The 72,089-nt window shown below is 48.4% G+C and overlaps 2 protein-coding genes across 6 annotated transcripts in view; both read left to right on the top strand.

Annotated features, from left to right (window-relative positions):
- Positions 1–12,171: 12,171 nt before the first annotated feature.
- Positions 12,172–33,576, top strand: LOC135830522 (uncharacterized). Of its 3 annotated transcripts, none has more exons than XM_065342779.1 (15): positions 12,172–12,553; positions 15,214–15,514; positions 16,598–16,662; positions 17,953–18,023; positions 18,829–18,907; positions 20,125–20,189; positions 21,281–21,368; positions 22,230–22,323; positions 24,439–24,548; positions 28,075–28,133; positions 29,159–29,217; positions 29,740–29,890; positions 31,249–31,333; positions 31,645–31,740; positions 32,096–33,576. In XM_065342779.1, exons 2-15 carry the CDS (start codon positions 15,278–15,280, stop codon positions 32,193–32,195), a joined length of 1,359 nt encoding a protein of 452 aa, XP_065198851.1. In that variant the 5' UTR covers positions 12,172–12,553; positions 15,214–15,277; the 3' UTR covers positions 32,196–33,576. The 3 variants fall into 3 exon arrangements, with proteins under 3 accessions (XP_065198851.1, XP_065198844.1, XP_065198857.1); XM_065342772.1 differs by lacking the exon at positions 12,172–12,553 and adding an exon at positions 13,777–13,998; XM_065342785.1 differs by lacking the exon at positions 12,172–12,553 and adding an exon at positions 13,777–13,998 and having other exon boundaries at positions 17,928–18,023.
- A 28,784-nt stretch (positions 33,577–62,360) lies between these two features.
- LOC135830502 (uncharacterized) overlaps positions 62,361–72,089 on the top strand; it is an 18,374-nt gene continuing 8,645 nt past the window's right edge. For all 3 annotated transcript variants that reach the window (XR_010556052.1, XM_065342754.1, XM_065342760.1), the window contains exons 1-2: positions 62,361–62,581; positions 68,686–68,986. Coding sequence is in view for 2 of the 3 variants with exons in the window: in XM_065342754.1 (XP_065198826.1) it covers positions 68,750–68,986 (237 nt within the window). In the remaining variant the exon portion in view is untranslated. The remainder of the gene's footprint in view (positions 62,582–68,685; positions 68,987–72,089) is intronic.

Raw genomic sequence — 72,089 nt, 5'->3', positions numbered from 1 at the left:
TGGATTGAAAGACAGGCTCTTTACGTCAGCTTGCTACTATTATACCTACATTTATTATTATTACGAAGTAGTGGTTGCGACTTCGGCGATGATTTGTCAGAAAGGTTTGCTCCCCACACCGGAGCTCGCGCTATTCCGCCGACTTTACTTGACACTTGACTGACTCACGACTGCCATCCAGAGCACACGAGAAGTCGATCGAACCTTCGACTCGGCAAACCTGTAAGAAAGCACCACTCCCTGCTCAATACACAGTGTTTCGGGGAATTCACCCCTCATCAGTTGAGCTTGAGTAGGCTGAGGAAGATTGTGCCTGAAGAGCACCACTTATATAGTGCTGTCCAGGCACAAACATCACCAGGGATACAAACTTACAGAGACGCTCCGCTTCCAGCGCGACAAACACCTCGTGACACTGACTCACGCTGCTATCTGGTGTTCACGAGGTGTTTGTCGCGCTGGAAGCGGAGCGTCTCTGTAAGTTTGTATCCCTGGTGATGTTTGTGCCTGGACAGCACTATATAAGTGGTGCTCTTCAGGCACAATCTTCCTCAGCCTACTCAAGCTCAACTGATGAGGGGTGAATTCCCCGAAACACTGTGTATTGAGCAGGGAGTGGTGCTTTCTTACAGGTTTGCCGAGTCGAAGGTTCGATCGACTTCTCGTGTGCTCTGGATGGCAGTCGTGAGTCAGTCAAGTGTCAAGTAAAGTCGGCGGAATAGCGCGAGCTCCGGTGTGGGGAGCAAACCTTTTTATTATTATTATTATGAGTCTTTATTCCACTCCAAATTGAAAATAAAAATAAAAATTGGAGGTATTACACTAACTCACCGGACTTATCATAGCCAAAGGTAAGCAGCACGGAATAATATATGGAAAAAATAAGGTAGAGAGAGAGGAAGGGAGAAAGGCGCATGTACCATCACAGGCATTAAAGCTCAGAGGTATCATGGCAACAGGTATTGGTACCATCACAGGCATTAAAGCCCAGAGGTATCATGGCAACAGGTATTGCAGAAAGGGGAGCATCAGAAGTTGGCGAAAAATTCAGGCCGGCAAAGCTCATCACTGGGCACAACCTCCAATGCGCACCCACAGAAAGATCAAATACGAATACCCACAGAAATACCACAGTGTTTCAATTACAAACTAAAACGAATACAATAACATACAGAGCATAAAAAGCCCACCAGGGACAGCGAAGAGCCCTATGCTGCACCCAAAACAGATCTTAGAATGGCCATCGAGCCAAGGATAGCAGCCTGCTGCAGTTCATGAAGGTGCCGCTCTTCTCCACATAGCTGCTTAATTGAGGTAGCCGCTTCCTTCGTCAGGCCACCAAGAGCACCAACTATGATGGGCACTACGGACACTGCCTCTCGCTGCCAAATCTGCCCAATTTCCACTGCGAGGGGCAAGTACTTCGCTCTCTTTTCAGCATGTTTTAGTGTTACTCTATGGTCCAGTGGCACACTGACATCAATAAGTTGAACTGACTTGCCATCGTCCCACACAAGATCCGGCCGATTTGCTCCAACCATCCTATCTGTAGGGATTGGCATTTCCCACATTAACTTACGGCCTTCACTATCCTCGACGTAGTGTGGCAAGTGGCCAGGGGGAGCAGGAGATACCAGTCTGTAGCGATGACAGAGTGCCCGGTGGACTATAGCGGCAAGACGATTATGGCGAGTAATGTATGCCGTCCGTGCCAACACGGGGCAGCATGCCAAAATATGGTCAACAGTCTCCCCCGGACCTCCACACAAACGGCACACGTCCACCACGGAAGTGTCGCCAATAACCGATCTTTGGTAGTTCCTGGTATTAACCACCTGATCCTGAGCAGCAAATACGGATGACTCAGTGGATGGACGCAATGTTGGAGACTTTAAGAAGCTGAATGAGAGAGGCATGTCCAATACACCGCCACTCCTCTGCCAATAGCGACCATGCAGGGGCTTCTGCCGCAGAGAAGCTTGGGTGGAGGTTCTGATAGCAGACTTAACAACGTCAGTTGTTGCACCTCCGATGTCCAGGATGTTGAAGTGCTCCATTGCCGTGGCCGCCCGGGAGATGATCGACTTTGTAGGCGGAAGATTTTCATGATGAGCATGCAGCGCAGCAATCAGCGGCAGGTCAGAGTGCGCCTGGAGATACCTAGACAGGCGGATGTATTTCCTCTCCAGCAGGTGCTCAACTGATACAATCCCTCGGCCGCCCTCAGATCTCGGCAGGTGAAAGCGGATGGTGGAAGATCGTGGGTGGTGTGCTCCCACTGCGCGGAGCGCACTTCGGACATTCCTGTCGAAGGTTGCAATAGCATCCTTCGTCCATGGCACAATACACAAGCCATACGACAGCACTGGGATGACATAAGAGTTAATAGCACGAGAGAGGTTGCAGGCGTTGAGAGATGTGTGGGTCACCAGCCGCAAGCGCCTCCTGAACTCTTTGGTGGTGGCCACCTTAACAGACTGTTCCGCCATGCCAAAACACTCCCTTATGCCAAGGTAGGCATACACGGAGCCGTCCGCCAAGGAGGCAATGCTGGAGGCTTGATCTACTGTGACAGTTGCTGGCTGATCTGGATCAACAGCACCATGTGGGCACACAAGCTTAGCACACTTTGCTGGAGAAAGCTCCATTCCAATGGATTTCCCAACGCACGATACTATGTTGATCATTGAGTTAAGCTGCTTACTGGTTGCGGCCATCAGCTTCACATCATCCATGTACCATAAGTGGGATACGGTTGTTGTCCGCTGAAGTCCGCACGCATATCCAAAGCCACTTCTGCTGAGTTCACCTGATATTGGATTCAATCCAAGACAGAAGAGCAGAGGGGATAACGAGTCACCTTGGAAAATGCCTCGCCGGATCGGTATTGCCTCACTCATGTCAGCTCCCAAGCGCAGCCGGGTACGCCACTGCGATGAGAGCACAGACAAGAGCGAAGTGATCTTGGGGTGGAATTTGTACAGGCGTGTGACTTCGACTAGCCACTCCTGCGATAGGCTGTCGAACGCTTTCCTAAAATCCAACCAAGCCATTGCCAAGGTGCGGTGATGACGCCTAGCATCCTGGGTAATCATAGCATTGATCAGCAGCTGGTCAGTGCAGCCTCCTCGGTTACGAGTACAGCCAGTTTGTTCATGGGCCAGAATGTCATTGGTCTGGATATGGATCCACATCAACTCACCAATCACGGAGGTGAATAGCTTGTACATGGCTGGCAGACAGGTGATTGGTCGCCAATTCTGCGGCTGGGTTAGGTCTCCTTTCTTTGGGATCATGACCGTCTGGCCCAGTGAAAACCATGCTGGGGCATCCAGCTCACCATCCAGAAGCAGCTGGAAATTTCGAAGTAGAGCTGGATGGAGAGCAGTAAATTTTTTAATCCAGAATGGCGGGATCTGGTCACAACCAGGAGCACGCCAGTGTGGCATCTTGGAGGTCGCAGCAGACATAAGGTCAGCAGTAATGACAGCAGATTCCTGGGCATGGATGGCCTCTGCGTACGTGCCTTCACGCTGGATCCAGGCCTGACGACGCACAGGGTAAGGGTGAGACCAAATGTCTCTCCAGAACTGCTCCAATTGATCCATACATGGACGGTTCTCGGGGTCACTATCCTTCTTGGCACACAGGTTACGATAGAATTGACGTTCATTGTAGCGAAATAACTGATTCTCCTGCTTTCGTTTCATATCAGCTTTGTATCTGCGCATTCGACCCGCAAGGGCCAGAAGTTCCAATTTCTTTGTTCCTAGAAGTGAAGCAGCAGCGTGCCGAGTTCCCACAGGGTAGCGCTCGTACATCTGCGGGTTGTCAGATGCCAGGTAGCTTGTCAGTCTAGAGACATCCTTCCGAAGGGCGTCAACCTTTCGCTGTAACCGGCGTTGCCAACCCGGAACCTCCGGCTGCGGCGGACTCATGCGCGCTGCCGGAACCGGCGGGATACCACAAACCAGTAGGGTGAGAACAGCAGCAGCATACGCAACATGACTCAAGAACTCTATGGACAGGTCAAACTCACTAGCAGCAACCAGCTGACGGATGCCACAGTTGATTTTTGCGACAGTAGCTGAAAGACGGAGGTATGGGATTTTCCTGGGGACTGCAAGCTTTGGCCTCTCATCAACACCCAAACGCTGTACACTGGCTACCAGCCCACCAAGGACCCTACCAGTGTCTTCCACCACAGCAGCCTTGATACATACACAGATATGCTTGACCGCCCACACGAGCTGTTTGTCATTAGAGTCAATGATACCAGCACTACATGCATTAGCTAGGCAAGCAGATAAGCTACGATTAGTCTGTGCTCTGCAGTCTGTGCAAGGGCCCTCCGCAGTGCACGACACACCACCAGATCCACTGTCCGCAGCGCCAAGTGCATCAGCATGCAAGGCAGGAACGTGTTCACACGTTGATCCAGTGACAGGTGACTCACCGTCCGAGTTGGGTGGAGGCACATGTACATCATTGACAGCACCACCAGCACCAGCACCAGCACCAGTACTAGTGTCAGCGGCTCGAGGATCCGCCTGGGCGTCATCAGTGCGCGTAGTGCCAGTAGCGCCAGCAGCGCTGGACCCGCAGGGCTCCGGTTCTCCCTGGTGATTCGTTGCGTGGTAACGTTGTAGAAACGCGCTAGGAAGCTCCCCTCGCTCCACGAGCTGCTGAGCAATGGCTTCTTGTTCGACCAGAGAGAGATACTTTCGGCTGATAAGGGATATCTGGCCAGCAAGACACTGCTCGGTTATAGCATCGTTTGGTCGCCGCTCTGTCCAATTAGCAAGCTGCCGTTTCCTGTATCCGAGCTTATCTGGCCAGATGGCTTTGAAGTGGCACTCCAGGGCTTCTCGGTTATCAATACCGCTCCATTTTCGACGAGGTGGCATACGCTTAGGACACAGACTTGGGAACTAGGAAAGACAATACGGATTACACAATGAAGAGAGAGAGAGAGAGAGAGTGAGAGAGAGAGCAAGAGAAAGGGGCTAAAATTGAAAGAATATTGAAGCGAGTTGCAAGCCCAAGGGCGGTCAGCAACCAGAGCTCCAAAAAGCTAAACCGTCCCCAACGGGGTTATTATTATTATTATTATTATTATTATTATTATTATTATTATTATTATTATGACGGATAACCCAAAGGCAATGGTTTGCTTTCTGCCTTTTTCATGCAGGATTCTGAAAGCTGGAGCAGCTCAGTTCTTACCTCGACCACTGAACTTACAACTAACTTCCAACCAAGTTCAAGTCAGTATTATGATGAATCAAGCACGCTTGCCATCATTTCATCATTGCAAAGTACATCGACAATATAGATTTGGTGCTGACTATGTATGATGCAGAGTGTGCTCTATGTATCTATACTACTGATTGGCCTACATTGTACTTATGTGGGCTGAGAGTAATCGATTGTGCTGTATGGCAGTTTACTTGCATGTCATAGATGTTCACATTGCACACAGCTACTGAATTGCTTTCTGTTGCACTGGCCTACTGCGGCCCACTGCAAATAGATTGTAGTGGCATGGGCCATGCCATCATTATAGTGGTATACCGGTACACAGTACAACACTGTACTTACTGGTGGATCTACATCATGCACAGCCTTGTCACTGCTTTTCTCACTTTTTATTAATTTACTGTACTGTACACATTTTGGCACAGCTCTTCCACAAAGAGTTACTACTATTTTCTTCTGCATACCTACTGTATACAGTGACCTGACTGGTAACATCTATGGCTGTGAAATCACAAATTTCTGGGTTGACAGCCTCAAACCTATACGATTTGTTTCTAAGAACGTGCTATAAGAAGTATTCTATTAAAGTATTCTACTGGAGCTCGCAGGACATGGAGTGAGTTTGGAACACCACTCACTCTTCTGTGATTTGGATGTCAAATTATGAAATTCAGTTTGTGAGGTAAACCCATGCATGGCATTCACTGCTATAGTATGACTCGGGGTAAAGTGTTCCAACGCATACTCATTATAGTGAATAGTTGTGTGTCAGTTAATCGGTGCCCAACGTTGTTGCTGCTGGATAAATAAATATTCTGAGATTACTGAAGCTACACAGCCATCTAATGTTCAAACATGCATGCATCGAAGGGGCCGTAACGAGATCTGCAAGGCATGATTCTATACCTATATTCGATGCTCTCTAGCAGGACATTCATCTGCCTCATTTTCTCTGTGCTGCATTGATGAGCGAAACAGCATGCTGTCCGCAGATTGAGTATTGTGTATAGACAGACGTGTATGTAGTGGTAAAGCTCTAATATATGTACAACATGACAATCAATAACAATCCCCGTGTTTTACAACAGCACAAACCCAGCACCACAATTCTTAAATTTGGGCTGTGGTGTTCTTAGTATTCCAGGCTGGATGTTCTAGGCTTCCACGCTCTTGGGCGCACGACTTTACTGTGCCGAAGAATATTTTCAGCCAATGAACCCAGAGCTTGGTGGCATGGTGCCATGGAACAGCCTTTTGCATGTGGCTTTCACTACATGCACATGTACAACGTTCAATTGATGTGGAAAATCAGACAAGGACTTTTGCAGTTATGAGCAAGGTCCCCACGAATGGTCATGTCACTTCACAGAATACATGAACTGATAGAGTAGACCTCGGTCCCCTCAGAGAACGCTTGGGTGAAGTCGGTTTCAACTGAGGACATGTCCAAAACCATGCTAAGTACTTGAGCTGCTCATGAACCCCACAATTATCAGGCCCACCGGAACCGGTCTGGTTGGTCGGGTTATCACCGGACCAACTTGTTGGCCACCAACAAATGTTTCCTGCTGTGGAGGACGTGTGTACCCGCCATATCACACACAAAGTATAAAAGGCCATGAAACTACCAGACCGATCAAAAACTGCTTCCGGCGGTACTGATTATACAGTACAGGTTTAAAAAAGCAGCTCCATTTTTGTCATACATCAAACCAACTCTGTCATTGCTATGCTACTCAAAAAGAGTAGTGATGTTTATTCACAAAAGAATCACAATGCTAGCAGAGAAATTCGATATTCTCCAATTTTAGGGGCACTAAAGTACTATGCAAAAATTAATGCAGCATGGTCATTGTTATGAAGCAGTCACCTCAGTACAGCAATTAAACAGGCTGATTATGAGAACGAGATTCGCGGCAAATCTTCTTCCATCAGTGCTGTTCAGTCTTGAGTGGTCCACTGAGGCAGGAAAACAACCTGTTCGGTCCTTCCATACGAGAAACAGAAATTGAACATGTTCCAGGGTGGAGGTGGCGAGCATCGGCAATGTAATGCACCTTTAGGCCAACACGACCATCATTCCGACATGGATTCTCAAACACCTTCGCTCGTGAGAGTGCCTCAGAGTGGTATTCATCAACAGATGGCAATCCTGTAAAACACATGAAAAGACATAGCAGCAACACAAAGAAACCTAATGTTATAGAAACGAATTCGAAAGTCTACTGAACCAAGGTACAACCACACTCCAGGAGGCAAGCAAAAGTGCATATAATCCGAAGGTTGCGATGCCTGTATGTATTGTATTCATTGATTCATGGATTCTCCACAGGCCTTAGCCTAAATCGAGGGAGTCTCTGTCATGCCACACTGGATACAACATGCTACCAGAATCACTTTCCCCAGTATTGATGATCTTTTCTTAGGGTGTTATATAAAACACATCTGTAGCCACTTCATCTTGCTCACAAAATGATACACCACCACACAAACGGGCCCTTCGGCTATTATAATTTGGGTGGTGATGTATGATATTGATAATCTATTGATACTAGGGCTGAAACAATTATATCGGTTATCCGTCTAATCGATCATTACAAGGAAACGATTTCGATTACGCTGTCTGTTTCGATTACGCGATTCTAAAAAAAAGAAACGTCTGCAAGAATCAAAAGATGTCATGTACAGCACTACTAGATACTGTACTTTGTCCTTTTCCTCGTTTCTTTTTGTTGTCCATATGTTTTCCAGTAGGGCTGTGAAAAATAAAAAATAAAAAACTGACTGTCTGCACCTGCACGTGATGTGCCACTGCATTGCGTAGAGTACGCGGTTTATCTGCACGTGTGTATGTACATGTATATGTGTATATTTCAACACGGCATGCTTTGTGCTGGTCTGGCGCGACAATTTCTAGGACGCAGTAATCAATAATCATAATCGATAATCGAATCGATACAAGGGTAGGTTAACCGATAGTTGAAAAGTGTAATCGTTTCACCCCTAATTGATACCATATCCAAGTCTGACTCTCACCGTGAGATCCTGGCAACAATATTACCTGGTACATGACATATTCAGACACTGACGTAAGCATCTTTTTGGAACAACACGTGTGCCTATCTGCTAGTGTAATGTGACACACATGCAGAATCAGTCATAGCTAATTTTACCCCCTCACTGTTGTATGCGCAGACTCCACTTTGCGGTGTCAAGTACTCTTCTTTCGGTGGGCTACTTCACTAAGGCGCTTGTCTAAAAGGACTCGCGTTCATCCTGCAAACCTACACGACTTGCATAATTTTCACTGTCAGCCGAAGTCCATGCATTGCACACATTGAGATTCACTCCCTCCGTACAGGCCAGTACAGAGCTGCCCACCAATTGAGTCTGTTTTGCGTACTCAGACTTCTGATTTTCCGTATCTTGCAGTGTTTTGCGTACTGCCGTGTACATTGCATGCATACTTGCACTATAAAGTTTTTTGACACGCACATGCATGTCGTAGGCTGCATTTGGTAGTGTAAAACATGTGTGACTTGCACTCACGACATTATTTTTTGTGCTACATGTACATGTTGTCGTGGTACGGCATGCACTCACTTTGGTACAAGACTATTCATCGCTCAGCTTACACTTGCAATGCTTCTACACAGCTGATTGATCCTCTTCGATTTTCTGTACCATTTGCCCAAATTCTGTAGTGCGAACAAGGAGTGATTTTCCGCACAAATACAGAAAAATATTTTCATTTTTTGTCAGTCATTTTCACGACATATTTTCTTTATCATGATCCCCGGGCCCGCGGGGTGTACGTGTGGCATTCTTACGAACGCGGAAACGCAGTCTTTCTAACCGAGTCTCACGTGCACTGTGAATTTGTTCTTCTTTTATTCACAATGCCATGTATCGATTCATCGCTTCTTCGCACCTGAGATCCTGTGCAAAAGCGATTTAAAGATTAGCTTTATCAAATAGTGATCAGAGAGAGAGAGAGAGAGGATCAGTTGTGGGTGCTGTGACAGCATAGAGTGTAGATTGGTGCAAACATCATTGCCCAGCAGAACCGTATTCATAATCATAGGGACCTGCGTTAAGCATTACATTTTGGAAGCTATTTTTTAGAATTTTTACAGGCCCAATAAGCCTGAAGAGAAGAACACTTAACTTAGACTGTCCTAACGTTATCGAACGCACTGCCAAAGTAAAAAAAAACATTTGAAATGCAAGCTCCATTGTGCATGCATGGAGGGCACATGGGGAAGAGACTGAGAGGGTGAAAGTGAAAGTGAAGGAAATTTGTTCCGAAATCAAGAGAATCCGAGGAACCCTTGCTGCATTCTTCAGTTCGATAACGTCAGTGGGTGCATCTCAGATGTGTTGTGTGCCCAGACATACAAGTAGCACTAACCTGAGCATGAGAGCTGCTTGTCATCATCGTGGTCAGGAAAACGAAAGGACGAACGAAGAAGATTGCTGACCATAACGAACAACAGTGCATATCCAGACGACAGACGGCTTGCCAGAATCAGTCTGGTGCATCTTCAGGAATCTTCTTTCCTAATCGCATTCAGCAGTCAGCTTCGAGGTCAAGAGCGCGATGATATTTTCAGAAGGAATAATTTTCAATTTTTTTTAAATTTTGGAGAAGAAGCTTCCTTTCTAAAAAAAAAGCGTTCCTTGCTTTCACGCAAGGTGCCTTGCGGGACATGTCGTCGACAGCACAGTGTTGGCAGATCCACGTTTGTAGGCTGCAGACCCGGCAGACGTTTTGATCAGCCCGGCCTGGTGGTGAGATTTTGGACCCGGGAGTACTAAAAACTGCTCGCATCCCAGGGTGCTCAGTTTCGCTCTATCCGATCGAGTAAGGCTTCCAGAAAGGCCCTCAGGTGCGCGGCCTGCGGTGCCATAATATACCTCCAGCTTCAAACTGCCGTAGTGTGACCGAGGCCTAACCGGGCAGCTCTGAAATTTGGCATACCGTTAGCGGGCCGTATGTTGATGGTATTTGTGAAAACTAAACGAAATCGGAACAAGTTTAGGTACAATTTCAGGCTGTTTCTGTTTTGGTACCTTGTGTCTCATTCGAGCACCCGGGTCTACGCCTCGACCGTTCCTGGCATTACATTAATTTTTAAAAGTCGTTGCTGTCTTTCTCCGAGGTCACTGGATTACTGTGATTACCGCTAGTATCATGAGTATGGGTGCTGGAATATGCCGCGTCCCTGCCCTTCTGAGTTGATGCTGCGTGTGCGGTTGAACCGTTGTAAGTAAATCATGCTGTGAGTGTGAGTGGTGGGGATGTCTCCGTAAGTGTCTGTGGAATCTACCCCAGCCCCAACCACCTTGGGACTTGGTGGTGGCGATGGCTTATTTCTAAGGGTAAGCTACTGGCAGTTTTGGATGACGTTCTCCTGGAAGGCACAGGGTGTTGTTTTGGTTCGGGCTATTTGCCACTGATTTGGCCTTGGACTTCAACCAGGCACAGTTGCAATACCTCCTTCCGCTGGCCACTGCATTATTGTCATGAGCGTGAACAACAGACAGGCACTACTCTCCGTAGTTACTGGCAGCACCTGTGGTGTGCCCCAAGGCTCCGTCCTGGGGCCTGTTCTCTTTAAAGGGGAAGTTAAGGCAAAAATCAAAATCTCACCAGTTGTAGTCTTCGGGGTTCTGAGTCGAATGGTCGTGGTCCGAGGAAGCGGAGACGCTCCCTTCCTACTTTAATCCCAATCGAACTCGCGCACTTCCACCGAAACTGGGTGACTGCGCCCTACGAGATGGGGATTTGTATGCAAAATGTCACTAAAAGCGCCATTTCGTTCTTATAAAAGCACGGATGACCGCGATTGGCCCATATGTTGTAGTCTTTTGGACGCTGAGTCGACTGGTTTTGGTCCGAAAAGGCTGCGATGCAGCGTTCCTCCTTTATTCCCAATCGAACATGGTTGAACAAGCGGTCACGTGCTCCTGGGTGCCCAAATCACCTGGTCACCACGCTAGCAGGCGACAACTTTCACACCAAGGTTCAACTCGAGTTCAACTCGAGTGACAGGAGTGCACCCAAAAAAGGTCAAACAGGCTAGTAAGTTGTACCCTGCAGGCACGGTGACCAGGTGACTGGTGTACGCAGGAGCACGTGACCGCTTGTTCAACCATGTTCGATTGGGAATAAAGGAGGAACGCTGCATCGCAGCCTTTTCGGACCAAAACCAGTCGACTCAGCGTCCAAAAGACTACAACACATGGGCCAATCGCGGTCATCCGTACTTTTATAAGAACGAAATGGCGCTTTTAGTGACATTTTGCATACAAATCCCCATCTCGTAGGGCGCAGTCACCCAGTTTCGGTGGAAGTGCGCGAGTTCGATTGGGATTAAAGTAGGAAGGGAGCGTCTCAGCTTCCTCGGACCACGACCATTCGACTCAGCACCCCGAAGACTACAACTGGTGAGATTTTGATTTTTGCCTTTAACTTCCCCTTTAACGTCTACACCCGTGATGTGAAATCGGTCTCATTGCCAGCGTGCAATTCGCAGACGACATTGCCCTGTATGATTCAAAAACTTCCGCTGGGGAAGTCTCCAAATCCGTCTCTTCAGCTGTCACTGATCTCGCCATAATTATGGCCTAAGTCATGCAGCCTAATTTTAAATGCCTCCAGAAGCCAGGTAATGACTATCTCACCGCAACATGCTGGGCCTGAGGTCTCTATCGTGTGCTGCAATACCTCTCTACTGATAGTGAAGTCTGCGCGGTATCTTGGTGTCTTTCTTGACAACCGCCTGAGTTGGGATGTACACGTCAGCGCCATAGTGACCAAAGTTGGGAGGAAGATTGGCGCCTTGTGGCGAGCCCGTCGATGCCTCTCCCGCAACTCGCGCAAGATATTATGTAAAGGCTATTGTCATGCCGGATATGATATATTATGGTGCCTGCTGCTTCTCTGCAGCCCTCCGCGTGACCCAACTTCAGCGTCTGCAAGCCATGCAAAACCGGGCGATCCGATGCATTGATGGCAGCCCGCCATGTTCCGCGATGCAGCCCCTCCTGGCTGCCAACTCGATTTACCGCGTCACTGAACTTTTTAAACAAAAGCTCCTGATCTTCATCTGGCGGTGTCTAAATGACTCCACTAGCCTTGCTCTAGCCCAGCTTCTCAAACCAGCAGCATGCAGCGGCAGAAGTACGCGCCATCAGCATGCCAATGGTCTGCTCAGCGAGTCGCAGTCGGTGTGGCCAAACGAGATTCGCCACCGCAGGAGCATTGCTGTGGAACAGTTTGCCTAGAGAGGTACGAACCGTATCTAGATTGCAAGATTTTAAGCTAGCCTGCCTTCCTTATGTATGCCTGGAATAGGTTGTGTTTCGTCAGGTTTTGATATGTTCCTTTTCTTCTCAGTATTCTCGCTCGCATAGTACTCCACTTCTATGATAATATTGCCTATGCTGTTGCTCATTAGGATTTTGGCAAATTCTATCCTTCGCTTTCATATAACTGGGCCAGGAACCCGTTTGAACTTGCGAAGTAAAATATAATCAATCAATCAATCAGTCTATGTCAGTATGTGGTTAGTTTGTAGCTAGCGAAGTAACACCTCGTTGGTTCCTAGCTTAGGCTTGGCCGGCTAGGTCCTAGCAGTAGGACGGATCTAGGAGTGATTACACTCTAGTCACGGATTACCTTGATCCTGCCCCCTTTCCCCAATGCTGAGCGCTGGTATCGGTCCCAGTGCCGGGTGACTGGCGACACTTATTAGTATTACATTTTTGTTGCGTTATCGTCGGACAACTACTAGTACATGACTGTAATGTACAATGTTATGTACAAGTCATGTACTAGTATGTATTTCATTATGCTGCCCGGTATCGAGCTTGCGACGGCGTGCAACACTGATACTAGTAGTGTACTTTACTCGTCACTGAGTAGTATTCAGGTTTTTACAGTTCCGTTTCTATGGTTGTAGCCAATGAGCGACGATGTTTGTCTCCATTTGATGTGTCGGGAGGTGTCCGTCAAGAAACACGTTAGCTGTGTTTCCCTTGCGATTGAAGATGATTGTCAGAGTAAGGTTAAAAGCCTAGTGCTGAGAAGCTGCAGCCTATTAACTTTAAAATATTAGGGCAGGTACAAAAATTAATGTACTTGTTGAGGTCTGCTTCCCTTGTGTACGTTTTCGCCTTGAGAAACAGGACCAGCTGCAAGGTTGGTTGGCGTTTCAGGTCTCCCTGCAGACGTTCAAGACAGTAGTGAGTTAAAATAGTTTTGGAGAAGCGAGACAAATTTAGTCCTCGTCGGAGATGGGCAAGGACTTCGAAAAATGCCAATGGTTAGTGCACATGTGCGGCGCGATGCTGTACGACTGCTGTTCTTGACCGCTGGCCGCTCGTTGTCCGTCACCTGGCAACGGCTAGCACGTGCCATGTCTGAAAGTCAGATCATGCGCGACATACCTGTCTGTGTTATTATAATAATTACTGTTACTAGTGTTACTGTTAGTGTGTATCCTTGGTGCCTGGCTGCATATTGGCCTCCAGAGTCCAGGCCGGCAGGGAAGTCGAATGGTCCGCGCGAAGACGAAACTCGTTTTGCTTCTACTACTAGTACTACACTAAGTAAGTGACTTCGTAGTTCTACAGCCGAGCGGTAACGTAATAATAATGCAGTGGACGAACATGATCGATGTTTCGGACGTAGATTCTACGTGCTTGCGGAGGTGCTACCCTACGTTGTCCTAGGTAAGAGCGACGGAGTTCACTAGGATAGGTGAAGTGTGAGATGTGCGCAAAGAACTAAAGTACTTGTACAATGTCGTGTTACTAAACACCCGCCATCTCGCTGGAATCTGCCTCAGCTGGATAGCCACTGACGAGGTTTTCGTGTAACTGTGTCTGGCAACAAATAATTATTATTAATTTTTGAAGATGGACTCAACACTGCAGTGGCAACCAGGATTCTAGGCTTAGACGAGTCAGAGCACGGTTGCGATACATGCATCACTTCGTCTTCTGACTCATTCATTTTAAAGCTGTGTCCATCATGAACTGGCGCGTGTACACCGATGGTTTGCGGTTCATGCGTGCCCAAACGCGTGTTCAGCACAGGCTTTCACAGCCAATTGGAGGGGTAGATTACCATGATTGATTGATTTTTGTTACGTCCATAACCCCAATGGCCAGGAAAGTAAAGTTTCACCACTGTTGTAGTCTTCTGGGTGCAAAGTCGAATGGCCTTGGTCCGAGGAAGCTGAGACGCTCCCTTCTTCTCGATCGAACTCGCACACTGGGTGACTGCGCCCTACCACATTTGTAGATAGGGATTTGTGCAGAAAAAATACTTTTAAACTTCTTATAGAAGCACGGCTGAACGTGAAACTCCCAGAGCCTGTAGCATTCTGAATGAAAATCTTGGTTTGAGGAGGCTGCGATACAGTGTTTGGCCCTGAACGCGGTCGAATATGGTCCCATACCTATGCGCTGTACACCCGTGCCAGTGCAAATAAGTACTGCTTGCACCTTCAGTTGCAAGTACTGTTACAGGATAAGTCTAGTCGCAAGACACCATGTTTGATGGCCCAGAGATTATCTCCTTTCAAGGACGGACCTGTACCGGGTAACCGAACATTCACGAACTGGGTGATGATGCGATTTTTTGATTTATGCCCTTTTCTGCTCTCACTGTCTATACATTTGTCTATATATGCACAACAGTACAGTAGTCAAAAAGCAATGGTAAACCAGATGTAACTCCGAGTTTGGTCAGCGGCTCCTGCACCCACCCAACAACTAAATTTGACTTGTGACTCACGGGGGGTAAAGACCAGTCGTTAGGGAGATAGCGTGAGGAGGTCGGTAGCACACAATATAGATGTAACAAGCTTGCATTTCTCTTCCTCCTTCCCAGTTCAAATGCTGGAATACTATTCTGCTGTTGTTTCTGGGGTTTAATTGCAGCCTCTTCCTGGAAAAGGTGCGCTAACTCTCTGCTTCACCGCCTCCAAGATTTGGAGTAGAAAGCATGCAACAGACGCGGTTTGTACCACTGGTGTCTCTTATCTGCATTGCTACTGTAATGTTCATCTTCTGGACATCACGAGTCCTCTCGAAATGTTCGCAGCGCTCAACGCTCGTGATGGTCAGAGAGCCAGGCAAAGTAAGGGAACAGCGCATTGCCGCCAGGGAGACTGTGTCTGATTCACTGGAAGAATCGCAATGCTTCTCAGTTTGGGAGCTTCTTAACTCAGAGTATGAGCTGGTAAGGTGAAGTGATTATTGTTTTGTAATCGTTTTTCTTTATTAAAGGCTTTGTCTTTTTTGACTATGATTCGAGTTAAAAAAAGGGTTAAATTCGGGAGTGAACATTTGCGGATCCTAGTGGATTGCATTGGTGCCGAGGAGTATGTCACAAGCCGCTTTTAGGTGCTTACTATATGGCGCGCTGACAATGTATTGGTTCATTGGATCCATGCAGACTCACTGCCGCAAGCAGTTTTTCATTGGTCTGGCCATATCATGGCCTTTCGTCCTTCTTGTATGATAATATAGTGGGTACACATGACCTCCTCAGAAGTAAAACATGTGTTGATGACCAACGCGTTAGTCCGGCGATAACCTGACCAACCGGACCGGATCCGACGCGCCTGCCATGTGCTGCACTTGTTACATTTCAACACTACGCTTGATGCAGTGATAGCAGTGTTAGGCCACATTTACACGACAACGATTGAAAAACGGTTTCATTCCGTGTTTGAAACGTTTTTGCTGTGTACACGAAAATGATAAGCTTTTTAGGTGTTTAAGTAATCGCTCGTACTTTTTCTTATTTCCCGCCACACCATTCTGGCATTTCCATGGCAGCGAAACGTTTTTTCCGTGTACACGAGAACGAAACGGAACGAAAACGATTAAAAAACACTTTGAAGGCCGTTTTTGCTTTGAAACGTTTTTGAAACGTTTTGCAGCATTGTCGTGTAAACGCTTTTAAATCTGTGGAAGCGTGTTCGTTTGAAAACGTTTTTCAATGGTTGTCGTGTAAACGAGGCCTTAGTACACTGAATGCGGGTTTGTGACTGAGTCAATGTGTTTTGCCCAGCCTCTCTTAACACAAACTGATCCGTGGCGTTGTTCACCGTAGAGATTTTATCTTGTGAACGATGACACCAATGTCGTATTCTAACCATGTAGGGTAACAATGTACAGTTCTCGGAGCAGCTCCATATTTGTGCGCTGCTCCTGAGGCTGATAGATAGAAAAATCAACTTGTCTTTCTGCAGTCATAGCAAAATCAGTGACTTGTAATGAAATCGGAATTGTCATTCTCTCCTTCTCGTTGCTCCAGATGCACATTCCATCTTTTTCCTATGATGAGAGTATCTACATATTCAGTACAGCTATGTCAGTTAGGTGAGGATGCCTTGAATTTGATAGCTTGCATGCCGTCCTACCGGTAGGACCCAAGAAATCGCGCTGCAAACGTGCTTTTGGTTGAGAATTTTCTTGAAACGTTTGTTGATGTGAGGTCTTTATAAGGCAAAGTAATGGCGCAAAATGCAAGACTATGTCCAGAGCATTGCATATGTGCAGTTTTATCAATTGTCAAAATGGCCGCACATGAGTCCTGTCGGAGCACTAGCAACTCTGTCCAAAGTGAATTTTGACCATGGCACATCAATCATGGTGAGGTCCTAATGTTTTTCTCAGCCTACCATGGCCGTGGTATGCAAAATTCCATACTCCGTTGCCATGATTACCGTGGGCTATTGCCATGGAATACTGTAATATGCCTTGTACGATCACGTCTAAAATTTGTGGACTCCTTCCCTAGCTCCTTAGAAACAGTTTAGGGTTAAGTTTAGGTCAATGTTAGAACAGAGGCCGTGCAGCATGTCTGTGTATGATGGTCCTATCGGTAGGACCGAGGTCTATGCAAGCTATCATTAATCTTGAACCATTGGTGAATTTCTACATTTCTATACACATTCACAATACATGTACATGTTGTTACGTGTCCCATTACTACGGTTGTGCGATGTGAAGTCCGACCCAGAATGCAAAGCTGGTGGTGCCCTGAACCAGTTGCCATTACGTCACTGCATGTGCACCAGGCTTGTGTACATCGAGCAGCATTCACACCACCTCCAGGGTGTCGAGGGCCGTGCAAATTGAGGGCGCCAAGTATACACTTTGGGTGGAATCAGTGACGAACCTGCAATACATGGATAATACTTGTAGTCGTAGCACAGGGTTCTAGCTAGGAAAACCTGCGGGATGAGTGTGGGTGTTAGGCTGATGTCGAAACTGCGTTTGCCTCCCGTATGGTGATGTGATTTTTGATGGCAACCGAATATCATATGGCTAGGGTGTGTCGGGGACTATATCTGAGGCCCGTTCTGCATTACTTGTACAGTCAGACCTCGCTTATCCAGTCCTCTTTTATCCGGATCCCTCGCCATCCGGAAGAAAATTGTTGGTTACCGATTTACAGCATTTGCCATGCATACACACAGTATGTGTGTTCGATTATCCGGTTCCCTCGCCTATCCGGATATTTTTGTGGAAAACGGATGTGTGCGGTTTTAAGCGAGGTCTGACTGTATCAGGAATGCGTGTTGTCATGACTACCTAGGCTGCTTAGACGAGTTTCCTTACTGACAGTGTTTATGATACAGCTCGTGCATTGTGTGGTTTTTCCAGGGAGCAGAGCGTGTACATTATGCTTCCAAATCCAGCAACAGAGGAGTGGCCAATGAAACATAATTTCAAAAGTGAGTGCATCCTTTCTAGTAAAGTACAATACTGTATCTGACAGGATAGATGCAAGTGGCAGCGGAAGGATTTTTTTCCAGCCATGCTTGATGTGTATGGTGACGTGACGTCATGTCACCATACACATCTGAGGGAAACATGGATGCGGACGGTGGGATTTTCGGTCTTTCACCACTTTGGTGTTGGATCTGATCCGCTACTCACCTCCACCGCTTTAGGAGCTGCATTTGCGCGTTGATCTTTGAGGGCGGGTGGTGTTCCTACGGATGCGGGAAACTCGGTCCAACCAATTCTCTACGCAAACCTTTAGAAGAATAGACAGAAGTCCATGACAGAACTCATCATGGCTGTTATATAGTGAACACACGAGGTCGGGCCTCTTATAGCACACACGAGGTCGAACCTCTCGTTTACACTCAGCACACAACGATAACCAGTTTGTGGAATAGTGATAATTAGAATGAATCAATACGCGGAGCATGCGCCAAAAAGAACAAGGAGCCAGCAGGGCAAGAGAGCAGAAGCCGAGAACAGGGCAAGAGAGCAGAAGAGAACAGGGCAAGAGAGACGTAAGTAGACGTGTGCTTCATGTACTCACTATGTAATGAAATACTAACCATTAAAAGCGTTATGTCAACCACATTCAAATGACAAGTGTTCAAATATTCAAAACTCTCAGTGAGTGAGAACGTCTCAAGAAATGATACAGAAGTGTAATGCAATGAAACTACCTCAATGAATATCTGATACTCTGTTTACTGTGATATACAACAATGGCTGCTTCCTTTGCCTTTCTGAATCCAGGTCAATTTTCATGCAGCTTTGGGCCTGTGTCTCAAGCAGGCAACTACACTCCAGCTCAAATAGTGGATGAAGTTGATGGGTAAGTAGTAGTATGTGAGGTTTCTGCAACAACAAAAGTTCCATGATCCCTGAATTCCGGCAATACACAATGTAGTTCAAGCCCCCCCCTTCAGAAAGGTTCACATACTCATACAGACATGGTAAACTGTGCAATGCACATGCACTCCACCCAGACCAGCAAACTTGTACTAGTGTTGAGTATGAATTAGACCCAATATTCTTCAGACACAATTCACAACAGGACAGGTAGGTGGAACGTCATTTATTAGGGTAGACGAAGAGACGGAGACAAAGACGAACTACTACGACTACATTATGATTATTGACGAGAGCGAGATTAAGTTGAAGAGAGAGAGAGAGCTTGACTGAGGAACAACGCAATATAAAGGGCCTGGGTAAGTATGGCAAACATGGGCGCGCAAGTAGCTACCCAGGCCAACGGAACGAAAGGTGAGTATGACATTTCTTTATTTTTATTTTTTTTCCCTTTCTCTTTTTTCTTTTTGTGTATTTGCAGTCTGTGTTTTCTGTGTTTTTCTCTTTCGTGGAGGCTTGCTTGTTGTATCCTTGGCTCTCGGCCGTTACTTTATCGCCATCATAATATTGGGCACCATTGCCCGTTTGGTCTGCGATACAAAATAAAATTTCAACAACAACAACATAGTACGGGTGCATGCAGGCCGGCCAGCTAAGGAAAGGTTGTAGGTAAGATTGTACGGGAGGAGGTACCTAACACTAGTGTTTTCTTTGGCACCCACTGAGACCTCCCCAGTAGCCCAGTTTGGTTACCAGCAGGGAGGTTTCTGGCCTTCAAAGTTGAGCGGTAGAAATGGGTATGCAAATGTTACTTCAGTAGCTTGCAAACACATAGATCGTACATAGTAAAAGAGAGTATAATGGACTTGTACATGCGTAACAGGCACGCTTGATGCCAACTTGAGTGGCACAAAGTAGGGAAGATGTCTATAGTTGTCGAGAGATGGGGAGATTCTTTTAAAAGGTAACATCCCCTTCAATATTTCCCCCAGTAGGTGCCAAATCTCCCGAAATCCGCCGACTTTTGGGATGTTGGTTTAAGTTCGTTTTGGCAAAACGAACTTAAACCAACATCCCAAAAGTCGGCGGATTTCGGGAGATTTGGCACCTACTGGGGGAAATATTGAAAACATGCCTACACTTAGAAAGAGTTGTGGCAAATAAACATCCTATTTTCTTTGTATTTGTTTGTGCTTGCAGGCATTACTATGTGCTGATTTGTAGGATTCCGCAGCCTCTCTTGGAATGCGTTATCCAGCGAAGCGGTGAGCATGCTCTTCTGGCGTGACTTTCTCTGTTGCAATTTTGTCCAAAATGGTCATCCTTTTACAACTTGATACACCCCCACCCTGAAGTAAAATGTGTGTAGTGTTCTCTAGACATCACAGTAGTACTTGTCTACGTGTCGAGAGCACAACAAACAACTAACTGATCACGGTCTCGTTGTGAAGCAAAGAACCCGAACATCAGTAAGGAAAAGCGCACATTATAATCTGCGTCAAACCAAAGGTGTTAGCTTTCCCACTTACCGTAAAATTCCGTAAATAAGCCCACCCTAAATAACGCCCATGTCCGATAATAAGCCCAGTTTTAGGCGGTGTACACTTCAAGTCCGTTTTAGCGCCCATGCCCGAAATAAGCCCAGGGCGTAAAGTGGACGTAGGAATTAACCGTTGTTAACAGTCACGTACCATTGCTTCGCTGTTGGCCTTTATAACGGGTTGCATAACCCTCCTTACGTGTGTGCACGATCTTGCTCTCTCTACACACTGCTGTGTATCATAGACATCACATGCCCACGCTCTGCGCATGCGCAGATTTCCTGTGCGCACAACAGAGCTTGCTGTCTTTCCAGTTTCCTTGCCTGCAGTCAGCTTTCAAATTCTGACCCACCCTCCTCATCCCATTTCTTACTCTTACACTCCACATATTTTGAAACACACGTATGTGGTCACTCCTCCGTAACTGGCCTCTCGTGCACTACTATTAAACTCGCATGGGCCATAAACCGCTCCTGCTCAACGCAGGCCGACCCACCAACTCGCATGGGTCACAAACCGCTCCTGCTCAGCGCAGACCGACCCACTTGGTCATATACAGCTCCTGCCCTCGGTAGGCCGACCACACAATTCGTTAACGCGCACTCAATTGAGGCCAGCTACTCTGCCCGACATTCCCATTCTTCCAAACTCACTCTCTTGTCTTTTGGTGTGTCGCGTCCTGCACGCGTGTGTGTCTTCTCTATACTCTAGCATGGGGAGTAGAATGTTAGCAGAATTTTACGGTATATTGTACGTTTTTCCTCATGCCCCGCCCCCCTCCCCCTCCTGCTCTGTTTCTACATACGTTGTATTAGGTGTGCATCAGGCATCAGAAACATACATAGCAATGTGCCTGATCGTCAATCTTCATATCTCATCAAATGTCTCAAGGAAAGAGCCACGGTAGGTATTGGAACATGCGCGAATGTGAGTGAGTGCATATGTACGCGCGCACGTGTATGGAAAACCATCACGTGCGATGCAACCTTTTGGACAAACATTCACACACTGTGGCATTGAACCGTCTCGCACCTATTGACTCTTATTCTTGGCAGAACAGTTTGGTTAGAATTCGGAGTAATAATGATTACACAGAGGCGTAGTAGTGTACTAGTAGCCATTTTCAGCCTGCTTCGAAAGGTCATGTGACACGACGTAGTGTACCAAATTCACCCTATTTAAGTATTTTCATTTTTGCAGCCCAGGATACTGGCTCAGCCAGCTCATTTTATTTGGATTTTTTGCGGTAAACTGCACGAGAGAGAATTCAACGAGTCTATATTATCATTCTCCTTTGATCTTGAACTACACTCATGTACAATCGGCTGCTTCTTACAAACATTTTGCTGGAGGCTCCAACATCTTGACTTGCAAACAAACATGCTTCTTTTCCTCGAATGGCAGGGAGCAGCAAGTTGGAACAAAAACTGCACAGTGTAGTCACTTCACACCAGGGAGGAGTAAAACACCAGTATTTACTACTACCTGCTTCACACTGCGCTGCGCCGCATGCACATTTGCATTTGTACGGCAAACTCTAGCTGATTTGTTTGCGAAATTTGCAATACGGCGCTACGCACCTGTTACATGAAAGAAACTGTGGTGGTCTTGCACAGTCCTGGGCTATCCCAATATAAAGCAAAACATGTGAAATAGTAGCCTGGTTTGAGTCCTGGTGGTGACAGTAAACATTTTTTCTTCAGACTATCAACGTGGCACTTAATTAAAGGTGTATATCGGTACCCTGCTGTTTGCTTTCTCCAGCGTTCCACCACTGATAGCCAGGTTTAAAGTCTGCCAGCCAAAACAGCACCGTCGGGATTATTTAGCACTTTGTGCACAGCCAGTAACATCAAGGGTGAGTTGTGTCAAGTCAACTGTCAGCCCTATGTCATACGATACGTTTGGTGATTTTATCCTTTCCATGCACAACGTGATAAGAACACTGAAAGTTAGTTATAAGTTACATGTTGTTGTTCACGTGCAACAGGTTTTTAAATGGAAGTTTCCGGAGGAGGAAGGAGGAAACTGTAGTTATCACCAACCCTCACCGCGCCCAGCTCACACCGCTACGGCGTGCGACCTGAGCTGGGCGCCCTGCCCAGTATGGAACTGTCCTCAAGCCAGTCACGTATTTGGCAGCCCAGTGAGCTGTCTACCGGATCGCAGCGTTTAGAAGCACCAAATGCGGCAGGGCCAGTCTCAGGCTGGTCGCGTAGGCGGCAGGCCGGCGGGCGACCGGCAAGGCTGCATTCGCATTTGGATCACCGAAGTGATACAGGTGCTTCGACGGCACTCCGTGGCGCATCAAGGAGGCATCTGGGGCCCAGGCAGCCCGCCCGTAAGCGCACCACCGTATCAGGTATGTGCAGGTGGAGCAGCAGAGCAAGATGTGTGCCGGACACTCACCATCATCCGGTCGACTGCATGGTTGTGCGACTTTACACAGCCGTCACTCATTACTTGCTATTGCTTGCAGAAGGCCAGAATTTTTTTTCTTTTTCGCTCTTTCCCTTCTTCCAGGCACGGCTTCATGTTAGAGCAGTAAATTGCAGTTAGGGACTCAGCTGAGTCAAGTTTGGCATAATACAATAAGCGCGCTATCCCCAAACAGTTGTGTGGTTATTGTGTGAGTGTATATGCAGGAGTCCGCGGTCACGTGAGGGGGGAGTGATAAGCTTCTTTACACTCATGCCGCGTATGGTGTCAAGCACCGATGCTAGCTGACCTTCGACCAGTCTCACCAGCCAGGTGCAACAGCGGTGTGCATGTGTTTGTGTGTGCGCATGTGGATGTGTGTGTGTGTGTACGTGTGTGTACGTGGGTGCGCGTGTGTGTGTTTGTGTGTGCGCATGTGTATGTGTGTGTATGTGTGTGTGTGTGTGTGTGTGTGTGTGTGTGTGTGTGTGTGTGTGTCCCATATGATGCTGTGGTATGTGCAGTCAATTTCCAATCGAGAGGTTGCGGGTTCAATTCCCGACGATTATGGTCGCACGCGTCTTTCTTCTCTTTCTCATTCTCCTAGCTCTTCTTTCATTCTCCTGGGTGGTTACCAACAGCCAGTGTATGCCGGAGTATATGGTGTGGTGTGTGTGTCGAAAAAGAAGAAGAAAAAAATGGAAAAATGAAGAAATGAAAAATAGGGATTCACCGGCCATAAAAAGCCACTTCAATCAGCTGTGTGGTGGATACCAGGCTAAAATTAGTGGCGGTCAATTCATCAGCCTTGCAAGCTGTTGAATGGTGTAATCCCAGCACAAGTTGCTATGTCTAACATAGCTGTTCGCTATCATCGCTTCCGCAATGGGCATGTGTGTGTGTGTGTGTATGTGTGTGTGTGTGTGTGTGTGTGTCCGCATGGCCAGAAAAAGCCACTTCATAGCTGTGTGGTGTAGACCAGGCTGGATAGTGGTGGTCAATTCTTCAGCCTTGCAAGCTGTTGAATGGTGCAATCCCAGCACAAGCTGCTATGGCTTCTGCTGTAGCATCGCTATCATCGCCTCCGGCGATGGGCGTCCAATGGTGTCCGCATATGCATGCATGTGTGTCACCGTGTATCACGGTGTAGGAGTGTGTAGAAGTTACACCCATCCACCCGGTCTGTCTTCGTACTTATTAAAGTACTAATAGTTGATGCCAACATGGTGCTGTGGTTAGGATGCAGGATGTGGATGCTACCATATTCTTTCCATAGTCATTGTGTTACGTGCATCTCTGGCATGGAAGGAAGTGATGCGGTTATGCTGAAAGCTAACACGCTCTCCACGGCATGAGAAACAATCATGATGTTCTCTGTTGGCATGTGAGCAATGCTGCATAGACTGAGTGAAACACACATTTTGCCCCTCTCTATAGTGTACACCTGGCTGTGGGGAGCAACAGTGTACTGTGTTCTGCATCAGCAGCAGCAGCAGCAGCAGCAGCAAACATCGCACGGTACTGTCTGGTTTCCCTGTTGCTACTATTTTGTCAGATTTGGCCAATCATAGCACAGTGGCTAGAGTACAACCTAATGGTCGGAGTGGAGCACTTCTACTTGTACAGTGCGACTGGCACACGGGAAGGTCTACAGCACGCCGTCAGGTAATACTGCTTTAGGAATGTGTGTGTGTGTGTGTGTGTGTTTGTGTGTATGTGTGTGTGTGTGTGTGCGTGTGTGTGTGTGTGTGTGTGTGTGTGTGTGTGTGTGTGTGTGTGTGTGTGTGTGTGTGTATGTACTAGTACGTGTGTGTGTGTGCAAGTTGGAGTCATCATGTATGAATGGAATGCCTGTGTTGTACCTGCGCCTGCACGTGTTATCTCTTCGTCGTAGCTGCTGCTGTATTTGTGTCTCTGTGTGTACATGTGGCTGCACGTGTTGTCTCTTCGTCGTAGCTGCTGCTGTATTTGTGTCTCTGTGCTGCTGACCCGTACATGCTGCTGCGCTGCTTTGTTGTTGACACGTGCACCTTTTTGTGCTGAGTACACCACCTTTTGTGCTGACGAGGGCACCAATTTCTGATATCATGTTTTTCCTTTTGCCATGTCGTCGTCAGTTGTCCGACGGTCGTTGTCAGTTGTCCGACGTTCGTCGTCAGTTGTCAGTCATTCGTTGTCAGAGTCAGACGTTTGTTGACAGTCGTCAGTCATTCGTTGTCAGTGTTAGTTCTCCATTATGAGTTCTTCCGTCGCCGCTTGAAGTAAACTATGAAAAGCTCTCTCTCTAGCTCTAGAGAAAAACCACTGACTAGTTCGTTTTGAGGTGTGGCGTGGCGAGGATAGAAGAGGCAGTTCGTTCTCAACCTTCCGAGACGACATTTGGCGCCCAACTAATCGAACCCACGACCCTGAAGCTCGTCGCTCTCCGGCCGGTGTTTTTCGTTTTCCTCTTCGCGTTCTCGCCATGGCTCCGCTTTGCTGCGTCTGTTCAACCCTTTCCTAGATCCTCGGAGCTCCTACTCAGGTGAGCATGCCTTTGTAATTGTCTGCTCTGCGTAATGTGTTGCAATGTTGCCGTACCTTGTATTCGATTTCGAATTTTCAAATAATTGTTTTGCGTCGGGTGACTCGGGTCCCTGCAGGAATTCCGTGGAACCTTGTTCTCTCGTGTTCGAGTGTGTACTCGTAGTGTAGTCTTGCTGCTCGTTGGAAGTTCGCCCCGTTGTGTTAGTTGTGTCGCTCTGACTACCCTGTACTGTACTGTTGTGTATGAAAATTTCAAACTTCTGTTCGTGCGCTACTCGTTCGAATCTGGAACTTGTGTTTGCATGTTCGTCGTGCATTCAGCATGGGTAGCTTTGATCTCGTCTTGTGTTGTGCACTTGTGCTTGTCACGGAGTTGCCGTCGGACTGCTCCGATAGTGTGACTGTGTCGCGTGATTTGTTTAGATGTCCACCTGAACGTTCTCGAGGTGCTGCCTCGTATGTAGTCGATCCATATTGTTTTGTTTCGTGTTTTTACCGTTTTAGTAGTAGTTTCTCCATGTTCTGTGTACATGGTGTAGAGCATTGTCACTGTCAGGCTCGGCCATGCACTGTCAACAAAGTAGGAAAGCTGTTGGCTTCCGGTTTGGTGGGAGGTGTGAACTTCATGTAGGATTCTCGTTCTTGATCCAGGTTGAATTTTGTTTGTGAGCGTATGGTTTTGTAATAATTGTGTTTCGGCATGTGGGTTTCTCTAGTTCGTCTGGGTGGGCGTCTGATCATGGTGAGCCACGGTCTGCTTGGTGGTCTGCAGGGATCCTGCGCTTTTTTGTATCGGTTTGCCTTGCGGGTGTTATGGTTTCCGTGTGTTGCTGGCTGGCCCTTGTGCGTCCCAGTCGGTGCCGGACAGTTTTTTTTCTTCGGTTTTCGGTTTTGTGAGCGGATGTACTATAAGTTCCGTGTTATTCAGGTTCGATCCCTGCGGGTTTTCAGGTTCAATCCCTGTGGTTTTTTTCAGGTTCAATCCCTGTGGGTTTTTTCAGGTTAGAGACCTGTGGTTATTCAGGGTAGCGCCCTGTGGTTTTTCTTCATTATCTTTTGCGTATTGGTAACCGATTTGTTTGTGTGTCCTCAATGGTGTCCTCACTGATTAATTGCTCCTGTTTCAATTGACGTGTTCTTCCTGGCTGTTCTTCCCTTCCTTCGTGTGCTTTTCTGATTTTTGGTGATGGCTGAGATGTTTGCGTCAGTCCTTCTCTCTTTCTGTGTGTGTCCTGTGATTCTCGGAGTTTCTGTAGCGCCATCGGTTTTCGGACAGCCGGCCAGTGTGCGTCCTGCTGCCCCAGTCTTCTTCTCGGTCGGTGCGTACTGTCGGTCTCGCCGCTCCTGGAAGCGTCGCTGGGTCCGTCGGCATAACCTGTTTTCTCATGCATTTGTACTTTTGTTTTGTCATGACTGGTGGATGGGTGGCGTACTAGGTTGGTGCTGTTCTAAGAATAAAAGATCCAAAGGGACAAACACAGGTCGAACAGCTCGCCAGCCGGGTCCTCTGCAAAAATCTGTTGCTTGCAGGTTCCGTTGATGGTGCACAGTTTTGCGGGGCTCCCGACTGGTGTTAACCCTCCTGGCCTACTCGTCATGCGTTCAACAGTTGTGGCCCACCTCTTTTGTGTTTTATTGTCGCCTGTTTATGTTGCTTCATATTTCATTTCCCCTGTCTTTCTGTCTTCTTCTCCGGTCTGTCTTCTTCCGTTTTTTATACACTTCACTTTTGCTTCCATCCACAGGAGTGGATGTCTTTTTTTGGTAGGGGATAGTGTTGTACCTGCGCCTGCACGTGTTATCTCTTCGTCGTAGCTGCTGCTGTATTTGTGTCTCTGTGTGTACATGTGGCTGCACGTGTTGTCTCTTCGTCGTAGCTGCTGCTGTATTTGTGTCTCTGTGCTGCTGACCCGTACATGCTGCTGCGCTGCTTTGTTGTTGACACGTGCACCTTTTTGTGCTGAGTACACCACCTTTTGTGCTGACGAGGGCACCAATTTCTGATATCATGTTTTTCCTTTTGCCATGTCGTCGTCAGTTGTCCGACGGTCGTTGTCAGTTGTCCGACGTTCGTCGTCAGTTGTCAGTCATTCGTTGTCAGAGTCAGACGTTTGTTGACAGTCGTCAGTCATTCGTTGTCAGTGTTAGTTCTCCATTATGAGTTCTTCCGTCGCCGCTTGAAGTAAACTATGAAAAGCTCTCTCTCTAGCTCTAGAGAAAAACCACTGACTAGTTCGTTTTGAGGTGTGGCGTGGCGAGGATAGAAGAGGCAGTTCGTTCTCAACCTTCCGAGACGACACCTGTGTGCGCATATTGTTCCTTACTTTTTAAAGGCTAGAACATAATCTATTCTAATCGTTGTACATCCTGCACACGTTTCTTCTCAGGCAGTGTCTGGTAGCTGTCACCTCAGTCACCTCAGTCAGCAATAGCTAGGGTTCTTCGTCACCGGAATGCATGCCCTATACTGAATATATATTCGCTAGCATGTAATCCTGATAACAGTGCAAGTATTTCTGGGTCCCAAACATTCGTGTCAATTTTTAAGCGGGCTCCATTGTCTGTTGTTTCACCACAGGCCATACTTTGACTGTTGTTTCAACACAGGGTACACTTCGACTGTTGTTTCAACACAGGCCATACTTTGACTGTTGTTTCAACACAGGCCATACTTTGACTCAAGTCAGGTAACCTTCAAGTCATGGATGGCACAGCATTGGCCAGGTAACTGTACAGAAGCTGAAACACGCACATGCATGCACCAACTCACGCACATGCACGAACGCACACACACACACACACACACACACACACACACACACACACACACACACACACACCTTTGGACCTTTGGATGCCCATTGCTCCGTGCAATGATAGCATCAGGAGCTGCAGTATTTCCTGTGGCGAGTTAGATCGTTGGGCCGACGGAAGTCCCTGCCACAGCCGCAAATGAACACTCTAGGTTTTGGCACAGCCGGCCGGGGACGATTGCACATGAGGCGCCAGTCTCGTCTGTCCTGCGCCAATTCACACCAGTCACCTGTCACGCATCGAGCACTCAGATCAGCAGCGGTGATGTCCCTCCTACGTTTCTTGGGATCGTGTCTGGGCCTGGTGTTGAGTCCCTCAGCACACACACACACACATATACACACACACACACACACACACATACACACACACGCCGAATATGCACACACACACACATACACACAAACACACACACACACATACGCACACACATATACGCACATGTGTGCGCACACATGCACCATGTCTCTCCGCTTCATCGAAAAATGTTGCTTTACTTGAACTGGTGTGACCGCAGCGTGAGTGTATTATAAAACGTCCTGTTGGGCACCAGCCACCATTTGAAGGCGCACACTCTTTTTATCCAGTTTGATATCTCATGTACATGTGTTGATAGACTCAGGCATTCAACCTTAGATGAGAAAGGGTTCCATCGTTTTTTGTACATCAAAATGAAGCAAGACTTGAAACGTGTCTGAAACTCAAACATAATTTCCAGCGAACATGAACCAGATAACGAATTGAATAAGGCTGGGCATGTACTACTAAAACATTTATATTGACATCCGCTCTTTCTTTTCAATTTGCACACTCCGTTTCAGCTCTTTACACATTATTTATTTCTCGAACCTCACATAAGACCATAGCCAGTGCAGGGTTGGCTGCGGACAGCCATATTACGTACACCTGTATTTCCTGCTCACTGTGTCCCTCAGGGAGAAGAACAATTTTCCGACAGATTGTAGCTCAATGCGACTGCTTGTACTCCTTGAAGGTTTGTGCTGCATCTTGTTCATCTCATTGCACCATTTCTTCAGCTGAGACTCGGCTGATCGCTGATCAGAGTTTAAGAAATAACTTTTCATCTACATGTGCGTAACCTGCTGTCACTACCCGTCATGTCCTGCTCTGCACAGTGTGAAACATGTGTCCATGGCTATTGCTCAGCTGAGTAGTAGCAGCTTTCAGAGTGATCAAATTGGTGAATATAAATGCACTGGCCCCCGCTAGGGAAACTTCAGAAACTAAAGTGTTTGGTGCTTCAAAAATTGCTGTATTAGTGTTCAGGAATGATCAGTTTCTGGCAGTCCGTCTATTCCGATGCGACTGTGTGAATGGAAGGAGTGGTTAGAAGTGAATCACATCAGGGAGAGAATAGGATGCCCTTCACAGCCCTTTCAGCCAATACTGTTGTTTTTTTTGAAGAATTTAACCAGCTTCCAAGAACTTCCGCTTCAACTACACAAACAGAACAAGTCTGTAATGATCAATGTGACTCTCATTTCCCCTTGCACAGGATCATGCCAAGTGGATATTGTTTGTGGACGTTGATGAATACGTACTACCAGCGCCTCAGTTCCGGGATGTAAAGAGTTTCCTGCGCAACTTCACAAAGTTTGCAGCTATTTCCATGAAGTCTTTCAACTACCAATACCCTCCACAACATGGTGAGTTGCCGTTGTAGACCCGCTGTATTGTGTTATTCCAGATATTATGTGTGGTAGATTGTAGATGAATGTGCATGTAATGAACTGATTGAAGCGTCCTATCTTGTCATGTCCGCAGGAAACGACAAACAATATTTTACACAGGAGCTCTTTCTTCCTGCCAAATGACTAGCACTTGACTCAGACTGACTCACGACTGACGTCTGAAGCACACGAGAAGAATGTCGAACCGTCCACTTAGTGACCTGCAAGGTTTGTGACATCTCAGTGGAGGTTTGTGCTGCTGAAACAAGCAAGTGTGCGTTTTGGACAAGTCTACTTACCCTCAACCTGGTGAATAATGACCTCGGGTATAACAACACACAACTGAATAACAACACAATACTCAGACCTAGTGACTGCGTCCTTTCAACCTCACGGATAACAACATGCAGATAACGACTCTCTTCTCATTCATGGTTGAGGGTCATTGCTCGCAACATTGACTGTACAACAATAGGAAATCAGTTAGGGACCAGGCAGTGGCTACATCTCACCATCCACTATCTACCAGTGGAAAAGACTCATTCAAAAATCGAGTCATGTATCCTAGCGTACTACTACTAGCTAAACCACTTCTTGGATCTCGCCACCCAGGCCCTGTGTCTCACCACCCCTGGAGCTCACAACCCCTGGGTCCGAGTCATCAATCCTGGATCTCATCACCTCTGAATCTCATCCCAGACTCTGGGTCTCATCACCACTGTGTCCACCACCCTGGGTCTCACGACCCCTGGGTCTCTTATAACCCCTGGCCCTGGGTCTCATGCCCCCTGGGTTCCACCATCCCTGGGTCTCACCACCCCTGGGTCTCACCACCCCTGGATCTCATCACCCCTGGGTCTCACCAGCCCTGAGTCTTACCCCCTCCCCCTCCCCCCAGGGTTTCACCACCCTTGGATTTCATCTGCCCCTGGGTCCCATTACCCTACGATACATCACCCTGGATTTCTTTACACCATTTCCCATCGCTATGGGCCATAGTTTACTATCTATATACAGTAAGGAAATTATGCCGCCATGCATTGCTACCTAGCTACAGAAAGTAGGAACTGCAGAAGTCTGCTACTGTATGTCCAGTGGTGCCATGTGAAATCCCTTTCCCTGGACCACAGCTTTATAATGTAAAGTTGTACTGTGTTGGATTTCACCTATCATCACTGCATGAGTAAATGTACAGAGGGGATAGGTACAATCCGGGCCACCCCCTGCGTCACAGCTTTACAAACTATGATGCAGGATTGGATTTCATCTGGCCCTGCCCTGCATGCGGTGCACTCATTTTTTGCTGTGACATCTATGTTCTGGTGTTTACCTAGATGCCTTGCTAATCAGCAGTACACGCACTGCTGTCAATCCAGATCCGATCCGTTTCAAATACTTCTGCCAGACAGCCAAAACAAAGTAAGCCACACGTCCCTCATGATCATTGTACACCGGTTGTAACTGCTGTAATACCACTTTCCCCTTTTTATGAAGTATTTCTTCCACCGTCTGTTTCAAGTGTTCCCATTAGAGCAAACAGAAGCACTTGAATCAGTAGGCCATGGGACCGTGGGTCCAAAGCGCAGCATGGTTGGAAACATTCTTCCTTGCCCAAGCAAAACACGAACGTGGTGCTACCGTTCCTCGATCAATACCACTCATATTTTCCAGCATTGAGGTAGCAGTGCATGTATTCACCTGTTTGTGTGGTTGTCCGTGCCTGTGTATAGAGCTGTGACCGTCCATCGCATCAGTTTACCCAGAGAACGAAGTGCGACCATGATTGCACCGGAGGACCAACTCAGGGTGAATCACTATCGGCATTTGTAAGTGCAAAATAAATGTACTTCTCACTTCACAAATAAACAAACTGAAAGTTGCTGCTCACCCTCCTGACATTATGAATTTTACTACAGCATACCAAAAAAAAACATCTGACCAGTTTGATGACCCTGTGCGAAACGAAGGCGGTGTGTATGATCCCAAAGTCAAAGTGCAGAAATACTGCTAGACCGCATGCAGTCACAATTATGCCTGGGGCTGTACATTCATGCAATACATTCATCCAGTGGAATGAAACCTTGGTCTTCCTCAGTGATATGACTCCCATCAATTATTCAACTCAAGCTAATGATGCCACTAATCCATGCTCAGTCCTTGTCCCTGTGTTGTCCTGTGCAGGCCTGCAAACATATTCACGGCCAATGATACTACAATGCCGGATAGATCGCTCAAAGAACTTACGCAACGGATTCATACGCGCCGAAGCGGTGTGGGATAGTGTGAGATAGACCTAACCTTTGAGCTACGGAGCAAGCTACTAACATTACACACTGGTGGATGCACCCCTACAGATTTATAATAGTCTACTCTCCGCTAGTGATCTGCTACGGCTAGTATGGCAGGCCAGCATACTTGAAGAAAAACCGATATAACCCCTATTACAGGGTGTCCCCCCCCCCCCCACACACACCCTCAATCTTTTATTAGTGAATTATTACATTAGGCCATGTAAATATCTTTTTTTTTCGTCAGATTTCCCCGAGAATCGGAGTGGACAGGAGATTTGTTTGCATGTACGGCTGGAATAGGTGTTTGCAACCCCAGACATGTCCTTTCCTCACTTTACTATTATTTTTCGAATCCATTATATATTTGGGCGCAGAATGAGATGAGTTCTATTCATGTGATAACTAAAACCTCAGTTAGGATTAAAAAAAGAAAATCTGGCAGCTGATCTATTCACTTTTTCAACCCCTAGCGCCTATGGCTCAATCTCTGGACTTGGCCTTCGAAATTCTGCAGCTACATGTATATGTACATGTACGGTACCTATATGCTGTGAGTAGAGGCTGCACCTACAGTACTTGACAATTTGACATGACTGTACCGGTACTAAAAATTATAATTTGGCCGGGAGCAGAGAGTAGGTTTTTGGTATTTTCCTACTCCCTGGCTAGCCGGGAGTAGCGGTGAGCGGATCATTCTCGGAACATTTTTGGGAATACTAGCGTGGACAAATTCTCATTCGCAGTGAGACCCCGCGACCCATTTTCTGTCCCCGGGGAAAATTGCGATTCCGCGGCCGCGTTTTTTTCCGCGTTTTTTGCGATTTTTAAAAGACCGCGTTTTCCGCGATTTTCCCTCGTTTTTTGAACTTTTTTGTTGCACTACACGTACACACAGTGCACTGTTCGGTCAGCAACGTGTCATCGTGGCGGCTTTTTACTCAAATATGACGAGTGCTTACACCAGAGACTTGTAACTGATTGATTTCACTACATACTCACTGAAAATTGCCGCACATCAATGTTATTCACCGCATATTTACCGCATATTTACCGAAAACTCACCGCAAATTATGCCATATTATGCCGCGTTTTTCCCCGCGTTTTTTGCGATTTTTTTTCGCAATTTTCCCCGGGGACAGCCCATTTTGATGATAACTTTAGTTTTCCTTGAGAAATGTTGGCAAACTTGGGCTTTTTAGAAAGCTTGAGGCATGAGGAGTTCTCTAGTAGAAGCAGTTTCTAGCCTTCACTTGTAAGAGGAATAACTATCCATCTCCAATTCCATTATTTTATTTTTTGAAGAGAAGTTGAGCTCATCGACATGTGGACTACTTTTAGTCTTAAAATTGTACTTTCATGATAACAAATGTACTTTTAGTCTTAAAACTGTACTTTCATGATAACAAATGTGTTGATTGACAGCATGTTACAAGGCGGAGGACACACCGTGTTCGGAAACAGTGCCCCTTACTACAAACATCCATGGTTGGCAGAGCCCCGGGCTTGCGACCATTTGAACCAGGGAGTAGTAAAATACAGTATTTTACTACTCCCTGATTTGAACCGTAGATCTACGGGTGTTAGCCCTGGTTCTGACCCTCAGTATACTAGGGAGTTGTTTCAGTGTTCTGTTTTTTTTTGTGTTATTGTACTGTCAGTCGTGAATTCCTCGCTCGTTCTTGGATGTCTTCTTAATTAAAGCATCTTGATACTTAGTCCGTTTAAACTAGCATTAATTTTGTTCTTGTCACGTGCTGTCAACCAACAAGATACTTCCCGCAACAAAACAAGGCTTATTTTATACCGTGTAAAGTACCATAAGTGCACCATCGACGAATTAGCGCTAAGTTCAGTTATAAAGGAAATCATCGAGAAGAAGAAGGGGGCGACATAACAATGCTGAAAATGCTGTGGTTCATGAATGTTAGGAGGATGAGCCTGAAGATGTAAGTTAGGTAAAACGTGAAAGTGAGAGAGTGTTGTCATGTGCTCCTTCTGAGTGCATTGCGGCCCAGCGCACAGCGCACTGAAGCTAGCACATGTACAGGTAAATATAGCACATAGTCATTGAGTGGAACAAACGGCGAGTTGACAACAACGATGATCATGCCTAGGCAAGCAGTGAGGCTAGCAGTGAGCGAGAGAGTGTTGACTGCTGGTGGACGTCAATTAGTTGCTGTATGTAGGTTTTGCAAGAGAAAGTCTTCAGTTCTTGTTCCATTGTTTTGTGCCGTGGTGTGGTCTGCAGTTGAAGGTCTTAGAAGCCTTTTTCGCTAAAAATGAGAACGGGCTAGGCTAGAACCCAACGTTTGTATAAGCCCAATTTGTGTATACAGAAAGACAGCACAGAGGCGAATAGGCTTAGGTTCTGCGAAAGTGCTCAATGCCTGATTCAGCAGAGCGGTGTACACAAACTTAGGTAGTTAGGGATCGTTGTCTGATGATTGGTTCAGCCATGAAACTCTTGAAACGGAATTTGCCAAGGTTTTCAAGAACGAAGTGCGACCATGCTTGCACCGGAGAAACAGCTCAGACTGAATCATTATCGTCATCTGTAAGTGTATCTTACTGCCGGTATAATAATGGTGGTGGTGGGGAGCCCGGGGACTCAGGATCATGGGCCGCTCCACGTTTTGCTACTATTGATGTGTGTGATTTCTCCAAATAGACTAACATGCATACAGTGAATCTGATGTCTTCATGTTACATGGGTAGTGGCACAGTATTTCAGCCTGACTTCATGTATACATTAGTACATAGGTAGAGGTACTCAGTAGTACATGACATTGTAGTCATGAAGTCAAGCGAAGCCATGACATTTTCATGACTTCGCTTGACTTCACGACTCTACATGTGCTCAGAGAAAAGTGGCATCCCTGCAGCCCTACATCCCCATATGGCCATGTATCCCTGCAGCTGGTGACCCATCAGCTCACATTCTAAAATAATTTATGGAGTTTTGTACTGGTCACCATGGTAACATTGACCTGTAAGCGAAACATTGCACTGGCCTTGCTCAGTGCCACTTACATGCATCTCGTAGGCAAGCTCTCTCTCTCTCTCTCTCTCTCTCTCTCTCTCTCTCTCTCTCTCTCTCTCTCTCTCTCTCTCTCTCTCTCTCTCTCTCTCTCTCTCTCTCTCTCTCTCTCTCTCTCTCTCTCCCTCCCTCCCTCCCTCCCTCCCTCCCTCCCTCCCTCCCTCCCTCCCTCCCTCCCTCCCTCCCTCCCTCCCTCCCTCTCTCTCTCTCTCTCTCTCTCTCTCTCTCTCTCTCTCTCTCTCTCTCTCTCTCTCTCTCTCTCTCTCTCTCTCTCTCTCTCTCTCTCTCTCTCTCTCCCCTTTGAAATTCGTGTCCACAGAATTGGGCACCATTGCCCGTTTGGCCTTGCGAAGTAAAATAAAAATCAATAACAAACAACAACAAGCAAGACATGGAGACTATGCCACTAATCCATGCATGCTCAGTCCTTGTCTCTGTGTTGTCCTGTGCAGGCCTGCAAACCAGTGTCCACGCCCGACGATACTACAATGCGGGATAGATCGCTCAAAGAAAAAAGAAAAAAGTTACTTACGCAACGAATTCATATGTGCCGCGGTGGTGCGAACTAGTCATTGCTGGAGGTATATCATTGGCGAGCCTGAGTCTGCCCTCATCATACTACAAAACAACCTCCAATGGAACTCACATGTCACGCACATAATAAACAAATCCAAAAAACTCCTTCACCAACTTCGTAAAACACGAGGCCAACTTAACACCCCCAGTTTGCTCGTAATCTACACCGCCTACATTCGCCCGGTTATAGAGTACGGCAGTCTCGTGTTATCCAACACCACCCGCACACAGAAGGACCAATTAGAACGCGTTCAGCGACGAGCAGCCCGTTATCTGCTTGCGGATCCCCCTTTTTGCACCAGTCCATCACAGCTCACTTCTTCATCATCTCCAACTCCCCACATTAGTCTCCTGGCAACTCTTACGACAGGTTACTCTTGCCCACAACATCAAGTACATCCGCGCTCCCCTTCACCTGCAACAGCCTCACCTTGCACGACCAATCACAGAGCAGCCATATGCACTACGACACATGAGAACATACACATTGAGAACATCACACACATACCGACACACCAACTCACCCATCAACCTGTCCCTTCACAATTTCAACCAACTACCCCCCAACCTGCGTGAAACAAATAGCAAGCATGCGTTTAAATCAATGGCGTCTACCCTCATTCTATCATCCATATGCTCCTGTAGTAGCTCACACTGTACCCCATCGTAACCCCATCCCCCTCCAATGTGTTGCGGGTTTCCTTACTTGCTAGACTGATTTTATATGATTCTGGACTGATTTGAATCATATTATCTTCCTTATTGGCCATGGGCTATCGTGGACATAAAGAATAATGATACACTGTACACTATTCAGCCATAGCCCTGCAGTCAAAGCTGCAATGGAGAGCAACCACTGGCGAATCGATTATGTCTTATATAACACTACAAGATGGTGGAGCTTGTGGAAAATGATTGCGGCGGATTCAGCGGCTGATTGAATATGTGCAGCCGTTCTTCCTTTCTGACCCAAACCGAGAGCATTATGTCTTATTATGATTATAGCCCTTAGGCCTTAACTACCAAGCAAGGCTTCTGTATATACCAAGTACAACGTTGTAGTACTGTATGAAGCATTATGACGTAGTCAGTTTTGTACCCTGCCTTGCTAGTACTGTATGAAGCATTATGACGTAGTCAGTTTTGTATCCCTGCCTTGCTAGTACTGTATGAAGCATTATGAGGTAGTTTTTGTATCTCTGCCTTGCTACAATTGTAGTACTGTATAGTAGTAGTACTGAATTGTAGCTGACTACTTGAGAACGGTTTTATTCACAACACCATGAAGTAAGAGTCAAAGCAAAAAGACAACCCTATTTCGGAAATAAATGACTACTACTACTACTCATAAAAGGACACACTTCAGGCTCATTCCGAGCATCTTGAAAGTTGTTGTCTATGTTGTAACCTCAACCGCATGTATTCATCGATGTCTTGATTGTATAGCCCTCTTGGCTAATGAATCCTCACTTCTCTGTGTTCAGGTCTAGGTGCTGAAAGCATGGCCCTGTAGGCCCCGTAGGCATTCTACCACCCAGCTCTATTGTTTGTTTGTTTGTATACTTTATTTGAATTCGCAAATCCAAACGAGCACAAATGCTGAATGACAAGGCAGCGAATATGTTATTATGTTACAGGGAAGGAGGGTTGGGGAGAAAATAAGGAGAAAAAAGAGAGAATGGTAGATATCTCAATGAAGAGCGAAGCGTTATCAAACTACAAGTAAGCCAGCGAACGATAAGTCGATAGTTCTGTAACCCGCCTAATAAACTAAGTACTTTTTTCAGGCGTGCAGTGGACTGTCATTAAAACAGAAACAGTAAAAAATAATAATAAGGCACCCATTTTGTTAGTCCAGGGGATGGCCCACGCCTGGTAAAGAGAATAAATACAGAAAATAAAATTAAAATAAAAAATAAAATAAAATAAACAAACAAACAAAGTACTGACAGTTACTGCTAACGAGAGTACTTGCTACTAACATCGGGAGGATAAAAGGCCCAACCCTGCCCTGCCAGTTACGGACTTACGGGGGTCGCCATGGCAAATAATAATGGTAAACAGTGAAAATCAATCACAGACAGGAAGCTGTCTCAGGACAAGTTTCTAATCATAACATCAGGAAGATCGGAGGGTATACGGTACGACGGCAGCTTTGAAGCTGCTGAGAGACGACAGTACTCTGACTGCATCCGGTAGGACGTTCCAAAGGGCACTACCTCGCTCGGAAGGCAGGGCGAGATCGTCCGGCGCGGGTTCGTGTGGCTGGTAGACGGAGCCCCAGGGCGAGATCCAGGCGCGTCCTACTATCCGCGCAGCGTACGAAGAGCTCCTGGAGGGATGTACTCGAACTGGCGTGTATGCACCTCCAGACAAAGACCAGGACCTTCTGCCGATGTACTTCTCCAATCCTGAACACCTGCATGCGTTCCAGGAGATCACTGGCACGAGAGAACCCCGGCCGGCCATAAACTGCTCTTGCCCCACGGTCTTGTGCTACTTGGAGCCGGTCGGTCTGGGCCTGAGTGAGACCTGGGCTAAACGCAACGGACCCATACAGTAGATCCGGCATGATAGCTGCCTTGAAGAACAGCACACGGCTAGCAAGTGTTAGCGACTTTCGTGTCCGCCACAGAGTTCCAATTTTCTTATTGGCTTTCGTGATGCTCGCATCGACCTGAGGCTGCCATGACATGCGTACATCCAAGATGATGCCAAGGTAGCGGGCACTGGTGACGCTTGGCACGGGTATGCCATCGCACTTTACCACAACGTTGGGACTCTGGCCATTGGATCCTGCAAAGACAAGGAGCTGACTCTTGGTGGCGTTGCGGATGAGACCACGGGAGGCTAGCCAGCGAGCTAGGTTAGAGACGGCTGTTGTGAGCTCAGAAGAAACGAGGTCAGCGCTGCGGCGGGTGGAAGTCAAGGCTATATCGTCTGCAAACTGGATTGACATAGTCGGGCAGGTAACAGTCGGTACGTCTCTAGTGTATATGCTGAAGAGCAGCGGCCCCGGACCACCGCAGGTGCATGTAACAACCCTGCCGAGTCCGGTATGAACACCGCAGGTGCATGTAACAACCCTGCCGAGTCCGGTACTAGTGCGCACTTGCTGTTGGCGACTTGACAGGTAATGTTTGAACCAAGTCAGTGCTCCTCCAGTAACGCCAATGTCAAAAAGGTCCTGGATAAGAATGCTGTGCTTGACTTTGTCGAAGGCTTTCGACATATCTAGAAGGCAGGCTGCCACAACTAGACCGTCATCTCGCCCAGTGTCGACTCTGTCAGTTAGTAGGGCAAGAGCATCTTCCGTAGAGTGCCCATGACGGAACGCAAATTGGGTCACTGGCAAGATGTTCATCCGTGCGACATGTTCCACCAACGATTTCTGCACGACCTTCTCAAGGATTTTGGACAGTATCGGTAGCAGTGATACCGGTCGGAAATTTTTGGGAACAGAGGGATCACCAGACTTGTGGAGAGGAACAACGTGAGCTAATTTGAACTGCTGTGGAACTTCGCCGCTGGATAGTGATGCATTAAACAATGTGGTAAGAGATGAAGCTAATATATCAGCACAATACTTGATTAGGAGACCCGGAATTTCATCACTTCCAGTAGCTTTGGCCGGGTTGACTTGCTGCAGCAAGCGCTCCAAAGCACCCACTGTGACGGGTGGAAAGGACACTAGGGAATGCTCTGCAGGGGGTCCCGCAGGCAGGAGTAGTTCGGATGGCCGAGTGATGTCGGTGACGACAGTCTCGAAAGCAGACGTAATCGCCTCCACACCACACGATGGCCCCTGATGTGTCCGCTTTCGACCGGTAACGGAGTTTATGACGGACCATAGCTGACGGGGGTTTCCCGTGTTCTCCGCGCACTTGTTTCGAAAGAACTCGTTCCGTTTACGCCTGTAGGCATTTGATGCAGCGGACCGGGCCTTTTTGAATGCTGAGTGGGCCTGCTGGCAAGTTTTGTCCGATATCCAACGCTTGTGCAGCCTGTTCTTCCGCATAGTGAGCTGATACAGCTCTCTGTCCGACCACGGTGGTTCGCTTGGGCGTTTCCGGCTTTGCTTGCAAGTGAATGGAGCATGGCGATCCAGAGCAGTTATAAACTTTGAATGCCAGTCTTGCCACATTTCATCCACGGTAGCCTGAGCAGGAAAAGCATACAAGTTTGCAGCAGTAAGGTCATTTCGGAAGTCGCTTATATAAGGACTGCCCTGAGGCCCGCAGTACCACTGCCAGTACCGGTAGTACACAGCAGTCACGGCATTCAACGTCACCTACATGTACAGACACTGAACGCACACGTCGACTCCTGTCTGATGTGGTCGCAAACCCAGCCCAGACAGAGCAGCAAAGTAAAGCCCAATCACAATGCCCAACATCCAGGTCTAAGCAGGCTAATCTCCCAGCAGCTGACAAGAGCGACTCCAGCTCCTCTGAGTCTGAAGAGTTGCCTCTTTCTGCTGATACTGAATCATTGGTCGACAACGAAAGCTTATCCAAGCCAGAGAACCAGCAGCTGTCTAACTTGCCCTGCGACTCCGACAGGGAGGCCAAGAAGGCAGACAGCGATGCATGTACAGCCTTAGGCCCACAGCTGGGAGGCCATAGCGACGATGATCCTGATTCTGGCGGGTGGGAAGTCAACCGATCCAAGCGTTCACGCCATAGCGTCACACCTGATCGGGACCAGAGTGCTACCACCACTGGATCCAAGCAACGGAAAAAACGGAAACGAAAATCTCCTGAGAGTGGCCAACAAGTCCTGCAGTAAGTCACTTCAGAAACTTACCGCTTTGATACACATTTACCTTTCATTTTTACACCCATGCCTAGTTCTGTCACTCATCACAATACCGTTAAATGTTCACTCAGACTCCTTTGCACCAATGCATTTAGCTTAGGAAACAAGCTAGCTGAGTTCCAGCACACACTGCACCAGCATAATCCCGACATAGCAGTAGTGACGGAAACAAAGTTTTCCTCTGAAACCGTTCCACCATCCGACTCCACATTCCCTGGCTACACCACCTTCCGGCTGGATCGAACAGCACGCGGTGGCGGAGTGGCGGTATGGATCAGATCTACACTCCCAGCCATGGTAATTGATGAGTTATTTTCTCCACATCACGAACTCATTTGGCTATCCATTCAATTGTCCCCTGGACAAAAGATAGTCTTGGGCGCTGCTTACAGGCCAGGTTCGACGGGGCCCAGTGACCTTACGCTCATTAACCATCTCGATGACATCCTTCCCTCTGCTCGTGCACTTGGTGCCAACCTCATACTCGCCGGTGATTTTAATGTGCATAACCGCAATTGGCTCCATAGCTCGAAGACCACACCTGCGGGGGAAGCCCTCGAAGACACATGCACAGCCCACTTTCTCATGCAGCACGTTCAGAGTCCTACTCGCGGGGATAACACACTCGACCTGGTGATGTCCAAGTTCAACTCTCCAGTGACCACGCAGATAATGTCCCCTATTGGTCGATCTGACCACGCTGTAATTCTTTCGGACTTCACAGGTGTTCTTCCTACCCATGAAGCGGCGGTGCAACGAACTGTCTGGCGCTATGAAAAGGCAGACTGGAACCGCCTCCGATCCTTTTTCCGCCAGGTTGATTGGTCAACCGTCATTACTGCCAACCCAGAAACTTCGTGTGAGCACGTTACTGCCACAATCATGAAAGCCGTTTCCCAGTTCGTTCCGTCCAAGACACTGACAGTGAAGTCAACGGATCCGAAATGGTGGACACCTGAGTGTGCAGCCGCCATGAAGGAGAAGGACAAACGCTGGCGCACTTGGAGGAAGCACCCTCACGATTTTGCACTGAAACATGAGTTTACCCGTTCTGTAAACAATGCTATCGCAGTCCTCGCTAGATCTAGAGTTTCCAAAGAGAACAGCCTCAGACATAGCTTGTCGAATGGGTCCCTGAAGGAGAAGGAATGGTGGACGAAGCTAAAGTGCGCTTGTGGCGAGGGTCGGAACACTGACATTCCCCTGCTCGTTGATAGTGAAGGTTGCGAAAGGGCCACAAGCTATGAGAAATCGGAGGCTTTCGCACGTTTCTTTTCCCACAAGTGCAGTGTGCAAGGCCGCGACCTTACCACGATGGACTTACCGGACACGGCATTCGCTGACGCACCTGCACTAACGACAGTCCACTTTCGCCCGGATGCAGTCCACCGGCTTTTAGCTCGCCTGGATGCCTCAAAGGCGACTGGACCCGACGATATTTCCGCTCGTGTCTTGAAGGAATGCGCCAGAGAACTTGCCAAGCCACTGTGTCAGCTCTTTGCTCTTTGCTTCCAACACGGAGTCCAGCCACAAATGTGGAAGACTGCCAGCGTGGTTCCAATCCACAAGCGATCTTCACGATCCGCCCTAAGGAATTATCGTCCAGTTTCACTGCTGAGCATAATCTCTAAGATCATGGAGAGCGTTATCAATCGTCAGCTCATGAATCACCTTGAGCGTTACAAACTCCTGACACCCCACCAGTTCAGGTTTCGTCGCCGCCTCGGGACCTCAGATGCGCTACAGGCTCTACACCACGCCTGGATCACAGCCGTCGGCCGAGGCGGTGCAGCACGTATTCTAGCCGTGGATATTGCCGGTGCATTCGACCGTGTGTCCCATGCTGGCCTCCTCCACAAAGTCCGCCATCTTGGCATTGGCGGCCCCCTGCATACCTGGCTCTCTTCCTACCTAGGTGGACGGTCCATTCAATGCTTGGTGGGCGGGCAAACCTCATCGCTGTATACCATATCAGCAGGAGTTCCCCAAGGGAGCATACTCGGCCCTACACTCTTCCTGATTTACGTGAACGACGCCTCAGAGACCCTGTCACCCGGAGCCCACCTGGAGGCGTACGCCGACGATACTACCTTGTACAGCCTGATATCCCTCGACACATCCCCAGCCGACGCAGCATTGAGCCTCCAGACTTCTGTTGATCGCTTGCATCAGTGGGGCCGCAGATGGCGCATCTCCTTCGAACCGTCGAAGTCCCAAGCCATGACCGCCACTCTCCGCAGAACCCCCATCAATTTGCCTCGCATTGTCTTCGGCGGCACTCCTGTCCTTGAGGAGAAGGCTCTCTCTTTACTTGGAGTGACCTTTGACTCGAAGCTGTCATTCAGCACTCATCTCCGGAAGGTTGCCACTCGAGCCAAACAACGCCTGGGCTTCCTGCGCCGTGCAGCGCACATTCTCTCTCCAGCCGGCCGCACCACAGTATACAAGGCATTTGTTCGACCAGTTATGGAGTATGCCCCCCTCATCTGGATAGGTGCTCCGCCCAGCTACCTGCAACGCCTGGATCATATCCAACGCTGTGCTCTGCGAATCATCGGTCCAGGTGCACTATTACCTAGCCTGGCCATCCGTCGTACTGTTGCCTCGCTTGCCTGCCTATACAAGCTGCATTACCTGCCTGGCCCTTCGCAGCTGCTCTCTGTTTTGCCACCGCGCCATTTCCCCTCATCCAGCCCCAGAACTCGCAGCGAGCACGGTAGCGTCATTGGCCATGACCACCAGCTCCAACACCAGCTGCTTGCATCTGTCCCGCTGGCATTAAAGCGCTCGTTCCCACACTGCAGTATTAGTGACTGGAACTCCCTCCCCGCCGCTCTTCTGTCCCAGCCTCACCACAGCAAGGGAATGCAAGCATTCAAAACTAATGTTTATCGCCATCTGCGAAGCACAAACTGGCTCTGGGCAGTCGACTCGCTATGATGATGCTCTCGTCGTTCTCCTCTATCCCTATTTATGCACCACAACTGGCTCAGACAACCGACTCGCCATGATCAGCCATGATGATGCTCCTCTCAGTAACAGCCCTTGTGTTGGTACGACCAAGTCACCCCACAGATCTCCACTAGTAACTTGCTCAGTTTAGACCAAGACATGAATAACCTTGGGTAGTAGTAAACCTAGGTGCTGTTGTGCACATGTCTGTACTGTTCCCCGGCCCTCAGTTACCTCAGCCTGCTCATGACTACTGTGTGTTGTGTCTTGTTGATGTCCCTATTCATAACTGCTGCATGCATTCTTTGCTAGTTCCATGCATAGTTCTTTGCCCTACTGTGGTGGGATGGTCGTCCCGTGCAGCCGCAATGATCAGCTGCGCTACGGAAGTTCAGTTCCGGCAAACACGCGTGCGGATTTGCATTTTGCTGCTTGATTTTGATGTATTTGTAGGTTAGTGCAAGGAAAGAGCTTGCGGGTGCAGTTGTGGTTTTCTTTCTCTTTGGCTGTTTCTGTTACTACCAGGTAGTAGCTAGCCTTTTTGAAGTATTGCAATCAGTTTGCAATGGATACAGTCTTCTCCTAGTGATAATATTCTATAAACCTCAGACTCTGTGTTGTGAGTGAGAATACCGGCGCAAACATTGGTCCTTCGAGCCGGATCGCGAATGGCGGAGGAACAAAGAACGAGTGCTCGTTCAACCAAGGGAGTTGCTCCCAGGCGACTGGGGTTTGAGGACGAAGAGAGTGCGACCAGTCCAAGAACCAGCTTCAACAGGCAGACACCGTCGCTCGCATCAAGCCGCACGTCAGGAAGTGCGCCATCAGTGATGGAAGCAAGGTGCGCCCTGCTAGAAGCGAGAAAGAGGGTCGCAGAGGCGGAGGCTGACCTGGCCAGCTTGAATCTCGAGAGGGCGTCCAGACGCTCTGGCACACCGAAGTCTTCATCGCCCGCGATGAGAGAGGAAGTGTTCGAGGAAGAGCGACGATCTGAAATGCAAGCGCCCACAGCTGCAAATGGCAGCGATGAGGTGAGCGTGTTGTACCCTGCTAAATCCGTACAGTCAGGGCAAACTAGTGACCCGGACTTGATAGACCTGAGTGCAGATAGTGTCTGCGACCCACGTACAGTCAAGTCCCGTTCTACAAGCGGTAGGACAGTAGAGCGACTTCAAGGAGTTGGCAAAAACTCAGTTTTAGTGTCAGACTCAGTAAGTACCGGTACACAGCGCACGGAGCAGGTAGAGCAAGGTACTAGTGCCTCTTCACACATTCCGTACAGCATGGCAGAACGCGCAGATGCCACACCGCTAGCTCTAGCGCCATCACCGCTCCAAGCACTGCAGGGTAGTCCTGAACCTGTGAATCTCCCTGAGCAGTCAGCTGTAACCGCACACAATGCACAGCCACAGGCCAACGAAGACGCACTCAGTCACGCACACCGGATGATTGATTGCCTGCAGCAAAGTTTACAACAGTCCGCTGACGAAAGTCATGAGAAGGATCTTGTCGTGCAACACCTTCAGTCTGAATTGCGGCGAACACGTCGCGAGCTAGACCTCCACAAGAGCACAGCTCAAGCTGAGAACAGCGACCTGTATGATTGCAACACCGAACTGCGGGCTGAACTCGACAAGATGAAGCGCGTATCGGAGCAGCGCAAGGTAGAGTTCGAGGCGATGGCCTGCCAGAGACAGCGGTCACGCGAAGAACTCCAGGAGATCGAGGAGCAGGCTGCGCGCGCGGAGGGTGACAAGGATCACCTACGTGAGCTCCTGAGTCAAGCCAGGCAATCTGCGGAGCAGCAGCAAAGGAAAGCTGACCAGTGGCGCCAGCTGTTCCTAGAGGAATGCGCAGCGCGAGGTAGCCCTGCAGACCGGGCAGTCGAACAGAGACGTGATACCGTGACTGACACGAGTAGTCCTGGTAACGATGCTCTATTCCACGCCGTCCACGAGTACGAGCCTCGACCTGCAGAACTCAGGGGAGCGAGGTCTGTGGACAAGTCATCGTCATACCACCGCCGGACTCCAGCTGAGTACCACCAACCCGTCCCGAAAGATACCGAGGATGTGGAGTCCCTTGGCGACAAGGCTGAGCCGACACAACACCTGCCGCCCGCAGCGCGCGCTAGGGACCAGCCAATTGCAGATGAAGAGCACACCCCGGCCCAGGCCGCTCAGACTTCAGTGGTGACAGCTGTCAGCCAGCTTGCGGAAGCCTTGGCCGGACACCTGACGACAGCCACGCAGAGACATGGCTCCCAAGATACTGGCAGCGACCTTCACAAGATAGTCGCCCGACAGTCCACCGCAAAGGACCTCCCAGAGTTTAACGGCGACCCGGCGTCCTGGCCGATGTTCCGCCATATGTTCACGTCATCGACGAGTGAATGCAAATTCTCCAATGCGGAGAATATGGCCAGGCTACAGAAAGCCCTCAAAGGGAAGGCTAAGGACACCGTCAAAGCCATGCTCATCGTACCTGATAACGTCGATCGTGTCATGCAGACTCTGGAAATGCGGTTCGGGCAGCCAGAGCAGGTGATACAGACCATAATTGACGGCGTCAAGAAACTGAAGCCAGCTGGAGAAGAGGACTTCGAGGCCCTCATCGACACGGCAAATGCGGTCGGCAACCTCGTCGCAACAATGCAGCTCATGAACGATACCGGACATCTCACAAATCCCACCCTGCGGCAGGAAGTGATCATGAAACTTCCCAACAGCCTGAAGCGGCAATGGGGGGAGTTCGTCCATATCCAACAGACCGGAGTGACCCTGGCAACACTCTCCGAATGGCTATCACAACGAGCGGACGCTATCAGCCACGTCAGAAGACTCACCGCCACTGACAGAGCTGAAAAGCCGCCATCTGGCAGGCGACCAGGCGGCCTCCGTGGGAACACCTTCACCGCACGAGAAGAACAATGCGGTTTCTGCAAGAAAGCCGGACACTCCGCTGCCAACTGCAACACCTTGAAGAAGGCCCTAGTCAAGGACAGGTGGAAGTGGATCAAGAATGAGAACCGCTGCTTCGTCTGTTTTGGCTGTGGACACCAAGTCAGGGACTGCCCGAAGAAAGCACGGTGCGGACGTGACGGGTGCGAAAGGCTACACCACCGACTCCTCCATCTGCCGCAACCGAGCACGCAGGAGAGGACGGGGGACCAGCCAGCGCCGTGCAACGCAACTCGACGACCTACCAGTGGGAGGGTGATGCTGCGCACAGTACCCATCAACGTCACAGGCGCGAAGGGGACGGTACACACGTTCGCTCTGCTCGACGAAGCATCTACAGTCACGTTGCTTGACGCTAGCCTAGCCAAGGAGATCGGCGCCAAGGGGACGCACTGCCCGCTGACACTGACCTGGACGGACGACACCAGCCAGACTGACAACAACTCCAGGAAGGTGGAGGTTTCGGTGTTCGGAAGCGGGCAGGAGTTCTACCTGAACGATGTACGAACCGTTACACTGGATCTACCCAAGCAAGACCTCGACGTCAACAGCACCTGCCAGCACTGGAAACACCTCCGAGACGCTGATCTGACAGTGGAGGATATGCAGAAGCCCAGAATGCTCATCGGGCAGGACAATTGTGACCTGATCATGCCCCGAGAGTGGGTCGAGGGACCGCCCGGATCGCCGGTAGCCACGCGGTGCAAGCTAGGCTGGGCAATCCACGGCAGAGTCGATGATCTCAGCACCGAAAACGCACACAGCAGCCTGTCAGCGCAAATCAAAGATGGCTGCTTCGATGACGACCTACATCTGCTCGTCAAGTCTTTCTTCACCACAGACTCGTTTGGTGTCAAGGTCACCAGCACTAAGATCCGGTCCCGACAGGAAGCGCGAGCTGAGAGGATCATGGACTCGACCACCAGACGAGTCGAAGACCGCTGGGAAACCGGACTCCTGTGGAGAGAGAGTGGCATACTCCTACCAGAGAGCAAGCCCATGGCCCTCCGGCGGCTGTTCTCCATCGAGCGAAAGATGGACAGGGATCAAGTCTTCGCTGACGCGTACTGCAGTAAGATCGAACAGTACCTGGCTGCCGGTTATGCCTTCAAGCTGACACCAGAAGAGGAGACAGCATTCCACGAGCGCAAGTGGTACCAGCCGCACTTTGGTGTCACGAACCCGAACAAACCAGGGAAGCTGCGACTAGTCTTCGACGCGGCAGCCTCAAGCAACGGCGTGAGCCTAAACGACGCCCTGGTTCCGGGTCCGGATCTGCTGAATTCTCTCACCGGCGTTCTATTCAAGTTCAGGGAGCACCGTATTGCCTTCGGCGGCGATATACAGCAGATGTTCCACCAGGTACAGATTCGGGAAGAAGATCAACCATCCCAACGCTTCCTTTGGCGAGGCATGAAACGTGACAGAGAGCCGGACGCGTACCAAATGAAGGCGATGACGTTCGGAGCGGTATGCTCGCCTGCCTCGGCCCAGTTCGTGATGCGGAGGAATGCTGAGGAGTTCAGGGACAACCACGAAGAAGCTGTCTACGAAATCAACCGCAAGCACTACATGGACGACTACTTCGATTCAACGCCAACAGTGGAGACAGCTGTCGCCAGAGCGCTTCAAGTCGTCAAGATCCACAAAGCCGGCGGGTTCACCATTCGTAGCTGGGTAAGCAACTCGTCAGAGGTCCTAGCAAGCGTGCCACCCGAGCTCAGGTCCGACAGCGCTCTCACGATCGACAGCGGTGAAACGGCCACCCCGACCGAGAAGACCCTTGGCCTCAAATGGATCCCGCGGGAGGACATCTTCAGCTTCAAGCTAAGTGCACGACTGGTGACACAAGAAGCAGAAGTGACGCAGCCGACAAAGCGACATGTGCTACGCATGTGCATGTCAGTATTTGATCCGCTTGGCTACCTCGCGTTTCACACGGTATCAGCAAAGGTACTTCTCCAGCGGATATGGCGCACCGGAGTCAGCTGGGACCAGCCGCTACCGGATGACCTCGTGACACGCTGGAAAGAGTGGTGGCAAATGCTACTCAGGCTGAGCGAGCTGTCTGTGCCACGCCCCTACAGTGAAGATATGACCAAGAGAGCCCAAGTTCAACTACACGTCTTTGGAGACGCCAGCGAATCGGCCTTTGCGGCTGCAGCCTACCTCAGAGTCACCTTCGCCGACGGGAGTGCCCAGGTCGCTTTCGTGCTGGGAAAAACACGTGTAGCGCCATTAAAACCACTCTCCATTCCAAGACTTGAGCTACAAGCAGCTGTCATGGCCAGCCGCATGACCGAGACGATCAAGTCCGAACATGACATCAGCATCGACAGCGTCACTTTGTGGACTGACTCCGTAACAGCGCTACGGTGGATACAGGCCGATGCCCGACGTTTCAAGCCGTTCGTGGCTCATCGGGTTGGAGAGATTACGGAAGTGACCGATGTAAGCCAGTGGCGCTGGGTGCCGACCGATGAGAACCCAGCTGATGCAGCAACCCGTCCACGTAACGACAGCGGATTGGCTGAGAAATGGCTGAAGGGACCTGACTTCCTGAGACACCCAGAGTCGGAGTGGCCAGTTGAAAAGCCCGGAGCAGCTACACCACGCGAAGAAGACAGCGTCCGGGACATACCGCAGGCCGGTGTCAAAGATCTGTGTGCTGGACGTTCTGAATGAGGGTGACGCTTGAAGACGTCACCGGGGGGAGGATGTTGGTACGACCAAGTCACCCCACAGATCTCCACTAGTAACTTGCTCAGTTTAGACCAAGACATGAATAACCTTGGGTAGTAGTAAACCTAGGTGCTGTTGTGCACATGTCTGTACTGTTCCCCGGCCCTCAGTTACCTCAGCCTGCTCATGACTACTGTGTGTTGTGTCTTGTTGATGTCCCTATTCATAACTGCTGCATGCATTCTTTGCTAGTTCCATGCATAGTTCTTTGCCCTACTGTGGTGGGATGGTCGTCCCGTGCAGCCGCAATGATCAGCTGCGCTACGGAAGTTCAGTTCCGGCAAACACGCGTGCGGATTTGCATTTTGCTGCTTGATTTTGATGTATTTGTAGGTTAGTGCAAGGAAAGAGCTTGCGGGTGCAGTTGTGGTTTTCTTTCTCTTTGGCTGTTTCTGTTACTACCAGGTAGTAGCTAGCCTTTTTGAAGTATTGCAATCAGTTTGCAATGGATACAGTCTTCTCCTAGTGATAATATTCTATAAACCTCAGACTCTGTGTTGTGAGTGAGAATACCGGCGCAAACACCTTGTAATTCTCACAGTTTCTCCCGCACACTCGCTGGTGTTAACCCTTCCTTTCTTTTCATTTTGCTGACTCGTAGAGCTCCATCTTTTGTTTTTGGTGCGTGTTTTTGGCCGTGATGCCGAGACCTCAGGTCGGCAGAGCCATCAATGCCCCACCATCACTGCTGCGTCTCGGTGCAGCCCCTGCTCAATAGTTGTCACGTTCGTCCTAGTCTCAGTATCATTGTCTTTCTTTATTATTTTCGAGCTGGGAATGTGAACATAGTAAAAAAAATAATAATAATAAAAAAATATTGATGCTGCGGAGATTTCGGGTGGATGTAGCCGGCTTGCTTGGGCACGGAAATGTCCAGCTTGGCAAGAACTGCAAAGTGGTCACTGATCGTGCACTGAATGACATGGCACATCGCTACTGTTTCGGGGCGCGGCGGGCTAGGATTAGGTCGATTACGGTACCTTGGGGGCAGTCAGGCGTCACGCGCGTGGCACTATCCACGTGGTTTGCCAGACCATATGCACCTGCCAAGTCAAATAGATGGCGAGTTTGATAGTGTGTCCTGCTGGTATCAATACCAGGCGGTCTGGCATTCGTGTTGAAATCGCCGAGGAGAGTTATCGATGGGGTTATCCGTGAGGCTCCGTTAAGCGCTCTCTCTAGTCGGGTCCAAAAGCTGATAGGCTCAGTTGGTGGGCGGTAGACACAAGCAAATACATGGTGGGCTGTCCCAGAATTCGTTGTCTGTAACCAAAGAGCTTCCAGGCCATCCTGCGCAAGGTCCAGCCGAGGTTGGAGAGCAAGAGATGAGCGATAGTAGAATGCCACGCCGCCTCCTGGGCGCCCACGGTCAAGTCTCACGAGGGAGTAGTCTGGGATGACTAGTTCTCCATTACTGATAGTCTCATCCAGCCTTGTCTCTGCAAGGCCAATCACGTCGATCTGGGAGCTATCTAGGAGTGCCTTAATTTCATGTGTCTTGTGTCGCAGACTGCAAACATTTAGGAATGCAATTGTCAAGGGAGTTGACCTATTTTGTGGGGTACTGTGCCTGGTGAAAATGGTGATGCATAAGAGAAAACTTGCGTAACACAATACAAAGCAATCAAAACGAAGATAAATATTCATGTCTGCTTCAGAGATTTGGCGCGTGCACGTGCAGCTGCATGTGTGTTGAGGTTACAACAGTCTACACGAGTAAATACTTTCAAGCCTTCTCGTCAGGTGAAATACAGGCAAGGGAAAAGGAAGGGGAACAGTGGATTAAATACAGTAAGGAGGTGGTAAAACAGCGCAAAGAAGAAGATAGCTAAAGTAAACCGCGAAAATTGCAATAATGACACAAAGGTGCAAGTGCGAGAAAACTCAATAAGCGTGACATGTAGTGCGACAACAAGAGACAACCACTGGACATACATGTAACTAACGAGGTTTTGACGACCTACCTAATAGTAAGTGTGAATTTAATTTGTTTCTGCTTGCAAAGGTTGGGTTTCTTTGTGTGGATGTATACGGCTTCCAAAACATTCAGTAACCGGCAACTAGCTACAGTCCATTCAGAAAAAAATGAACTTCTAGCTTTTGGCCATAAATGGGTCAAACGTTGAGTTTTTTTAGAATTTTTTTCTGCAATCCCATATGGAATCCTCTTCCAATTATGTTTCTGAAGTTTTTTGTCCAAAAAGCAAGCCATAGCAAGAATAGGATTTCGGCCAGGTTTTGCCCCAAAAGCACTGAATTGGGAAAAACCATCAAAATCCAGGCCGTTTGACCCCGCCTGCAACAGTGCATTCTGCGGTTCGAACCCCAGTTCAGGCACCCTTTTTGGACCCTTTTTCAAATTTCAAAGTTCGCAGCACTGCACTGTGTACGATGAAATCACGAAAAATCGCCAAATACGGGAGCTCGCCAGAGCCAGGACCCATTTTTTTATGAATGGACTGTACAATAGGACCAGGAAACAGGAATTCTACAACTCCAAATTTCAGCAATGTACTGGAAATGCCAGAGAGACTTGGAAAATAATCAAGGAGTTGACATTCAAACAGTCGACGTACAGGGATCCACAGTGCACGGTGGATGCGATTCGAGACGCTTCAGTTTCGAAAGTTGTGGAAGATCCAGTTCGCCCTGCACGGCTACGCCTACCCCTTGGGCCTCCACCTGCGGTGGACTTCTCGGAATTCTCGCCAGTCTCCATTGCAACTACCCGGAAAATGTTGGTACAGTTGGACACCAGAAAAGCCACTGGGAGTGATGATATTCCAGCAAGTCTCCTCCAGATGCATGCTGACATCCTGGCACCGTCACTCACGCTACTATTTAATAAGTCATTGAGAGAAGGACAGTTTCCTGCGGCAATGAAGGTGGGTAAGATACGGCCTCTGTTCAAGGCTGGAGACCCCAGCCAACCCAAGAATTACCGACCAGTCTCCCTATTGCCGATAGTGTCGAAAATGCTTGACCGTTGTCTGTTCTCCCGAGCTAGCTCTCTCTTCACCAGCTTCTTCGTGAGAGTTACTGGTGACCGCACTCGGGGAGCATCACATCACCTCGTTCGAGTACCATTTTGGCCCGGACCTGCGGGTCGAGCGACCATGCAGTTCATCGGCGCAGTCCTGTGGAACCAGCTCCCGCCTGATCTCCGTTCCGAGCCCAGCCACCTTCAGTTCTGTGCCCTGCTAAAAGCGCATCATGGCTCCGTTTAAATGCTTTTCGGCTAGTGTGTTTCTGTGGTATAGCGGACTGAAGAATAGTAAACGTGTTTTGCAATAATATGTATGAAGCTATTTTGTATATAGTATGTTCCCATTCCGTTTTTGCTTTGGTGTAGCCCTGAGGTTGATTGCTTATTTATTTCTACCCTTCCTCTCTCCATACTTCTGTCCCCCCCCCTCTCTCTCATTCCTTCTGTCGTCCACATGTATCAAAGGAGGCGAAATCGCCTGTTTGTGGTGCGACGTTAAATAAACTTCTACAACAACAACAACAACAACAACAACCGTATTGTTTATAAGCAGCTTCTGCAGTACCTCAACACGAACAATATCTTGCCTACTAGTCAGTTTGGTTACCATGGTTACAGACACTAGCATTCCACAGCAGATGCCTTAGCGCTAGCTGTAGAGAACATCAATGAAGCACAAGCCGCTGGGCAGCACACAGGAGTAGCATTTGTCGACATGTCTAAAGCCTTCGACAAGGTAAAGCATAGCATTCTGGTTGAGGACCTCTTTGAACTGGGTCTCACTAGCACTGCTTTGCAATGGTTTTCAGACTACGTGATGTATCGCCGGCAATACGTGGAGACAGGAAAAACCAGAAGTACAACTAACTTATGACAGCCAGTCCGGGGTTCCTCAAGGGTCAGTTCTCGGACCTTTGCTCTTCGTTCTGTATGTGACTCATTGTGAGCAGTGAGGGATATTGCCGGCGACCTTGCCCCTCATGACGTCACCACTATTCAGTTTGCTGATGTCATCTCGCTGCGTGCGAGCCGAGCAGTCCACAGCCAGAACTTGCAGAAGTTGTCTCCCAATGCAGCGCCTCACTGCAGCAGTTCAGTACCTGGCCACTTGGTTGAAGAAACGTGGACTGAGACGCAGATACTCCCCATACCACACCATAGTCTCTAGCTGCAGCCCTCGACATCAATGACTATGTTGTATGCAATTCACAAGTCCTATACAGTAGTCACATCTGCCAAATAGTTGAAATACCTTGGCCTGCATTTTGACTCGGACATGAGTTGGACCACAATGGTGGACCATGTTGCTCGTCGTGTTGCCGGCAAAATTGCTGTCCTGCTGCGACATGCTTCCTCGCTGCCATATCCATGCCGACTCACCTACTTCAGATCTATCATTTTGCCTGAATTTTTGTATGCTTCTATTAGTTACTACCCGTATTTGACAGTTGCCCAGGAACAACGGCTACATAGGCTGTTCAAACGTGCCGCTCGGGCAGTCTGCAAGTCACCACCGTGGACCAGTACTGCTCCCCTGCTAAATCGAATGCATGTATACAGGTTTCTGTGCACTTGAATATGTTTTGTTTCATCTGGCGATGTTTGCATGATGCATGTAGCACCCTATTTCAGTCCTTTTTGCTGTTGTGCCCTCAACTCGCACTCGGGGAGGCCAAAGCAACTTGCTTGTGGTCCCCCCTGCTAGCACTGCTCGTTCTGCTCAGCGCCTAACGCACGCTGGAGCCATTATGTGGAATAGATTGCCACCAGCAGCAAAATGTTCAAATAGGTATTTGGATTTTAAATCTCAAGCCTTGCAGTATATAATTATTATCAGCGACATAGGTTTTCCAATGCTCACTGGATTGATATCTGCTCGTTGCAACCAACCTTCCGTTTTTTTTTCCTTTCTCTTTTTCTCTTGTATCTACTTTTCCACAATATCCTTTAACATGTTATTCACAGTGGGTCCAATGTTATTAGGCATTTTGCCTGTTTTGATTTCCACTATAAATAAAGTATACAACAACAACAATCTAGCACTGCGTACACGTGACACAATCGAAAAACAATCATCTGAATACACAGCACGACAATCAGGATGCTCAAACAAATGACTAGCAATGGGCGACTCATACTTATCAGAACTAACATCAGAACCAGGGAGTCGTAAAATACCGTGGTATTTACGACTCCCTGATCAGAACAATCAGCATGTGCGGTGGACACATCCGATATCACATGGCTAGTCGAGTGGACCCTAGCCGTTGCCTCTGTCTGTGCTTTAGTTTTTTTTTTTTTTTTTTCAAAAGGAAAGCTTTACAATAATAATAATAGCAATGAAAAATATCAATTGTGCACTCATAATCATGTATAAACAATTAAAATGAAACAATTCCAGAACGTTTTCGTGTGACCATCATCAGTGGAACATCGTCACATAGTAAGAATCACTAAAACAACCAGTTATATAGCTAGAGTAACATGAAAAGAAGCGTGAGAATGCAGCACAGCTAGCGGTTATGCATAACGCGTGTAGTGTGAACCTTTGCAGTGTATCTGAGAATGGTAGCAGTAGATGAATGTGGCAGCTGTGAGTGCGTGTGAACAAAAACTGGTGAGTGCGTATTATTTAAAAAGTGTGAGTGCTACAACATTTTCTTTTTGCTTGCATAGAACAGGGTCACGTGTGCGAATATATACAGCTTCCAACACCTGCAACTGCTTAAAGAAACGCGCGCGACAAATAACACTAAACCAGGAATCGTCAAACAACTTACGACAATCCGGACTGGACACCAAATGCTTGTAGATGGCAGACTTGCTCTTGTCGATGTCGAACTCCTCCTCGTATGCAGTGAATGTCAAAAGCGGCCAGGGCAGGCAGGCCAAAGCGTGGGAGGCCGAGAAAACACCCGTTGCCTACTACTACGCCTGTCAGTATTACAACACAACCAGAAACGGATACAACACCGGACTCAACAGTAGCGCAACACACGAATCTGGTGTCACTCTTGACGACAACAACACGGCATGGGAGACCACCGGACGACCGTTCATTAACAAACCCGATGGCGGTAACGGAAAGATCACCAGGAGAACGAAATGAAAATGGAGGAAAAACGAATCTGAGGAGAAGCCAGAGACTAGCGGAGACACGACTGAGAAAAATGGAGAAGGCGGAACCAGTAGTGGCAGGTGAAAGTACGGGCGCAGCAGTGAACACGTCAAGGAGAAAGAAGCGATGGCATGAGGAGATGGAGATGGAGGATGATGATGGGGATGAACAGGATGGTCAGGAGGAAAGTAAGGGTGAGCAGGAACGGGAAGTGGAGGATGAGAGTGATACGGACGAGGAGGAGTTCGACATCGACAAGAGCAAGTCTGCCATCTACAAGCATTTGGTGTCCAGTCCGGATTGTCGTAAGTTGTTTGACGATTCCTGGTTTAGTGTTATTTGTCGCGCGCGTTTCTTTAAGCAGTTGCAGGTGTTGGAAGCTGTATATATTCGCACACGTGACCCTGTTCTATGCAAGCAAAAAGAAAATGTTGTAGCACTCACACTTTTTAAATAATACGCACTCACCAGTTTTTGTTCACACGCACTCACAGCTGCCACATTCATCTACTGCTACCATTCTCAGATACACTGCAAAGGTTCACACTACACGCGTTATGCATAACCGCTAGCTGTGCTGCATTCTCACGCTTCTTTTCATGTTACTCTAGCTATATAACTGGTTGTTTTAGTGATTCTTACTATGTGACGATGTTCCACTGATGATGGTCACACGAAAACGTTCTGGAATTGTTTCATTTTAATTGTTTATACATGATTATGAGTGCACAATTGATATTTTTCATTGCTATTTTACGACTGTTGTCTCCTCGTCGGTTATTTAAATAATAATAATAATAATAACAATAAAACGTAGCCTGTAAAATGTAAAAAGTCACTGAGTACAGTTTAATTCAATATCCATGTCCAGTATTTATAATAAAAATAATCTGCTGCAATTTATAGATTCTCACATGCGAGCAACCTGGGCCTCAGCAACAACCAGCTCAGCAGACTCCGGGTGCCGAACCGATCGCTCACGGAAAAGACCCCGTGAACCCCGCAAACACATGATGCATGATCGCAACAGGGCAAATGAGAGACGGCATCTGATGTAAGATATTACGTGGGAGTACTGCTCCTTCCTCCTTTCCGCTCTCAATAACGCGATTCGGCGATAGAGTGATGTCGCCGCTCTTCCCATGCCACCACTTGCCGACAGCACAACAGGCATGAACGTCGCATGCTCCACCTCTCTCACTCTCTCTTCATAACATCGTCGCTTTTCTTTTTCATGACGCCGATAGACAGTGGTGTGTGGTGCAGATCGATTTGAGCGTGCATGAGGATTAAAAACCCGTATATCAAGTAAAGTACGCTCAAAACGACTGCCCCACAAACCACTGACCGCTACATCAAGCCGCGCATGCTCCTCCACAATAGCAGACCTGTATCTCATTCTCTCTCCAGTGAGTGGCTGCAGCAGTGGCTCAATGGAAACATTGTGACAGGTCTCTTGAAGGAGGGAGGCTGTCACATCCCGGATCTCATTATGGCGGATAATGGTAAACCCACCAAGGGGACATGACAAGGCATGGTCAATACCATTGTCCCGTCCACAAGAGCAATGAGTTGGTAACCTCGGCGGCATCCAACCATAACGGAGGCACAAGCCGTCCATGAACTCAGCTTTGCTCAGTGAAAAGCCATACTTTTTCAATGGACGGCAAGTCAGCCAACTCGAGGCGCCAGGTTCACGGGCGAGGACAATGGTGTGTCGCAAGGCGTCCGACGCGTCATTGCTGATACGCCGTGCCGACTCCGCCTGGCTATGACGCACCTCCTTCTTCCTCTTCGCCTTCTCCCGCTGGATGCCAATCAGAGAATTCCCAATATCAGAAACACGATCCACGATACGCCGGGAGAGAGATGCTGTGATGGCGACAGACGACTCATACTGGGCGCACAAAGTCATCGGGCTGACCAGGCCCAGGCCACCCAAACGACAGGGCATTGCTAGTACTTCCCTCAACACTGTGCCAGGCGGTGGCCGACCCGTCATTGCTGGTATAAGCTTCGTGGTTATCACGTCCTCCAGTGGCTGGAACTGGGACGGAGAAATAGACTGAACGCGGCATAGGAAAGCCCAGCGACTTCTCAAGCCCGAGACATATGCATAATATGCTGCCTGGGGCTGCGAGCGAGCGAAATCAGCCAACCGAGTTAGCTCATCAGCCCACTCCCGGACCTTAGTTGATACAAAGTTCTCCTTGAAATCAGCTGAGCCGATGGCCGCCCCCAGGTACCGAGCTCCATTACACGTAACGACGACACTGGTGTCGCTGAACAGCTCAAGTGCCTCACGATAGTCGCTGAACAGCTCAAGTGCCTCACGTCTGTGCTTTAGTCGCTGCCATCGCCGTCGTTGCCGATCTTGTCATTCTTCTACTCTACTCTAAGTTCTAGTTGATGCGGTTCCTGCCAGTAGGTGTCGTGTCAGTCCGGTTGTTTTTCTGGTGGTCTAGATGTTGCTTGGTGTTGATGCCGCTGCGTTAGACCATCTTGTACCAGGATGATTCTTTATTATTATTATTCCTTTATTCCACGATGGCGTGACGCCAATAAGGATGATTAATAAGTGCGATAGAACTGGTACTAGCCAGAAACAGCTAGATGGAAATTAACCGGGAGGCAAGAAGCAATGGATCTTGAAAAACAAGCGGGGGCAATAACGTTAGCAGGGGTGATCGAGATAGTTAAGTACACGTTCGAGATATCAGAAACCAGGGGGATGCGCGGAGCAGGAGCAGGTACTGCTCAAAAGAAGACTGGATGCATTGTTTCGGAAAGAATTTCTACGAGGTTGGGTTGTGATGTCGATAGGGAGTGAGTTGTAGAGGGTGAGGGCACTGTTGATGGGGGAATCTCGGTGCCTGTTCGTGTGTGCGTGTCCGATAGAGTAGGTCCTTGTCTGTCGAAGGGTGTATGGTTGGTGTTGACGTTGTGGTGCAAGATGTGGTTGTTGCAGGTGTGGTGGGGAGGTTTGGTGGTGGATGTCCCATGCTAGTAGGGCTTGTTTAACAAGGAGTCGTGAGCTAAGGGTGGGGAGCTTTGCGTGATGGAGGAGGGAGCTGTGGTGAACTGGTGCAAAGAGGGGAATCCGAAGGCAGATGCGTATAGCACGGCGTTGAATTCTCTCCAGTGTGTCCCGCTGTTGCTGTGTGGTGTTGGAGAGGGCAAGGCTGCCATATTCGAGAATGGGTCGGATGTAGGTTGTGTATATTAACAATAGGCTGGAAGCGTTCATTGTGCCACGTGTCTTGTGGAGTTGGTGTAGTAGTTTTTTGGCTTTGTTGGTGGTTTCTATGATGTGTTGGGTCCATCGCAAATCGTCTTGGAGTGTAACACCAAGGTGCCTATGTTGGTGGACCTGCTGCAGCCGAGTCGAGTGGAGCGTGATGTGGATGGTGTGTTGGGGTTGGAAGGAAAGGACGACGGTTTTCGTGGTGTTGACGAGGAGATGCCAATCCTTCAACCATCGTCCTGCTGCGTCCACGGCACGTTGGAGGAATGCAGCTGACAACTCCCTCGTGTAATGCGTCGCGATGAGTGCCGTGTCATCGGCGAACTGGCTGCATTTAGTGTGAGAGTTTGTACATGCTGGGGGGAGGTCGATCGTGTACACCAGGAAAAGAAGAGGCCCCAGGACAGAGCCCTGGGGTACTCCAGCTGGAATGGATTTCCATGATGACAAAGCGGAGCCAACCTTGACGCGTTGTCGGCGGCGAGTCAGGTAGCTTGTGAGCCAGGTAAGGGCAATGCCACGGACACCAAGGTGCTCGAGTTTGGCCAGGAGGCCAGCATGCCAGACTCGGTCAAAAGCCTTTGATAAGTCAAAGAAGCATGCTGACACTGCCTGACCGGAATCTCGGCTGGCGGAAATCTCATGCACTAGGCGGGAGAGCTGTAGTTCAGTACTATCCTTAGATCGAAATCCAGATTGGTCGGCCGGTAGGTGGGGCTCAATGTGGGTGTAGAGGCGTTGGTGAACAATCCTCTCCTGAACCTTGCTGACAACGCTTAGGAGCGAGATTGGCCTATAATTGGTGACCTCTGCACGAGAGGCTTTCTTGTGTAGAGGACTGATAGTGGCGTCGCGCCAGTCCTGTGGCTGCTCGCCTCGCGAGAAGGACTCGTTGAAAAGTGTTGCGAGGGAGCACGATATTTCGTCTGCAGTGATCTTGAGCAATTTCGTCGGGATGCCATCGTACCCGGCCGACTTCCGGAAATCAAGAGCGGAAAGGAGTTTTCTGACCTCCTCCTGGGTGGTGATGATTTCCTTCAGTTCGCTTCCGATGATGCGCGACACGCCAATCTCTGGCACGGCTTCAGTTGGTCCGGAGACGGACTTCTGGCTTTCCGAAATGAAAAAATTGTTAAACGCTTCCGCCTTTTCTCCATCTGATCTAGCCACTGTTTCGTTCGCTGTAATAGGTGGAAGCTCCTTTTTCGGGGACGACCGCAGTGATTTCATTAACTTGTACAGGTTTCGCTGCGGGACACCAGTTACGTCGCCTTGCGCGGTAGTGGATACGAAGGCGGATTTAGCTTCTCTCAGTAGTGTTGTGGTCCTATTGCGTTGAGTAACGAATGTGAGCCAGTTCTCCGCGCTGCGAGTTCTGAGATACTGACGGTAGAGCTGATGCTTGAGTTTAAAGGGGAAGTATACCCTAAAATCAAATTTTCACCAGTTGTAGTCTTCGGGGTGCTGAGTCGAATGGTCTTGGTCCGAGGAAGCTGAGACGCTCCCTTCCTACTTGAATCCCAATCGAACTCGCGCACTTCCACCGAAACTGGGTGACTGCGCCCTACTAGATGGGGATTTGTATGCAAAATGTCACTAAAAGCGCCATTTCGTTCTTATAAAAGCACGGATGACCGCGATTGGCCCATATGTTGTAGTCTTTTGGACGCTGAGTCGACTGGTTTTGGTTCGAAAAGGCTGCGATGCAGCGTTCCTCCTTTATTCCCAATCGAACATGGTTGAACAAGCGGTCACGTGCTCCTGCGTACACCAGTCAGCTGGTCACCGTGCCTGCAGGGTACAACTTACTAGCCTGTTTGACCTTTTTTGGGTGCAGTCCTGTCACTCGAGTTGAACTCGAGTTGAACCTTGGTGTGAAAGTTCTCGCCTGCTGGCGCGGTGACCAGGTGATTTGGGCACCCAGGAGCACGTGACCGCTTGTTCAACCATGTTCGATTGGGAATAAAGGAGGAACGCTGCATCGCAGCCTTTTCGGACCAAAACCAGTCGACTCAGCGTCCAAAAGACTACAACATATGGGCCAATCGCGGTCATCCGTGCTTTTATAAGAACGAAATGGCGCTTTTAGTGACATTTTGCATACAAATCCCCATCTAGTAGGGCGCAGTCACCCAGTTTCGGTGGAAGTGCGCGAGTTCGATTGGGATTCAAGTAGGAAGGGAGCGTCGCAGCTTTCTCGGACCAAGACCATTCGACTCAGCACCCAGAAGACTACAACTGGTGAAAATTTGATTTTAGGGTATACTTCCCCTTTAATGCTGCAAAGAAGCGGTTGAGTCATCCATGGTCGCCGACCTGGGCATGTCTGGTGTGTACGTCGTGGTGCGAAGTTAGTACAGTACAAGTGTGCTGTGTTGATAAGCGAGTCATGCCAATGCGACCAGAGGTCTGTCATTGATAACTGCGGGATTTCCTCAGCTGGTGGCAAAAGCTGCATTGAGCTCAGGGCTTCTTTCAGTGCGACGACGCGATCAGGGTCCCAGTTCCAGCGCCAAGCTTCGACGTTTTGCTGGGGTGTTGGTGCTTGTGGTGGGCATGCAAGGGACACATTTCCTCCGATGAGTACATGATCTGACGCTCCGACAGGGGGATACGATGTGACAGATAGGTCTTCTTCTGGTACGTTGGAGATGACAACGTCGAGGCAGGACTTCAAGTTGCCTCTGGAAATACAGGTCGGAAAAGACACGTGCTGGTTTAATCTTGCAGTGTCTAGTAGGTAGCTCAGCATTCTTTGCTGGACGTCCCCTCCGTGGTCGAGTGGATCGTGCGTGTTGTGGAATAAGGTGTAGCGGTGCGTGTTGTCGGATGCGTGCGTCCAGATGTTGAAGAGTCCTACCTACATATCGGCTCTCACATAATCATTGCCGAGGTAGTACTCTTCCCGGGGAGTCAACCTGTTATATAGTACTCTTCGCCAGGGGGTCAATGTACTATATAGCAGATTGCCCGGGGGGACAAATTCTGGGGAGTAACTATACTATGTTACACCGACACTCGAAGTGATAAATCAACTAACTTGGAACTTGGAGCTGGAACTAATTACTTGGAGCGGAGAAGCTTGAAAGTATACTTGTGAAGACAAACACTTTCAAGATGTTCGTAATGATCAGCCTGAAGTGTGTCCTTTTCACGAGTATTATCGCATTTTTGTCTCAGAGGAAACTGACTACTGCTACTCCTACATCTATTTTTACTCTAGTTATGTCACGTGTCATGTACACAACACTGCACTGCATGACTCTTGAGTCTTGTCACTCCCTTGCTTCAAATGCAAGAGCGGAGAAGCTGCAGTAGGGCAGGTACAAAAATGTACTTGTTGAGGTCTGCTTCCCTTGGCCTTGTGTACGTTTCGCCTGGAGAAACAGGACCAGCTGCAAGGTCGGTTGGCGTTTCTGGTCTCCCCACAGACGTTCAAGACAGTAGTGAGTTTTAAAATAGTTTTGGAGAAGCGAGACAAATATTTAGTCCTCGTCGGAGATGTTGTCCAAGGCAAGGACTTCGAAAATTTTTTAATGGTTTAATAGTGCACATGTATATATGTGCGGCGCGATGCTACGACTGCTGTTTTTGACCGCATAATTATTCTGGCAGCTCGTTAGCCGTCACCTGGCAACAAGCACGTGCCATGTCTGAAAGTCAAATCATACGCGACATACAATACATAACATACCGGTACCTGTCTGTGTTAGTGTGTATCCGGATATCCCCGGTGCCTGGCTTCATAATAATTATTGGCCTCCACGCCGGCCGGGAAGCCGAATGGTCCGCGCGAAGACGGAACTCGTTTTGCTTCTACCACTACTAGTACTAGTTCTACAGCCGAGCGGTAATGCAGTGGACGAACACGATCGATGTTTCGGACGTAGATTCTACGTGGTTGCGGTCCTAGTTGCGGAGGTACTACCCTACGTTGTCCCAGGTAAGAGCGACGGAGTTCACTAGGATAGGTGAAGTGTGAGAAATGATGTGCGTAAAGAACTACTTGTAGAGGGGACGGCTCGATACCGGGACGTTTTGACAGCCAAATTTGTATAGACCCAAACCGATCATCAGCGTTGATTTTTCACTCGAAATATGTTTGTGGAAGGAAACTGGCATGTTGAAGTTTGCTCTGGGGCCAGAGTCAATCGAACTGAGCCACTCCTTTGTGTTGACCCATTGCCTCCAAATTAGTTGCCCAATTTTTCGCTTCAAAAAAGTTCAAATCAGAGGTGGCTCCAAACCGGACACGTTTTAGAGTGCACGTCAAATTCACTCTGGGTCTGAAATTAGGTAATTGCTATCGCTCCACGACGGCCAGTACAGAGTAACAATAAGCCTTGTGTGTGCTTCCATTAGTTTTGATTGGTATGCGGTGCTTTATTGGCGAGAGGCGAGCCGCTGTTTACCTGCGACAAGAAGTTGATTTTTCGAAAGTCGTAAAACTCAAGTCGCAGTGCGAAGCAACACGTCAAAAACTCACCTGCTTGATATGGCGCTTCTGGTCATCGCAGAGCCATGAAATTTTGGCTCGGAGTATAACACATCGTAGTCTCACTGTGACATATGTTTTCTAATCAAAATACCAAGAGAGAAAGTGAATATTGAGTCCGTTCCGGTTTGCAACCGGTGTCCTATTTGAAACCGTCCCCTCTACAATGTCCTGTAGTCCGTCTTACTAAACACCCGGCATCTCGCTGGAATCTGCCTCAGCTGGATAGCCACTGACGAGGTTTTCGTGCAACTGTGTCTGGCAACAAATTAATTGATTTTTGAAGATGGACTCAACACTTGCCGGCAACCAGGATTCTAGGCTTATGCCGCGGTCACACCGAGCTCGATTCAGCCGTTCAGCCGAAAAAAGCGCTTGTTTAGGCCGCGGTCACACCGAGCTCGATTCAGCCGTTCAGCCGAAAAAAGCGCTTGTTTACGTCACTATTACCATGGAAATGGCTGAAAAATGTCCTACAAGCAACTTTCAGCCGTGGCTGACGCTCAGCCGGTTTTTTCGGCTTGTTTCAGCCACAGCTTGTACAAGCGGCTGAAAGCCGAAATTCAAAAAATAATTTGAGTGCGCTTGGAGCACATGCACACCATGTAGCTAGTTGACATGATGAACTGATATTGATGTTCTTTCTTGTGTCCGTGGAACCGTGCTATCCCTGTGCCTTTGGTTTTGACCTTGAGTCTGTCTATCCAACTACACTGTATTCAGTTTGATTTGGATTTTGTCCGACGACCATGGATTTCTGCCGCTGTGCCTCTAGACTGCTGCGTAGATTGTTGGAGCTGTGGTTTGAGGCCAAGACAAGGCACCACACTCACAACCGAATTCATGAAGAAAGCCGGGTACGAAGAAGAGAGTGGATTGCAACTGAGTTGAAGAACGGCAACCGGCGGGGCAGAAAGCTTGACATCAGGAAACACAACCCGAACCATCGCGTCCATGCACACCGAACAAAAAAAAGGAGCACGACTTCATAATTCAGAATCCGGGCTTCCTTTGCTTCTTCATCAAAACTGAACACTAGAACAAGTACTGTTGTTGTAGATCGCTAACGTTCTGCTTTCCGGTTTCTTGCAAACATTGGTGTGTTTCGAGATATTCAAAATTTGGCGGGTAAGAAAAACAAGCCATTCAAGCTTGCACACAAGGTCTGGTGTGAACGCGTCACAGGGACCACGCAAGCCAGCTGAGCGCCAGCAATAACAAGCCCAAAGTGGCTTGTTTCAGTGTGACCGGGGCCTTAGATGAGTCAGAGCACGGGCAGGTTGCGATACATGCACTAGGCTTCGTCTTCTGATTCATTCATTATAAAGCTGTGTCCATAACTTGTGTGTCCCACCAGACTTCAACTCTAAATCCCCACACGCCCCCTTTTGCTTCTCATTCAACTACATGTCTCACCTCACATCCCATTGCCTGTATCAATGCCCGCTCACTTAGGAACAAATGTGCCGAACTGGTAGATGTCTGTGCCACTCATTCACCATCTATACTTTGCCTTTCAGACTTGGCTGTCTCCTAACATTCCTCTTGCCGTCCCTGGCTACTCCATTTTCAGACGTGATCGTCCAGCAGAGGATAATCGAGTAGTTGCAACTGACGCCCGGGCATATGGAGGCGTTGCCATTCTTGCTAAATCAGGGATGTTTACGTCGCTACGCCACCGTACTGACCTCCATATTCCAGGTTTTGAAGCCACGTGGGTGGAAGCAAGGGTTTCACAGGGCTCGTCCTCCAACTGTCTGATTGTTGGCGCTGTTTACCGCCCCCCAAACAATAGCTCTGCACAGGTGGACTCTTTCATGACTTCCCTCCAACAATGTCTGTCACGGGTTCGAACACTGTCCACTTCCATCCTAGTCATGGGTGATTTCAATGCGAAGTCTGCCGCTTGGTATGGCTCTGCTACCGACAATCCGGGCCATCAACTTTCATGTGTTCTGAATATGTATGCACTAACCCAACACGTGAAGTTTGCAACCCATAGTGCATTGGGCTCCGCTGGCACTGCTCTAGATTTGATCATAAGCGATCGACCTGACAATGTATTCTCCCTCTGCCCTGAGGCCCCGCTTGGGCAGTCCGACCATTCTATTGTGCTTGGTAGATTGACCCTCCCCCGTACTCTAGTATCACCGATATCCACGCCCTCTCGAACTCCAAGTAGTACCTCAACACCCATCCCGAACTTTCGCCAATTTGACCTCTCCTGACTGACCTCGGATTCTGCTTCGGATATCCAAGCTGCTATTGCCAATGTTGATTGGCCTCTAGTTCTACGTGTCCAAGATCAAAATGTGGATACTACCCTGATAGCTTTCTACCACGCTTTATTTAGTGTATGCTCCTCCTTCTTGCCAGCGTAAGTCCAATCATCACGTCCAGGCCGCAATAAAGTTAATTCCCCGTGGCTCACTCCGGCACTAAGAATTCAGTTAAAGCTCAAGCGAGACTCCTACAGCCTGTACAAGAAGTACCCCACTCCTGACAACCTCACCCATTACAAATCTGAGCGGAACAAGGCCCAGAATATGTCTCGCAAAGCCCATCATGAGTTTATCTCCTCATTGACGTCCCTCAGCTCAGCCCACGGCAACCTTCCAGCACCCAACCTTTTTCAGTTTGTGCGTCAAGCATGATCAGGTACTACTGCCTCTTCGGATGGTCATGGCGTAGCCCAGCTCTGTGAGGAGAATACTGTTCATACGGATCCGGTTGCCATTGCTGACGCGCTAAATACGCAGTTCGTAAACTTCGGGACCAAAGATGATCCTTCTTGGTCTGTGCTTGACTTCCCACAACACCACATACCAGGCTCCACTTACCTCTGTTTTCACAACCCCCTCCCGCATCAAGAAATATATTAGTCAATTAAAGCTGAAGAAGGCCACGGGCGTTGATGGCATCAGTCATGAGCTTCTTCGACTTCTTTCTCCAGCGATCGCGTACCCCCTTAGTCTCCTTTTCAACATGACATTTTCCACTGGCGTATTTCCCTCCCTCTGGAAGCACTCGATAGTCACACCCATCTATAAGAACAAGGGCTCGCGCTTAAGTGCAACCAACTACCGGCCTATTTCTCTTTTATCAACTATATCCAAACTTTGTGAACGTGTTGTCTTTGATCATGTCTATCCTCATGTGAACCCTCTCCTCAGCCCTTCCCTGTCCGATTTTCGTCGCGGGGACTCCACGTCTTGGCAGCTGTTGCGTTTGGTACAGGCATTACATACATCCAAGGACACTCGACAATTTAGCTTGCTCTGCTTCTTTGATCTTAGCAAGGCCTTCGATTCGGTATGGACTAGAGGTCTACTCTGTAAGCTAAGAGCATTCGGGCTTTCTGGGAACGTTTACAATTGGCTCACTAGCTACTTGATTGGCGGCAGCCAGTGTGTTCGTGTCAGGGGACATCTGTCTCGCCCAGCCACAGTAGAGTCTGGTGTCCCCCAAGGTTCTATATTAGGTCCTCTGCTTTTCATCATTTATGTAAACGATCTGGCCTCCCTTCCACATACCTACCTCTACGCAGATGATACAGCACTGCATGTTTCCTCCTCTTCACTTTCAGCTGCATCTGTCACATTGCAGACCCACACCAACAAAGTTGTCAATTGGATGACGCTCTGGAAGCTGAAACCGAACGCATCTAAAACCGCTATTCTCTGCTTTCCTCCTGGTCCCAATAGTGACTTGCCTGTATTAAGTCCCTCGCCTTTCACGTTCCCTGATGACCGTACCTGTCTCTCAATAGTCTATCAGCACAAACACCTTGGGATTATCCTGGATCAGCCGATCTGTCCATTGATCCCCACATTACGTACCTGGAGAAACGTGCAAGTTCTATTGTTGGCTTCCTCTCCTCTCACTTATCTCATTTCCCCCGTGATTGCCGTTTAATGCTGTATAAATGCTATGTTCTGCCTGTATTTGACTACTGTTCCTCCATTTGGGCTGGCATCAGCACATCGCTCACGAATCGTCTCGAACTGTCACACATCGTCACTTAATTCGCGCTGTCTTTGCTATTCCCCGTTTGACGTTCTCTCATACTGTCTATGCTATCGCATCCAGCTGCCCTCTCTCTAACAGGCTCAGACTTTCATCATGTAAACCAATTCATAAAATTCGTCTTGGTCTTGCCCCACCTCATGTTTCATCCCAGCTTAACTGGTTTCATCAGTCCTCAGCTACCCGAAACTCTCTCTGCTTCCCTATCTCTCGCACAGCCACTCTTCTGAAGTCTCCTCTATTTTTGGCATATACACATTGGTCGTTGCTGTCACAGGACCTCAAGACTTGCCAAAGACTTTCCACTTTTGCTACTTTACTTCGCTAGGTATTCACTTGTTCTGGGCCACTGTGTAATTCGTATCTCTTGAGTTATCTTCTTTCTTTCTTCTTTCTTATACATGTATGTCTACTACTTTTCTTTTGTTGATTTGGCCGTGGTTGGCTATCACCCCTCTCTCATTCAATATTGGCATTACTTGCCACGAGATGATGATACAATAATAATAATAATAACCCATAACTTACCTTCATTTTAAAGTATTATCCGCCTCCGACCTCTTTAAAAAAAATAATAATAATAATAATAATAACTGGCGCGTGTACACCGATGGTTTGCGGTTCATGCGTGCCCAAACGCGTGTTCAGTGCAGGCTTTCACAGCCAATTGGAGTGGTAGATTACCATGATTGATTGATTTTTATTGAGTCCATAACCCCAATGGCCAGGAAAGTAAGGTCTTAAGTCAAAGTTTCACCACTGTTGTAGTCTTCTGGGTCGAAAAAAAGTCGAATGGCCTTGGTCCGAGGAAGCCGAGATGCTCCCTTCTTCTCGATCGAACTCGCGCACTGGGTGACTGCGCCCTACTACATTTGTAGAAAGGGATTTGTGCAGAAAAAAATACTTTTAAACTTCTTATAGAAGCACGGCTGAACGTGAAACTCCCAGAGCCTGTAGCATTCTGGATGAAAATCTTGGTATGAGGAGGCTGCGATACAGTGTTCGGCCCTGAACGCGGTCGAATATGGTCCCATACCTATGCGCTGTACACCCGTGGCAATGCAAATTAGTACTGCTTGCACCTTCAATTGCAAGTACTGTTACAGGATAAGTCTAGTCGCAAGACACTATACTAGTATTTGATGGCCCAGAGATTATCTCCTTTCAAGGACGGACCTGTATCGGGTAACAGAATATTCACGGACTGGGTGATGGTGTGATTTTTTGATTTATGCCCTTTTCTGCTCTCACTGTCTATACATTTGTCTATGTATGCATAACAGTACAGTAGTCAAAAAGCAATGGTAAACCAGATGTAACTCCGAGTTTGGTCAGCGGCTCCTGCACCCACCCGACAACTAAATTTGACTTGGGACTCACTGGGGGTAAAGACCAGTTGTTAGGGAGACAGCGTTAGGAGGTCGGTTGCACACAATATAGGTGTAACAAGCTTGCATTTCTCTTCCTCCTTCCCAGTTCAAATGCCGGAATACTATTCTGCTGCTGTTTCTGGGGTTTTATTGCAGCCTCTTCCTGGAAAAGGTGCGCTAACTCTCTGCTTCACCGCCTCCAAGATTTGGAGTAGAAAGCATGCAACAGACGCGGTTTGTACCACTGGTGTCTCTTATCTGCATTGCTACTGTAATGTTCATCTTCTGGACATCACGAGTCCTCTCGAAATGTTCGCAGCGCTCAACGCTCGCGATGGTCAGAGAGCGAAGCAAAGTAAGAGAACAGCGCATTGCCGCCGAGGAGACTGTGTCTGATTCACTGGAAGAATCGCCATGCTTCTCAGTTTGGGAGCTTCTTAACTCCGAGTATGAGCTGGTAAGGTGAAGTGATTATTGTTTTGTAATCGGGTTTTTTTTAGGCTTTGTCTTTTTTGACTATGATTCGAGTTTAAAAATAAAGGGTTATGTTCGGGAGGGAACATTTGCGGATCCTAGTGGATTGCATTGGTGCCGAGGAGTATGTCACAAGCCGCTTTTAGGTGTTTACTATATGGCGCGCTGTCATTGTATTGGTTCATTGGATCCCATGCAGACTCACTGCCGCAAGCAGTTTTTCATTGGTCTGGCCATACCATAGCCTTTCGTCCTTCTTGTATGATAATATACTGGGTACACATGACCTCCTCAGAAGTAAAACATGTGTTGATGACCAACGCGTTAGTCCGGCGATAACCCGTGACCAACCGGACCGGATCCGACGCGCCTGCCATGTGCTGCACTTGTTACATTTCAACACTACGCTTGATGCAGTGATAGCAGTGTTAGGCCTCATTTACACGACAACGATTGAAACACGTTTTCATTCCGTGTTTGAAACGTTTTTGCTGTGTACACGAAAATGATCAGCTTTTTGGGTGTTTAAATACTCGCTCATACTTTTTCTTATTTCCCGCCACACCATTTTGGCATTTCCCCACACCATTTTGGCATTTCCCCACACCATTCTGGCATTTCCATGGCAGCGAAACGTTTTTGCCGTGTACACGAGAACGGAACGAAAATGATTGAAAAACACGTTGAAGGCCGTTTTTGCTTTGAAACGTGTTTGAAACGTTTGGCAGCATTGTCGTGTAAACGCTCTTATCAAAATATGTGGAAGCGTGTTCTTTTGAAAAATGTTTTTCAATCATTGTCGTGTAAACGAGGCCTTAATACACTGTATACGTGTTTGTGACTTGGTCAATGTGCTATGCCCAGCCTCTCTTAACACAAACTGATCCGTGGCGTTGTTCACCGTAGAGATTATATCTTGTGAACGATGACACCAATGTCGTGTTCTAACCATGTAGGGTGACAATGCACAGTTCTCAGATAATAATAATAATAATAATAATAATAATATTGACTGATTTGAGGGAAAGAGACAAACGGGAAAAGTCTGAAGAAAAAATTGACTGTCACCACCAGGACTCGAACCAGGGACCCTCGCTTGTAGCCAGCGATGCTCTAACCACTGAGCTATGGTGTAGTCGTCATCCCAGCAGAGGCCGTTCAACATTTTCTTCAGACTTCGTAACTCACACTTCCTGTGAATCCACACAGGCGGGTGGGACGCAGCCCTCACTGTAACCCACACACTTCACGTACAAACTAGCACGCGGGGAGCCCCAAGTCATAAAATATTGACTGATTTGAGGGAAAGAGACAAACGGGAAAAGTCTGAAGAAAAAATTGACTGTCACCACCAGGACTCGAACCAGGGACCCTCGCTTGTAGCCAGCGATGCTAATAATAATAATAATAATACCACAGCACGCGTAATAATATAATTATGTGGGTATAATTATACGTTCCGCTTCTGTCCTATCTCCTATGATCAAATTCCATTATCAAGGTAATTATTAACACGGCGCACTGATGACCTGTGACGCCAGATCATGGATTGTCGGCCAGATTTCTCCATGTAGGCTTGTCCAGAGCGATGGCCCTCACATTCCCCAGCTGACTGCTGCGCTTCAAGTCGATGTTCCTCCTCTGTAAGTCGCTTGTGATGCGCGTCGCAATGGATGTCCTTGGACGTCCACGCCCAGCCTTGGCATCTCCCGCAAAATAGCCCGTCAGCGCGATCCATGGCGGCGCATCCCTGTCCATACGGAGAATATGGCCGGCTAGCTGCCATCTTCTCCTGTCCACGATGTCAGATAGTGGTTCCGTGTTGCACCTCTCATACAGCTCAGTATTTGATATCCTGGCTGGGTAGACTATGCCAATGAGCCGTCGGAGCTGCTTCCGGTGGAAAACGTTAAGCGATTCTGCTTGTGCTGCCGTGAGCCCCCATGCGCCGCAGTTATACAAAAGAACGGGCAGAACCAGGGCATTATACAGGCGGATGCGCCTCTGCTCACTGACCTTCCCACGCCTCAGCCAGAGGCTATACATCCTGCCGTATGCACTCGAAGCGAGGTCTTTCCTCCGCTCCAGGTCCTCACTGTCGCCAATGAGGGACCCTAGCTGCCTGCTGGACCGCCAGGAGTCTGAAGTTGATGTCAGATGCAAGAATTCGGTCTTGGTCTCGTTTACTGTAAAGGACCAATCCCCGAGTTCTGCGCTAATGATGGGGAGGCTTCGCTTCAGCCACTCCTCACTGGTTGAGTACAATGTCACATCATCGGCGTAACCTGTTTCTCTGGGTATGTGACGGTCGGCGAAAGGGCGTTCGGGAAGGTTTGCTCTCACTTGGCGCAGTGCTGCCTCCAGGTAACAAATAAAAAGAACAGGGCTCAGGCCATCTCCCTGGGGGGTGCCGATGGTGCTGAGAAACGGATTGGCAGTTGCCTTTCCTACTTTCACTGATATTTGTGTGTGGAACAGTAGGTGCTGGATCATGCGCACTTCATCGGGGCCAGTCACTAATGCCATGACGTCTAACAGTTTGGTGCGATCGATCGTGTCGAACGCACGGGACATGTCAATCCCCAGCATGTGGCATTCCCAGTTGTATCGAGTCGCCTTGGCCGCAATCCAGCGCTGTGTCCATACCACATCTGTTGTACTTCGGCCTTGTCTGAAGCCAGATTGAGTTGGACCAACATAACGAGCAACGTCCTTTGCGATTCGGCAGAGCACTACAAGGGAGAAAACTTTTCGGATGGTGTTCAGGAGGACAATGGGACGCAGGCTAGTCACGGGTCCTCTAGGTTTTTTTGGTTTTTGTAAAGGAATCAGTGTGCCAAGTCCGATGAACGATGACATGTCGGCACCCTCTGCTACGCTTTGGTTGATGATGTCTGCCGCTACGATGGATAGCTGTGATGTTCCATACTTCAGTAATTCTCCAGGGACTTTGTCCGGCCCACAAGCCTTTCCGTTTTTGAGTCGTTTCATCGCTGTTTCCACCTCCGCTGGAGACACTGCCACACTTAGCCGGTGAGGGACTGGCTTCTGTTCTCAGAGCAGCTCCATATTTGTGCGCTGCTCCT

The sequence above is a fragment of the Sycon ciliatum genome, chromosome 1 (assembly GCF_964019385.1).
Source record: "Sycon ciliatum chromosome 1, ocSycCili1.1, whole genome shotgun sequence".
Taxonomy (NCBI): Eukaryota; Metazoa; Porifera; class Calcarea; order Leucosolenida; family Sycettidae; genus Sycon; species Sycon ciliatum.
Note: the sequence above shows the minus strand (reverse complement) of the source record. Positions and strands in the feature narration are given on the sequence as shown.

Bases quoted from the DNA above. Each gene is read 5' to 3' on its own strand.
- LOC135830522 (XM_065342779.1), top strand. From the start codon at position 15,278: ATGCAACAGACGCGGTTTGTACCACTGGTGTCTCTTATCTGCATTGCT. The intron at 21,369-22,229 runs GTAGGTATTGGA...TGCTTTCTCCAG, and splicing joins GTCTCAAGGAAAGAGCCACG to CGTTCCACCACTGATAGCCA. The intron at 22,324-24,438 runs GTGAGTTGTGTC...CTATTTTGTCAG, and splicing joins CACAGCCAGTAACATCAAGG to ATTTGGCCAATCATAGCACA.